The 72,089-nt window shown below is 39.8% G+C and overlaps 1 long non-coding RNA gene across 1 annotated transcript; it reads left to right on the top strand.

The window, feature by feature from the left end:
• The first annotated feature begins 39,787 nt into the window (after positions 1-39,787).
• LOC132823174 (uncharacterized) lies at positions 39,788-41,058 on the top strand. The gene is made up of 2 exons (XR_009645508.1): positions 39,788-39,905; positions 40,707-41,058. It is a non-coding gene; the product is annotated as an uncharacterized LOC132823174 (long non-coding RNA).
• Positions 41,059-72,089: the final 31,031 nt, after the last annotated feature.

Below are 72,089 nucleotides of genomic sequence, written 5' to 3'. Positions count from 1 at the left end.
GAGGTGGAGGGTGTGGGTGGTGTCCTGAATGTATGTCAGGAGTTCCTAGACACACCGGGACAAGACAAAGTCAAGATATGAAGAAATAAGTTCAGTGGGGCAGGAGCAGGTAGAGACAGTGAGTCAATTGGGGCAGTCAGGTTTGTGGATTTTGGCTAAGAGATAGAATTGGTGAGTGCAGGGTTGGGGAACTATGAGGTTGGAGGCTGTGGATGGAGATCCTCTGAGGTGATAAGATTGTGAATGGTTTGGGAGATGATGGTTTGGTGATGAAAGGTGGGGTCATGATCGAAGGGGTGATAGGAGGAGGTGTGAGGCAGATGGCATTTGGCTTCGTTGAGATAGAGGTCAGTGCACCATTCTACCACTGCATCCCCCTTGTCAGCTGGTTTGATGGTGAGATTGGGTTGGAGCGGAGGGAATGAAGGACTGTGTGTTGCGAGGGGCGAAAGGAATAAACAAGTTGAGGTGGTCAGTGTCACAATGACAGTTGGAGATAATGAGGTGTTAGAATCTTGACACGAAGAGCCAAAGGTTAACAGACTCAGCACATATTTTAAACAAAGTGTAGGAGACAAGACTCTGCTAATGCTTAATGATAGGCATCCAGTGACACAGTGAGACAGAACAATCTAGAAAAAGTTCTACCTGTCCGTTTGAGGGTGTGACACAGACTGAAGGCAAGGCAGCTAGACAGCTGAGTTGAAAGTACTGTTGTGGGTTTGCTTTGAAATTTAAGCTAATAATAAATTTAATGTTTGTTTCAGAAAACTCAGGGATGGACAGCAAATAAAGACAAAAAGCATTTAGTGACCAAACAGAAATTAATTGAAAGGAAAACAATTACAGCTTACCTAGCCTGAGTCTGGAGATGGTGATGAAACTTCACTATGGTTTTAAGTGTTAATAAGGATCTTTAATCCTTTTCTGATATTGGTAATAAAGTCTTAGCAACATTTCTTTTTGCCTAGTGGTATATATTTCATGTACTTATTTCTTGTTTAAAAAAATTTATTCTTTGTGCCAAAAGAGCGCTGACAGCCTTTATTAATGTGTTCCTTTTCTGTTTCCATTTTCCTGACTCTGTCGATTAAAAAGAAGATGAGGCATTAGGCACCAGGGAATCGCAATCATGGAGGAGGTGGAGGGTGTGGGTGGTGTCCTGAATGTATGTCAGGAATTCCTAGACCCACCGGGACAGGATCTAACAAGCTAGAAATTGGAATTGTACAGTTGTAATATCAGCTGGACATATCCTCTGCTTCGACCTGTAGTACAGCATCTGAAAATCTTGGAATCCACTATCTCTGTTGTGCCTTTCCTTATTCTTTCCCAGTTCAGATCCTGAGACTTCCAAAATCTGCTCCACTTATGCAAGAGTTTAAGCTGAAATATTAAATACCTTGTACAAAATTGATTTGAAATGCGGTTATTTCCATATTAAACCATTAATAGTTGATCAGGGCGTATTTCATTTTCATAAAAGGAGAATTTCAATTGTATTCATTTGCAACCTTCCCATTGGACTCCACAAAGAATGATGATACACAGTGTTTCTCTGAACTCTCACAAAGTGGGAGGGACATGTGCTGTGACAGACATCCTAATCCATGACCACAGATTCGCTACTGATGCATGATCACATTTAACTGACAGGAATTTGGCATTTAATAAATAAAACATCTTTATAATTTTGTCATATTCTTTAAAGTTGGAGTGTTTTTCATGACAAGTCAGACAACTATTTTTCCCCTGCCAACTTTATTTTCCTTTGCTAGTATAAACAAGGTATTAGTAAAACGATTGAATCCCTGGCCAACAAGACAGAATGCTACCGATCATCCCTGCAGGAGAGTGATCAGCAAATGAAAGGCTTGATGATTTTGGTATTATTCCAAGAGCTCTAGATGTGACTCTACTCATACAGATTATGCATGCTTTGATGAAACAAAACTTTTATTCATAATCATTTAGGTTCGTGCAAGTGCCAAAATTCATAATGGGGTTTAATTTCTTTTGATAATCCATTGATCTGTGTTCTTTTCTTTATATTTGTTCATTGGATGTGAGTGTCGCTGGCAGGATTGCTATTTTTTGTTCATTCCTAATTGTCCTTCAGAAAGTGATGGCAGGATGCCTTCTTAAACCACTGCAGTCTGTGATGTAGGTACACCCCATACTGACAGCAACAATAAAGAAATGACAATTATAGTTTCAAATTGGCTGATATGTAACTTGGGGAAAACTCGTATGGATTAGTGTTTTCATGCATTTTCTGCCGTTGTACTTCTTGGTGGTGGAAATCATGGATTTGAGAGGTGCTCTTGGAGGAACCTTGGTAAGTTGCTGCAGTGCATCTTGCATTTGGTACACAATAAGGCAAGGTGCCTAGATGTTGGAGTAGTAAATGTTTAAATCCATGTATGGGATCACATGAGTTACTGTCCTCACTAACATTTGGGTCTTGTGTCAAAATTGGGAAACCATGTTAAAAGCTTGACATAGTCGTTATCACCAAATTATATCTTACAACCAATATCCCAGAATAGTCTATCATTGTTCATAGGTATGTCCTGTCCACCTAAATGTTGTTTCTTAAGTGCTGTTTGAACAGTACACATCCAGACAAATGTGGAATATTCAATTGCAACTCCTAAAGTTTGGCTTGGAGATGTCCTTCAGGCACTAAGTCAACATAACTTAAGTCACTTACTATGGACAAACAACTTTGACTTGTTCTAGTAGCCATGGTAATTATATGGCTGGTCCATTTAAGTTGTTGATCAATGGTAACACCATGATGTTGATTGTGAGCATTCACAATGGTGATACTATTGAATACCAAGAAATGGGGTTGTTAATTGCCTGGCTTTTGCCAAGTGTGAATGTCTCATCAGCCTAAATCTGGATGTTAATCAACTGTTGTTGCATGCAGACACAGAATGCATCATATCTCTCAAGTAGTGAATGGAATGGAGCATTATGCGATCTTTAGCAAACATGCCCACTTCCAACATTATGATAAATGAGCTGAAGGTCTAGGGTACTACCCTGCTGAAGTCCTACGAGATGTCCTGAGACAGAGATGATTAACTTCCAACAATCATAATTATCTTTCTTATTCAAGGTATTACTCCAGCCTGCAGAGAATTTCCTTTATAATCCCAATTCACTTTGACTTTAATAAAGTTCCTTGATACTAGACTTGGTCAAATATTAGAGGCAGTCATTCTGACCTCACATCTTGAATCAAACTCTTTTGTCCAAGGCTGTAAGATGAGCTAAGGGAGCCTGGCAAAACCCAAACTGAGCATTGGTGAATGTGTTTTCACTATATATCTGCCAATGACAATTTGCATCATTCTATTGATGATTGACCTTTGTAGAATTGAGTGACTTCTGCCATTTTGTGATATGATGTCAAGTGGTTCAAATTGTCTGAACAATGTTGATACCAGTGAATGCTGAGAAACTCAGTAGGAGGATAAATCTTGCACTCAATGCTTCTCACTGAAAATGGTTTCAAATACCTCAGCCTTATCTTTATGCTGGGTTCAGCCTTATTGAGGATGGGAATGTTTGTTTGGTTTGGTTAGTTATATAAGTGTCCAGTACAGTTCATGACTGGGTATGGCTGGTTTGCAGGGATTTGATCCAATTCATTGTCTGGGAAAATACTTAGCTCTGTCCATAGCATTTGATTTCTGTTCTACTTCATGAGACATTATGTTGTCCAGAGTCAGGTCTCCTAGACCTACTCACCAGCAATGTTACAGTACTGTAGGCCACCTCTAACATTTAGGTGGACAGGACATACCCATGAACAATGATAGACAACTCTGGGATATTGGCTGTAAGATTTAATTTGGTGATAACGACTATGTCAAGCTTTTAACATAGTTTCCCAATTTTGACACAAGACCCAAATGTTAGTGAAGACGGCTTTGTAGGACTGATTAGATCATGTTTAATGAAGCTGCTTTTATTTTATGTTCTTTAATTAATTGCATTAAAGTTGGTGGAAATTAGGAGCTGTAACCTATTTTAAAACAAAGACGAGATGCCAAAATTAATTATGATTCATCATATGTTGATCAATCCTAATGAATCTTACCTGGCTTGTTCATAGTACTTTGAATGAATAAGAGTTTGGGAAGGATTAAAAACTACAGGCATGGGAGATAGAAAATTATGACTATATCTTTAAAGTAACATGATTATATTGCTTTTAAGTTTATACAAAATGAAACAAGAGAAAAATACAAGAACACAAAAAAATTCATGTATGTTTCAATTTTGTTTAGAAGTCTGCACACTTAGAATGAATAATATGCTTGGTCTCATTGAGTTTCTAAGCAATATTTTTGGAGTTTGCTGGGGTAAGGAAACATTAACTTTACTCAAGAAGCATCTTGCTGTGGTTTCATTTTCCCACAAGTCTGCAAAAAAGAATATTACTCCCTGTATGAATTATACTGTCTCATTCACACCTCACACAATCGAACATAACCCCTTACATGATATTTCACTCTTTGTGGATCACCGCCTTGACATTGTGGAGAAGCTTATGTGCTCAGATGATTCCTGAGTGATACATTTTTGAAGTTTCTTGCTTCTACTCGTGGAAGTTAAGGTCAGGGAAAGGCCCAAGATACAGCAAAGTTCAAGACAGATGAGGAAAGATGTATTGTAGTGGCTCTGAAAGTGAAAGAAGACTGTAGAGGCAAGGTGGTCCATTTGTGGCTTGACAAATGACTAAAATCTGACCAGCAACTTATCAAGGTCAGAGCAACAATTACAGTACCCCAACTTTTCCATATTAAATGAAGACATATGCTGGTGTTAATGGAGTGCATTTGCCAAGTTCTTTGGTGAGGGATAATTGATGATAGGGACAGTACTGTGAACCTGGACATCGACAATCTGCACACAGCTGACATATAAATGCAGATCATTAGACACTGTTGGGCCAGAGATGTTTTTTGCAGAAGCATCTGTGACAGAGTAGGTCTCTTCAGGATAAAGGCTGCTCATCCCAAAAGCAGCAGGGGTTAGAAAATGAGCCCTAAAAATAGGCTGTGCCGTGTTCTCCTGGCTGGGTAAACACAACCAGCCTGATCACCAACTTTATTGACAAAGAAAGAAAACTAAATTCGGCAGCTTGAAATATGAGAACCTTCATGGATAATATTAAGAGTAGCTGTCTGGAAAGAAGAATTGAATGGTTTGATTAGAAGTATCGAGACTCCAAATTGAAATCTCTGGTCTCAGTGAATTTTACCTTTCAAAAGAAAAATAATATATTTCTGGGAGGCTTTAATGTCAAGGTGAGCCACTAGTCGACTGTCTGGAAAAGAACCATTGGGAAGAATGTGGAATAATAAAAAACAGTGATGTCCTCCTGCTGACAATAGTGTTCCTCCTGGCCTCATTATAACAAATACTACCTTTAGCCAGTAGAAACTAGGCAAAGACATCCCAAATCACAGCACTGGCACATCTAAATTATGTCATTGTTCAAGTCAAAGATCTCAGCAATGTCTGTACCATGCATTCCATGTAGGGGACAGATGACTTGTTCAATCAGCAATAAGCAGCTACCTAGCACAAAGACAATCAAGAACCAAACATTCAACTGGAAGAGCATTAATATCTCAACTGCAAAGTAACTTGACCAAAGATAGAAATTCCAAAAGCAGCTCACAACCAATTTTGAAAATCTTCACACACCCAACTCAATTTTGGAAAAGTGGGATCAAATAAACTCAGATGTGCTAGATTCCTCTGTCCAGACTACTAAACTCAAACATTGTCATTATCAGGACTGCTTTGATAAAAATTATGTACAAATATTTGATTTCCTGTATTAAAAATTGACTAGATTAAATTGCCTGGCAGGACAAGCTAAGGGCACAAATTACAAAGGCAGCATTCATGCAGTCATACTGCATTCATTCGAGCCAGAACAACACGTCAGTCCTTCCTGTTTCATGAAGCAGACTTAAGGGTTGACTGCTACTGCCTTCAATTTTGACTCTTGATACCTATTGAAATACATCCCAAAGGCGTGCAAGTAAGACTGTTATAAAAAAAGCCACATGAGAATCAAATACTCTGTGTCACCAAGCCAGGCTGACAATGTTGGCACCTTGTTTCAGTTGTATAAATACATCTGGAGGAGTCTTTCAGCATTCCAGCAATGGTCACCAGAATCCTAACAGTTACCACTTCCTGAACAACATTGCATAGTGTAGAGGATTACAGACAGAGAAGGATGGAGGCACCCATCAGGCATAGAGTCATAGAATCATAGAGATGTACAGCATGGAAACAGATCCTTTGGTCCAACCCGTCCATGCCAACCCGATATCCTAACCCAATCTAGTTCCACCTGCCAGCACCCGGCCCATATCCCTCCAAACCCTTCCTATTCATATGCCCATCCAAATGTCTCTTAAATGTTGCAATTGTACCTCCACCACTTCCTCTGACAGCTCATTCCGTAAACGCACCACCGTCTGTGTGAAACGGTTGCCCCTTGGGTCTCTTTTATCTTTCCCCTCTCACCCTAAACCTAGGCCCTCTAGTTCTGGACTCCCCGATCCAAGGGAAAAGACTTTGCCTATTTACCCTATCCATGCCCCTCATAATTTTATGAACCTCTATAAGATCACCCCTCAGTCTCCGACACTCCAGGGAAAACACCCCCAGCCTGTTCAGCCTCTCCCTGTAGCTCAGATCCTCCAACCCTGGCAACATCCTTGTAAGTCTTTTCTGAACCCTTTCAAGTTTCACAACATCTTTCCGATAGGAAGGAGACCAGAATTGCACACAATATTCCAACAGTGGTCTAACCAATGTTCTGTACAGTCACAACATGACCTCCCAACTCCTGTACTCAATACTCTGACCAATAAAACAAAGCATGCCAAATGTCTTCTTTGCTATCCTATCTCCCTGTGGCTCACTTTCAAGGAGCTATGAACCTGCACTCCAAGGTCTCTTTGTTCAGCAACACTCCCTAGGACCTTACCATTAAGTGTATAAATCCTGCTAAGATTTGCTTTCCCAAAATGCAGCACCTCATATTTATCTGAATTAAACTTCATCTGCCACTTCTCTGCCAGCTGGCCCATCTGGTCAAGATCCTGTTATAATCTGAGGTATCCCTTTTCGCTGTCCACTACACCTCCAATTTTGGTGTCATCTGCAAACTTACTAACTGTACATCTTACGCTCGCATCCAAATCATTTATGTAAATGACAAAAAGAAGAGGGCCCAGCATTGATCCTTGTGGCACTCCACTGGTCACAGGCCTCCAGTTTGAAAATTAATCTTCCACTCCCACCCTCTGTATTCTACCTTTGAGCCAGTTCAGTATCCAAATGGCTAGTTCTCCCTGTATTCCATGAGATCTAACCTTGCTAATCAGTCTCCCATGGGGAACCTTGCCGAATGCCTTACTGAAGTCCATATAGACCAAATCTACCACTCTGCCCGCATCAATCCTCTTTGTTACTTCTTCAAAAAACTCAATCAAGTTTGTGAGACATGCTTTCCCCCGCACAAAGCCATGTTGACTATCCCTAAACAGTCATTGCCTTTCCAAATACATGTACATCCTGACCCTCAGGATTCCCTCCAACAACTTGCCCACCACCGACGATCAGGCTCACTGGTCTGTAGTTCCCTGGTATGTCCTTAAGGAAGAGGAGCAACAAGAGATACTGGGTACATGCTGGATGTGGAGCATTTGGAGTGGAATTTCAAATTCTATTTCCCCTTCCACCATCAACTCTGTATTGGACCAAAGGCTCATCAGGCCTGCTACTCAGCAGGTGACCAAGTAATGAAAATTCCAATCCACTCTCATTTGAATTGCATTCTTCAATCTTCTTAGCTATTGTGAAGAGGGCATGAGGTATGTCTGTCAGCACTTCACAAAATTGAAAATGTACTTCCATCATTCTCCTTCTCAGTTATTGCTCACATTATTTAGCATTGTGTCAAGTTGAGCAGAGATTGGAGAGTATTTATCCTCCTACAGGATGGAAGTGAATCAGCAAATATACTCATTTTTTAACCATTTTGGGTATTAAACACCTTTTCTCAATGCATTAAAGACGGTCATAGTGCTAGTTCCTCCAATTTCCCTTTTTCCATCAACCCTTTAAATCAACAGCGTATTATGTGGGTACACATCCCATCTGGTACAGTACTGGCCAATAAAACCAAAACAGATAACAAAATATTGATCGAATTACTGGATGAAAATTTGGAACAAGCTTTCTGCAACTCTCCCCTTATTTAAAAAGAAGGTCACAACAAAATGGACAACTTGCTCCATATTCAGTCTTTATCAACAGATTAACAAGTGCTTATCACATAAACCATATTCAAAATTGTACCCTTGTTAATGTATCAAAAAGTGTAGCTATCTAATGACTGCCATGCTTTAGGTAAAGTTGTTCCTCTGTGCATGTGATGATCTTATCTTATTCAGGAAACAGTGTAGAAAACATAAGCTTGGAACATTTAGCCAGATTTTTCTGATGGCTTACTATTCATTTCTAAAGTGTAGATACAAGTTACTCATAGAGGAACCTGTGGAATGCCAGAGTAGCAGACTCTAAGGGAAATACCTGGGAAATTAGAGAGTCCAGTGGGCAATTCTCCATCACTTAGAACCCCTTGAAAGTATTCATTTAAATAAGATGGTTCCACTGTAGTTAAGAAACTAGCTGGAAGTCACACAACACCAGGTTATAGTCCAACGGGTTTATTTGAAATCACAAGCTTCCAAAGCGCTGCTCCTTCTTCAGGTTAAGTACCTTCACCTCACGAAGGAGCAGCACTCTAAAAGCTTGTAATTTCAAATAAATTTATTGACTATAACTGTGTGTCATAGGGGTTCTGACTTTGTTCACCCCAGTCCAACACTGGCATCTTCACATCAAGGAAATAGTTATTCAGAAAAAATAAACTATTAAACACTGATTTAATTCCTGAGTAACTGTTCAACTAACTCCCAATTTAGTTCACACGTTCTCAATTTCACTTTTCCCCAGCCCCCATACACACCTCAGGTCCTCACTTGACATGCCTCCTCTCTCTCCCTGGGACCTGACACCCCTGCTGCAGGTCTTCACCCCCTCTGAGACCTGATTTCACATTGCCCTTCACTTAACCTGTAACTCCTGCTCACACTGAACTAACCTAAGCACTCCATCACCTACCAAGCCCCCTTGCCACCTTGTATCCTGGTACTATACCTAGATGGCACCCTTCCCTCTTGGCATCCCACTCCCCTGGCATTTTAATGACCTGGCACCCTAACACCCATTTAATCATCACCCTACTTACCTGGCACCCTAACCTCACACTCAACCTTATAAATTTAGTTTTTCACAGGAGCTATTAGATTGGCTGGCTGTGATACTGGATCTTTAAATTCCAGAACATGGCCATTGAATGCTGTCAAAAAGGAGACATGGCTTACCTTCCCCTGACTGCTCTGTTCTATGAGGGACCTTTCAGAGTGGAAACTTCACTCTGCATTTCTGAAATGGCTCCAAACAAAATTGCTTTTCAGAAATGCAAAAGATTTGTTTCATTAAAAAAGAACAGATGGCAATCTGCACACGATTGCCTCTCTCCTCAGAAAATCCAGTCAAATTTGAATCCATAACAGTGCAGCAAAAGAGTATTACTACAAGGCATGTTTATAGTGAAATCAGAAAGTTTCCTTACAATAATTCAAGCTTTGAGCTCAAGGTCATGAGTGTATCTCTGATCTAAGTGCTTTTCAAGCATGATTCAGAACTGAAAGCATGAGAGAACTAAATTAATTTTTAAATGTGTTAAACAATTAGGAAGAGTTTCTCCATAGAATTTTGAAGGGATAAACTTCATATTGTTTAAGAAATTGGAGAACAATATGAATAAATAATCTAAAAATGAATGCTTGTTCTGGGCAGACTGAACTTTTCCGCAGATGTTTGGATCCTGATTTCAGGATTTTATGAGGATCCCAATCTTATCTATTGCCTCAATGTATTCATGGCAAACTTCTACAAAACTGGGTGACATGCTGGTTTAATAGTAAACAATGCTACCTTACAGTACCAGGGACCTGGATTTGATTCCACTCTTGAACAACTGCCTGCATGTAATTTGCATGTTCTGCCAGTGTCTAGATGGGTTTCCCCTGGATGCTGTAGTGTCCTCCTGCAGTCCAAAGATGTGCAAGCTGGTGGATTAGCCATGGTGGTTACAGTGGTAGGGGTGGGTCTAGGTGGGATACTCTTTTGAAGGTTGGTATGGCCTGAATAGCCTGCTTTCACACTGTAGGGATTCTAGGATTCAATAAAATGGCCATGAACATGTTCATTTTCTAAATATGGATCTGAAAAGTGGGAGGCCCAGTAGGAGGTGTCACAGAAAAGCTGTAGACGGCAGATTCATCTGGAGAAGTGAGTGCTACAGAAGGAGAGGGAAGCCTGAGGACCCTCAAAAATGATTACAAAGACAACCTCCTTCAGATATTGAAAGGATGACAAAATACAATGAAGAGTCTCTGGGTGGAGGGCTGTGTCTGTGGTCAGTTATGGAAATTGCAGCCCTCTGATGTTGTCAAATAATTCAGCCAACAGCATGATGCTGTCTCTACAGTTTTACCAAGTTCAAGTAAGTCTGGAAGATAGTTTTGTGATGGGTGACAGGGTGTGTTTGCATGGGGTGGGATTAGCATGCAAAGGCAGAAAGCAGCAACACTGGAGAAATTGATTGTTTGATTGACTGTTTAGTTAGCTTCATTGCTTGCCAGCCTGCAGGGAACACACTGCTGATTCCTATGGTTTGCTGCCCTTGCAAACTCAGTAAGAGGGAGATCAACATTATAAAGTGTCATAAGGAATTCCCCACTGCATTCCTAATTACCCACCTTGATTCTCACCACTTCCAAGCCTGACAAAGTTAAATCCCATGTTTTCGAAACTGCATCCTAATCTGCTTTATTTATATTAATTTTAATAAATGCATTTTTAACGTAAAGTAGAACTCCTTTATTTGGCTTCTAAAAATAATTATTTTGTCTTATGTCTAGAGATAGCTATGGGTTTCAAAAAATATAAGTTGGTTGGTTTTCCATTATGTTGACAATTACCTATACTTACACATTAAATGCAGTCTTTCATTCTTTCATGTTTTTATGCATTAATGTGTGCCAACTTGCAGTTTCTTATTAGCAACAAGTTTTCCATTTGAAGTCAGTCAATATATAAGATTTGCAAAATAGGTGTCACCATAAATATAACAAGCATAAATCGGAGATACAATGGAATGGTCATTTGGATTAATAACAAGATCGCTTGGTTAACGGGAAAGAATTACAAGTCATTGTTATTAGTTCAGTATAAATTATACCATTTTCTTAACTTTTCTGTATTTTGCAGTTTCCACAACAGGCAAAAATTAGTGGGTAAAAATATACTGGAAAAATCTGAAAGAAAAGGTGGTTCGGATACATCAAGGAATGTGAATAATTGAAGTTTTAAAGGCAGATCTCCCTGACCAGCAAAAGAGTGTAAAATGTGCTGTAAGAGGGTACATGATGACTTCTGCTTGAAATGTCGAAATGGGCCAGGAGTAGACAGGTGGGACTAGCTTAGTTTGACATTATGTTTGGCATGGGCTTGTTAGACCGAAGGATCTGTTTCCATGTTGCATGGCGTTATGACTCTGTAAAAGATTCAGAGGGGCAATCAAAAAGTAAATAACACAAGCAAAAAGAGAGCATGATAACATTTTGGCAACTAACATAAAAAGGAAACAGAAATGTTATTTAAACACTTAAGTAGTCAGAAGGTAATAGGATGAGGGGAAAGACTAATTATCAACCAAAAGGCTGGTCTACACATGGAGACAGAAAGCATAGGTGAATTGCTCGATGTGCATTTCGTATATGTTGTCACCAAAGAACTACTGCAAAGGTCTTCGAGAAAAAGGAGGTAATTGAATCTGTAAATGAGCTCAAAATTGATAAAAAGGAGATGATCAGCCGTAGTTAAAAATGACAAGCCACTAGTACAATACTGGAATGCTGAAAGAAGTCAGGGGAGAAATTAGGGATGCACTGGCCATTTATTTCCAATCCTCCCTACATATATGATTGATGCTTCAGAACTAGGAATTGAAAATTATTATATCCTTATTTAAAAATGAGTGTAGGATAAATTTAGTGATTAAAGGCAAGTCCGTTATTATTAGTGCTGGGCAGTTTTTAGAAATGACAATCCAGGATATCATTAATAGTTGTTTGTGCAAATATGGATTAATGAAAACTATTACCAACTTGTTAACGGCAATCCTATTTAATCAGAAACAAAAACAGAAGTTGCTGGAAAAGCTCAGTAGTTCTGGCAGCATCTGTGAAGAAAAATCAAAGTTAATGTTTTGGGTCCAGTGACCCTTCTTCAGAACTGATGATAGCTACGAAAATGTTGGTTTATTTGCAGATGATAGGATCAGAGGAGGAGTAAGGAGTAAACAATAGATAGGGATACAACCAATAGAGAGAGACAGACAAAGGAGATGATATTGAATACAGAGGGCTGCAGGGTCCACAAGCAGAAATTGAGATGCTGTTGTAGCTTGCACTGAGCTTCATTGGAACACTGCAGCAAGCCTGACATAGAGATATTGACCAGGAAATAGGTGGTGTGTTAAAGTGGCAGGCAGCTGGAAGCTCAGGGTCTTTTTTGCGGACAGAACATAGATATTCTGCAAAGCAGTCACCCGGTCTATGCTGGGTTTCCCCAAAGTAGACGCGACGACATTGTGTGTAGCAAATGCAGCAGACTAGATTGTGAGAATTGCAGGGAAACTGCTGATTCACCTGGAAGGTGAAACTGCATTCAATACCGAGTCCAAGCCCCCTACCACACCTATCACACAGTCTGCCTTTACACACTACCTGTTGTTAGCCACTAACAGTCTCCATTAACAGCAGTTCACCCTTCCAGCCAGATTGTTATCGACTCCTTTGTCTGACCACAAAGTACACAAACAAGAGGCTGGAAGAACACAGCAAGCCAGGCAGCATCAGGAGGTGGAGAAGTTAGTGTTTTGGGTATTAACCCTTCTTCAGGACTAGATGTGGGGATAGGGGGACTACAGATAAAGGGGAGGATGGGGTATGGAAAGTAGAAGAATGGTGAGGTAGAGATAGATGGACATAGGTAGTGGGTATGAACTGATTGGTCGACGGGAGGGACGAATCAGGTTTATAGCTGGAAGGATGGGTCAGTAGGTGGAATGGAAGGGAGGAGGCAGGGCTGGAAAGGGAGCCAAGGGATAAGTGGGAAGGTTATTAGCAATTCAAGAACTCAAGTTTAAGTACTCTGGGATGTAAGCTAACCAGGTGTAAGATGAGGTGTTTTTCCTCCAATTTATAGTCTGATTTATTGTGGCAATGGAGAAGACTGAGGATGGACATGGTAGAGAGGGTGTGGGAAGGGAATTAAAATGAGTGACTTTCGGGAGGTCAGGCTGGCCATTTTGGGCCAGACGAAGATGCTCAGCAAAACAGTCAGCTAGTCTACATTTGATCTCACCAATATAGAGATGACCACATCAGGACCACCAGATGCAGAAGACGGGAATAGTACCAGAGGACTGGAGGATAGCGAATGTGGTCCCATTGTTCAAGAAAGGGAGTAGGGATAGCCCTAGTAACTATAGGCCAGTGAGTCTGACTTCAGTGGTGGGCAAAGTCTTAGAGAGAATGGTAAGGGATAAGATTTATGAACATCTGGGTAGGAATAACGTGATCAGGGATAGCCAGCATGGTTTTGTGAAGGGCAGGTCGTGCCTCACAAACCTTATTGAGTTCTTTGAGAAGGTGACTAAGGAAGTGGATGAGGGTAAAGCAGTAGATGTTGTGTATATGGATTTTAGTAAGGCGTTCGATAAGGTTCCCCATGGTAGGCTAATGCTAAAACTTCGGAGGTATGGCATTGAGGATACATTAGAGGTTTGGATTAGGAATTGGCTGGCTGGAAGGAGACAGAGGGTAGTAGTTGATGGATTATGTTCATCTTGGAGCGCAGTTACTAGCGGTGTACCACAAGGATCTGTTTTGGGACCATTGCTTTTTGTTATCTTTATAAATGATCTAGAGGAAGGACTTGAAAGCTGGGTAAGCAAGTTTGCGGATGACACAAAAGTCGGTGGAGTTGTGGATAGTGAGGAAGGAAGTGGTAGGTTACAGCGGGATATAGATAAGTTGCAGAGCTGGGCGGAAATGTGGCAAATGGAATTCAATGTAGCTAAGTGCAAAGTCGTTCACTTTGGTAGGAATAACAAGATGATGGATTACTGGGCTAATGGTAGGCTACTTGGTAGTGTGGATGAGCAGAGGGATCTTGGTGTCTATGTACACAGATCTCTGAAAGTTGCCACCCAGGTAAATAGTGCTGTGAGGAAGGCATATGGTGTACTGGGCTTTATTGGCAGAGGAATTGAGTTCCGGAGTCCTGAGGTCATGTTGCAGTTGTATAAGACTCTGGTGAGGCCTCATCTGGAGTATTGTGTGCAGTTTTGGTCGCCATACTATAGGAAGGATGTGGAAGCTTTAGAACGAGTGCAGAGGAGGTTTACCAGGATGTTGCCTGGAATGGTAGGAAAATCTTATGAGGAAAGGCTGAGGCACTTGGGGCTGTTCTCATTGGAGAAGAGAAGGTTTAGGGGAGATCTGATAGAAGTGTATAAGATGATTAGGGGTTTAGATAGGGTAGATACTAAGAACCTTTTACCGCTAATGGAGTCAGGTGTTACTAGGGGACATAGCTTTAAATTAAGGGGTGGTAGGTATAGGACAGATGTTAGGGGTAGATTCTTCACACAGCGGGTTGTGAGTTCATGGAATGCCCTGCCCGTATCAGTGGTGAACTCTCCTTCTTTATGGTCATTTAAGCGGGCATTGGATAGGCATTTGGAAGTTATTGGGCTAGTATAGGTTAGGTAGGATTCGGTCGGCGCAACATCGAGGGCCGAAGGGCCTGTACTGCGCTGTATCCTTCTATGTTCTATGTTCTATGACTAGGAAGATGCAGGTGAACATCTGTCTCATTTGGAAGGACTGTTTGGGATCCTGGATGGAAGTGAGGGAGGAAGTGTATGGGGAGGTGTTGCATCTTATTCAGTTACGGGGAAGGTACCAGGGGTTTTGGAGAGGTTGGTGGGTATTGTGGCATGAACCAAGGAGTGAAGAAGGGAACGGTCCTTATGGAAGGCAGAGACAGGGTTGGGAGGAGAAGATGTTTTGGTTGGTAAAGTCTAATTTGAATTGGCGAAAGTGTTTGAGTATGATACGTTGGATGCAGAGGCAGATGGGTTGGAAAGTGAGGACAAGGGGACCCTATCTTTATAATGTTTTGACAGGGGTGGGGGGGGTGGGGGGGGGGGGGTTAGAGCAGTGGAGCAGGGAATGGAGGAGGTGTACTGGAGGGCTGTCTGGATGACAGAGGGAGGAAAGAAATGTTGTTCGAAATAGGAGGACACCTGGGAATCTTGGGAGTGGAATGTCTCCTCATCAGAACAGATGCAACAGAGATGGAGGAATTGGGAAAACAGGATGGAGTTTTTGCAGGATATAGGGTGGAAGGAGGTGTAATCTTGGTAGCTATGTGAGTCTGTGGGTTTACAGTAAATATTGGTCTGTAAACTATTGCTGGAGATAGAAACAGAGAGGTCAAGAAAGGGGAGGGAAGTGTCTGAAATAGATCAAGTGAATTTGAGGACAGGGTGGAAATTATTAATAAAGTCGATGAACTGCTCCACTTCAGCCTGGGTAAAGGATGCAGTACCAATATCTGCTCAACTATTCTTCTCCTTCTTTGGGCTCTATCCTTAATTATCATTTACTCTCTTCCCCCCTCCCCCCAGCCTATCACCTGCATATAAACTGACATTTTTTTTCTAGCTACTATCAGTTCAGAGGAAGAGTCACCAGCCCTGAAATATTAACTTTGATTTCCCTTCACAGATGCTGCCAGACCTGCTGAGCTTTTCCAGCAATTTCTGTTCTTGTTTCTGATTTATAGTATCTGCAGTTCTTTCGGGTTTTATCCTATTTAATTAACTTGATTTGATGTCTTTAATGTGGCAACAGAAGTGTGTAATCGGGGCAATGAATTGGATAGAATGTATATGGACTTCCTCAAGATATTTGATATAGTGTCACTTAACAGACTTGCCAACAACATTGAAGCCTATGGAGTTCCAAGGAAATGAGTAACATGAATTTGAATTAAGTTCAGTGATGAAAACAGAAAATAATAGTGCATAGTAACCTATTCCACCCATTAAGGCAGTATATTATTTAAAGCAGAACAAAACTTGAACAGTTTAATCAAGCTGTTTTGTGCTTCTACTGTATAGTGACAATGAGTGTAGCGTTTCCCATTGTCAATCTATCATAAGTCCAAAAAGAGTTTCTGCCAACCACACAATTCAATAATCAGTTATCAATTACTGTGCTAGTGCAATGTCTAATATGTAAGCTGTTCTTCCTAGCAACTGATTACTCAAATCAACAGCATGTTCATTGGTTGTTCATAGTAGACAGACTTTAAAATAAATTTAACCAAGCCATGCTTGCAAAAGACAAAACAGAACATTTATTGTTAGATGTGATTCAATGATTGAGAAGTATTTGTTGAACAATCTTCAGCATGCCTTTCTATATTGACTATCAATTTAAAATCATCAGTTGATCCCATGACATGACTGGTTTATGCTTGCTAGAACTGACATGTATCCATAGCATAACATTCTACAAAAAAAAAGTTTAGAATGCTCATTGCACCATTTTTTGATATATTCAGGAGCTTAAGGAACCTATAATTTCCTCCTGCTATATTAATGGCAACGTTTCAACCAGAGTTAATATATTGACTAATCAGCATGCTCTTTTCCTATAGTATAAATTGTTTTAATTGTTTGAAATTTGATATTCTTGCTTCTGCTCTGATGAGTGCAAGACAAAAAATTTCAACAACATTTTTTTTTGGTGTCAGGCAAATTCAGCATTATCACCTGTAATCACTCACTAATGAGTATGATTGCCCACCTCGGAAATTCCATTCCACTGGTCATGGGTTCTGTGGATCCTTGCCTGGATGATAAGCCTGATCCTGGAGTCACGTCTCCAATCACACTGTTTGTCGTAGGTAGCCTTGAGATCATTAGCATTCCTTTGTATGGTTCCTTATCCAAACTTTCTCTTGCTGCTAGGCATTCTTAAAGAATTCTGAACTTTCATATCAGAGTTTCCTCCTATTTAGCTTTTTCTGAATGAGGGTCTCCCATGCATTGATATCAAAGTTGTATTTCATGAGGGAAGCTTTCAGGGAGTCTTTGAAACCTATACTTTGTCTTCCTCTTGGTTGAACACCTTTCTTGAGCTGGCCAAAGAAAATTTGTTTTAGTGATGGAAATTCAGGCAGCCTCAGCATGTGACTGACCAGCGGAATTGGTTTCGTATGATCATGGCCTTCTTGTTAGCTGTTTCTTGAATGCTGATTTTAATACACACGTGCTTCTAGCTGACATGAAGAATTCATCACAAATAACATTGATGATACATCTCAAGGGTCTTGAGATGGCATCTATAGATAGTACAGGTTTTGGAGCCATGTAGAAGAACTGGAAGGATGACTGTCTTACACACAAGATCTTGGTATCAGCATGGATACCATGGTGATAGCAGACTCTCATCTTTAGGCACTCACAGATTGGATGCAATATTGAATCTCCTCATTGATGCCCGCCTGAGATGAAAGTTACCTTCCCAGGTAAGGAAAATGTTCCACATTTGGGAAGATTTCTCCATTGATTTTAATGAAGGGATGGATGGGAAATTTGATCTGGGACAGATTGACAAAAGATTTGAATATTCTTGAGTTTGATCTAACTCTTCAGTATGTTTGCATGAAGGCATTAAGTAAGGCTTGGAAATTCTCTTTGAGAGAGTGAAGATGACATTGTCATCTGCATACTGAAGCTCATTTTCTTCTTGGATTTCAACTGGTTGAGACTGAAAGGGTTTCTATCCATCTTGTAGACAATGTCCACAGCATTGGGAGGTTTGTTCTTGATGGATGAAGAATGGTGGCAATGAAGGTGGAGAAAAATGTAGAGCAATAACTACCAATTAACACTGAATCAGATTTCACCAACACCTTATCAACGCTTTTTTTCTGAAAATTCTCTGAGGGCTTCAAATCAAAGGGAATGGCGTTGATGATACTCTGCCTTATTGGAGTCATCATGGGAAATCAAGTATTTTGTCTTGGGCAGCTTGCTATGGAGCTCCATTGTTCTGCAAAGGAATGGGAGGTGTGGGGAGTGGGGAGGGGGAGGGGGTTGTGCGGAGGTGGAGAAGGGTGTAAATAGGCCAGGCAGAGTAGCACCACTTACTACAGGGAAGATGAAAGGAGGGGCAGATGTGTGGCATGGGCTCTGTCCTCTGTTGGTTCAGGACTTCTCTGTTGGCGTGGATGTCCTCTGCCATGACATCCAGGACTGTTTATGAGAATCTTTGCAAACTCTCAATCAATTCCTGAAACATCTTGAAACATGGCACTGTGAATCAACAAACACATTTCAAACTTCCAGAAGAAGACACATTTCACATACAGTTCTTTACAAAAATAGCACCTATTCAGGAATAGAATGCTAAATCTGCAAATGCCTGTTTTGCCACCTTGAGACAAAAATCTATTTGAAACTTGTCTTCACCCTTTCCACAAAATGACACCCTTAAATTTTAATATTCCAATATTCTCTTGAACGTGGTGTGACCTATAGTATGATTTTTAACAGAAAACTTTTCATTTCAAAGTTAAGACATTGAACGTAATGTTCCTGTTAGCCCTTTTGTATCTTTTGTGAACTTGTCACTCTTACTGTAAGAGTAATTTGATTTTGCAATGGAACTATTGATATTTTAAATCTTCTTTCCATTTACAAGTTGCTTTTGAAGAACTTGCAAAATATACCACAAACATAATTTGCTCCTGAATTGGCAGGAGAAATTGATTTGATGGAAACATGGCAGTATTTCAATTGGGTTTATACCAAGGTTCAGTGGAAACTTAAAATTATACTTCTTATTAACAGTACTTTATTTAACAGTGTTTTTTTTTCTTTCACAATTGCCAATAAGAAAAAGAAAGACTTGCATTTATAATGCGCTTTCACAAGTTCAGGATGTTCCAAAGTTATATACAGCTTGTACAAAGCATCTTTGACAAGTATTAATGTTCTAACATGGAAAATTCAGCTGCCAATTTACATAAAGCAAAACTCCTTAAAACTAGTTGACAGATAAATATTGACACAAGTACTAGAGAGAACTCGCTTGCTAGACTTTAAAGTGGTGCTATGGTATTGTTTACATCTGCTTGAGACAGCAGACAGTATCTAATGAGGTAATATTTCTGAAGGGGTTAATGTTCATATTACATTGTCTCCACCTATTTTATTAATGTCATATGAAGTCTCTGTATAAGGACAAGGAGTTGTTCTAGAGAGAGCGGACATTTCTTAAACTTCAATAATTATGCCTAACCAAATATATTTGTAATTGTTGCTATCATGCAATAAACCCTCTTGCAATTCAAGACTAGTGCCTATTCTGGAGATACTACATTACTGTATCCTCTATCACTGATCACTTGATAGATCCAAAACAATCCAAAATCAAAAAAGGATTGGTGGAAATGAATTCCCTCAAAGAACACTTAGCAAGTACCACATACTGTACTGGCAGAGGTGACATATAGCTGAAGGCAGCAGATGTATCATCTGAGAATGGGACATGGGATTATTTTAATAATGTATTCATTTGAAAGATAACATTTCTAGATAATACAATGTTCCCTTAGCAGTGAAATTTATATTTAGGTCTTTAGAATGGGACGGGAACTCATAACTTTCTAACGTAAAGGCAAGTGAAACACCAATAAGCTATGGCTGGCATCATAGAAAAATAAGATCATAAGACATGGGAGCAAAAGTAGGCCATTCAGCCCATCAAGTTTGTTCCATCATTCAATGTACCATGGGAAAGATGATGTGAAGTCAATTTAGGGAGCAAGCTAACAAGATGCAAAGAGAAATAGAGGCACAAATTATTCATATTTTACAGCCTGCATTCTTGGCACAGACATTGACGTCCAACTTAAGTACTTGTCATGCTTGCCTGCTTCCATTGTCATGACATTGCCGGGAAATTGCTGTTGGGCCAAGTGTCCCTGGAATCTAGACTGAGTGAAACAACCCTCTTAGTTATATATGGCTGCAAAATGATAGGATGGGGTTGCATCACACATTACAAACAGGTCTGCAATAACTCATTTTTGGAAAGTTACAATATGGAAAATTGTCCAGGTATGTCCTGTGCACAAAAAGCAGAACAAGTCCAACCTGGCCAATTATTGCCCCATCAGTCTTCTCTTGATCATCTGTAAAGTTATGGAAGATTTTATTGACAGTGCTATTGAGTGGCACTTGCTCAGCAATAGCCTGCTCAGTAATGCTCAGTTTGGGTTTTTCCAAGGCCTTACAGCTCTGACTCCATCACAAATGGTGTATATGTGGACGAAATAGCTGAACTCCAGTGGTGAAGGGACCATGATTGTCTTTGACATTAAGCTACGTTTGATTGACTATGGTGCTACGGAGAACAAACAAAACAATGTGAATCAGTGCAAAATTCTCCTTTGGCTAGAATCATGCATTGCACAAAGGAAGATGGTTTTGGTTTCGGGAGTCGGTCATTTTCAGTCCTGGGGTGTTACCCCTGGAGTGCCTCAGGTAATGTCCTTGGCCCAACCATCTTCAGCTGCTTCATCAAAGGCCTTCATTCCTTCATAAGTTACGGATATTCGCTGATGACTGCACAATATTCAAAACTGTTCATGACATCTCAGATGCTGAAGCAGTCCATATCCATGCGCAGAAAATGTGTTGCTGGAAAAGCGCAGCAGGTCAGACAGCATCCAAGGAGCAGGAGAATCAACATTTTGGGCATGAGCCCTTGATTCTTGAAGAAGGGCTCATGTCTGAAACGTCGATTCTCCTGCGCCTTGGATACTGCCTGACCTGCTGCGCTTTTCCAGCAACATATTTTCAGCTCTGATCTCTAGCATCTGCAGTCCTCACTTTCTCCATATCCATGTGCAGCAAGATCTGGACAACGTCCATCTTTGGGCTGACAAATGACAAGTAGCAAGTAAGTAACATTCACACCACACAAATGCTGGACAATGACCATAGCCAACAAAAGAATGGTACAGTAGCTAGGGTGGCATATTGCCTTACAGTGCCAGGGATCTGGGTTTGATTCCAGCCTCAGGTGGCAGTCTGAGTGGAGTTTGCACATTCTCCCAGTGCCTGCGTGGGTTTCCTCCAGGTGCTTCAGTTTCCTCCTATAGTCCATAGATGTGCAGGTTAGGTGGATTGGCCATGGGAAATGTAGGGTTACAAGGATAGGATAGGAGGTTGAGTATGGGTGGGATACTCTTAAGAGGGGCTGAGTGGACACGGTGGGCTGAATGGCCTGCTTCCACACTGTAGGGATTCTATGATTCAATGAAAAGAGATTCTAACCACTTTCCCTTGACATTCAATGGCATTGACATCACTGAATCCCCAAATATCATCATCTTGTGAGTTACCATTAACCAGAAACTAAACAGGACTATTTATAAAAATAATATAGCTACATGAACATGTCAGAGGCCAAGAATTCATTGGTGAGTATCTCTAGTTATATCTCCCCAATGCCTGTTCACCATATACAAGACACAAGCCATGAGTGTGATGGAATACTTCCACTTGTCTTAGTTGTCATTGGGTAAACCCTACACAACGATAACTGCAATAGTTCAAGAAGACAGCTTCCATCTTCCCAAGGCAATTTGGGATAGGTAATTATTCCAAAAGAATATTCAAATTCACCAAGGTGAATAAGTAAATAGTCTCACAGTGTAAAAGCTGCTACTTACTCAACTGAGGCCTGGTGCGTCTGCCTCACCTTTCAAATATCAAAAGTGTGTTTGCACTCCATGCCTGTGTCAATGTGTACATCTTTTGCAGCGCATCTCTGTGTAACTGTATATGTATGGAGGTGTAGAGGAAATAACAGGGAAAAATATTAATCTATCTTCAATTACTTTAAAGTCCATTTTCTAACTTTTGTAAATTTGAAATATATATTTGTTCTGTCAAATCAAAGAACATAATAAAAATTATGAAGTTGAACTATTTCTACGCTATAAATCAGCTCAAAAACAAAACTGGTTGTTCTCTGTAACAAAAATCAGATGTTTTGCATTTATGAAACTTTATAATTATATTCCTTATATGAGTAGCGATAATATATTTAAATATACTTCAATTAGGTAAATTAAAAGGGAGACACTTACTTACAATGCAACCACTGTTACAAGTGAAGTGCTAGAATGTGTTAAGATGTTACTGCTCTACAGTAGCTTCCAAGACAATGTGCCAATTGCTGCTTTTGAATGTGCTGTACTAAGTTTAATTATAACTGTCTGAATAAAGCTGAAATCATAATTAAATGGAACACTTTACTGTCTAGTCTGTATTGGTGTATAAAACAATAATATACTATTCAAACTGAGTTAAGTTCTATTCAACATGTAATGAAAACATAAGCTTCATTTTGCCAAACAAGAAAAATTTTGGCATACACTATAATTAGAGAGATTGAACACAATAATCTACTTTTAGTAAGAGAGCATAAACAACATATTCATTAAAAAAAAAGTTTTAAATGACAGAAATGTCTGTCCAGTGAGTAGGTTCTTTGAGTATTATTTGTACAACATTTTAGCCAGCTACTGTTTTCAGAAAACATTTGTTACTTTATCTGGTGTTTACGTCAACAATATTTCATAGAGTAAACAAGATCTCCTGCATATGCAGGAAGCAAAATGGAATCTAACCTGTTTATGTGAGATCAGAGCTTCAACATGAAATGAGTGTGTTACCATTCATACTCAATTAAGTTAAAATGACTAAGTTCCACAATGTTTATTAAATGAAGTGATTTACCAGAGAATGTGTGAATATTCTAGTGACACCTTGAGATATATCATGTTTTCTTATCCTTATATTGACTATAGCTCATGTAGATATGAGGGCTTTTAAGCTCACTTAACCTGAAAATAACTTTTCTGTTCTTCTGTCTTCCTTATTCCTGGCCATTACAAAAACACAGTTATTAAACTAAGAGAGTATCAGGGAGCTTTGGGCACTTTAATGTCAGACTACCTCTGTCCCACAGAGACTGTCAACACATATGGTTAATCGCCCGAGATCACCAGGAAACACAGATGTCAAACTGAAAAACCAACTGAACCACAAATAAGACCCACAAGTCTGTTGGGAAACCCAGATGCCACAAAAAAAAACAACCACTATACAGCTACAGAATGAAAGGACATAAACACATATGTTCATCACCACAGGGTTTTAGAAAATCTTAAACTACATTTGATCATCACAGAATTATGTTGCAATTCATACATTATGTTATAATGTTGTAATTTCTGCAAATTTCATAAACCTATTGGAGTGAAGGTTTGCTTCTCACTAGTTCCGTGCTTTGATATTAAGCTGCACTGAGAAGGGAAATTTTACTTCTATTCTTATGGAAATTATAATGCTTTCTGAAATCTTTGTACAAAAGGGATGTTCTTGAATTCAGAGTTCTGGAAGGAATAGTAATCTTCCAATTTAGTTAACATGATACAACTGTTGATGACAAACAAAATTCATTTAATTGTACAGTAAATTGGAGAGATGTGACAACTCATGCAGTAAAATAGGGATTTGTCTATCTGATGAGTTACTATGGGATGACTGGCTGCCTGCAAGTATTGGAGCTTGCCCAGTTTCTCTGTAGCCTCATTTTTTTGACAGTACTTCAATGTAGTGGAGAGTTAAATAGCATATAATAAACCACTATCATACAGGAAACGCTTTGTCAGTAGCACCTCTGGACTCCAACAAGCCCTTATGGATAATTGCATCAGTGGTTAAATCTGGAGAAGAAATCTGTGCAAAGAATATATACTGGACTCCTGCTTGGATATTGCCCTTTCAGTATATGGAAGAAAGCTAAATTACCTCTTGGGCAGCATAAAAATCTACTGATAGCTTTGCAATTAGTATGGTAGAATAAGAACCAATTTTCACAAAGTAATAACGACTACAGAGATCTTTAAAATGATGGATGGAACAGAGGTGTTGATGTTTTACCATGGGGATAATGGAACTAATTTTAATAATGCTAGCAAGAATAGGTGTCTTCAGTGTATGCTCTTGACCATAATCATACATAAGAAAAACTAATTCACACCGAGTGATCAGTTCCAAATGCTGAGTTTAAAAACAGGAATAGTAATCTATGAACATAGCTTCAAAACCTGCTTAAAATCAAGTGGAAACATAAAAAGATCTTTGTACTCCAACAGTCTAGACTGTTTTTGAACTCAAGTGCTAGCAACTAACATATTCACAGAGCATCAAGCACGTCCACATAAATTGTATACTCCCACTGAACAGTTTGAATGAAATCTGATCACCATTCCACAATGAAATTACTTGTGACGAATTGTTGCTGGACTTAATCAGACTCACCTCTGGGTAAATCTGCTACATAAACATGAAAATCTAGTAATTGCATCCCACATGTTTTGTCAGAGAAAGACAGTGAAAATTTCTTAAGGATATAGCTGGGCAGCTTTTATAGATTTTTTACAGCTTTACATATGAGCGCAATTGAGTCTGCCAAAAGTGTAAAATTTCCTTTCAGTCAGAAAGCAACAAAAGGATAGATTTTCAAATTCCTGCCACTATCGAAACCGCCCAAGTTTAATTTCCATTGATTTTATTAAATTGTTTAGTTGGGATAACATTACCCATCCACCTATGGGGAACTGAAATATATTGCAAGTAATGTAACAGCTATGTTATGATATACTATTTAAGAAAGGTTGTAAGGAGCAGTTAGGAAACTATAGACTGGTGAGTCTGACATCAGTGGTGGGCAAGTTGTTGGAGGGAATCCTGATGGACAGGATTTACATGTATTTGGAAAGGCAAGGACAGATCGGGGATAATTAACATGGCTTTGTGTGTGGGAATTATGGCTCACTATATTAATTTTTTTTGCAAAGTAATGAAGAGGATTGATGATGACAGAATGGTGGATGTGATCTATATGGACTTCAGCAAGGTGTTCGGCAATGTTCCTCATGGTAGACTGGTTAGCAAGGTTAGATCACATGCAATACAGGGAGAACTAGCCGTTTGGATACAGAAGTGGGTTACAGGTAGAAGACAGAGGGTGGTGATGGAGGATTACCTTTCAGACTGGAGGCCTGTGACCAGCAGTGTGCCACAAGGATTGGTGCTGCTTCCTCTGCTTTTCATCATTTATATAAATAATTTGGATGTGAACATAAGAGGTATAGTTAGTAGGTTTGCAGATGACAGAAAGATTGATGGTGTGTTGGACAGCGAAGGAGGTTACCTCAGAGTACAATGGGATCTTGATCAGATGGGCCAATAGGCTAAGGAGTGGCAGATGAAGTTTAATTTAGATAAATGTGAGGTGCTTCAATTTGGAAAGGCAAATCAGGGAAGGAATTATACACTTAATAGTAAGGCCCTGGAGTGTGTTGTTGAACAAGGAGACCTTGAAATGCAGTTTCAAAGTCCGTTGAAAGTGGAGTCCTAGGTAGACATGATAGTCAAGACGGCGCTTGGTAGGCTTTCATTTCTTCATTAGTGCACTGAGCATAGGAGATGGGAGGTCATGTTGCGGCTGTAAAGGACATTGGTTAGGACACTTTTGGAATATTGTGTGTAATTCTGGACTCCCTCCTATCAGAAGGATGTCATGAAACTTGAAAGGGTTTAGAAATGATTTACAAGGATTTTGCCAGGTTTGAATCATTTGAGCTATAGCGAGAAATGGAATAGATTGCAGCCGTAGTCCATACCAATATCAGTACTGTGTTTTCAGATTCTGTTCAGAATTGACCAAAAGATACAAAATCACTTACTCTTATTGACTTGCATCAAACAGGTGAAGATCCTTAACTTTGTCAAGGCCTCAGTGCTTTAAGCTGTTGCTACTCCCTGCACATTGAGATATTGGTATGGAGTATCTCAGGCTGTAGGTGTCTCCACATACACTTACCTCTAAGTGGACTGTTCAACTCCTTACCTATGGCAATATTCATTTATTTACATTTTGCATAGTAGTTTATCAAATACAGCTCTCTACTGCAGTGTTTAGGACTTCTCTCTTCACAAGCTCATTCTAGACCAGTTTCAACCTTCTTTCTTAATGTCAAAGATATATCATCAATCATATAATACTGAATCTCAGTGTACCACATTTGGGTCAATATAGTTTAGAAACTCAGCATTTTTTTGCACATGGGTTGTCAAAGTCACACTGAATTCCTGTGCACATTACATTAACTCAGTTTAATCATAATTGAACAGAGTAATGTCTTTGTTAGTAAAGCACTCACAGGAATTTTATTAAAATATATTAAACAACGGTATGAAAATAATATATAGAGCCAATACAATATGTGGGAAACTATATTTGTAAATTTGCATAATTTGGTCTTAAGAACATCACTGGTACCTCACCAAAATGCATTCAGCTTAAAAGAAACCATAATTTTTTAAAAAACAGCTATTTTGATGGACACCTTTCAGAAATTGGTTAAATTCTGCGTCTTTGCATTCTATAGAAAATGGAAAATCTGACATATTCACATTGATGACTTTTTTTACTAATGAAATGATAATCATTAAAGTATTTAAAATGCTCTATGTTATGCAATACATAAAAACAAATTATCAGGGGCCACAAATTGTTTGATGTTAAATGAGAGGAATTAGTTTTCGGAAGAACAGTTTCATCTGAGCAGAAGAACAAATTGTTAGGTCATAGAATCTTCAGACTGTGAAAATTTACAGAATTCTCCTGGCAATGAGAACTGTAAATGAATCCAGCTCCTAAGAAAATTTGGATAGAGTCTGGTAAGTAAGAAATTGAAGGTTAAATAGCATTTTTTTTGTGTCTGATAAACTTGCACTATTTTTATGTTAAAAGAACAATGGCAGCTTTGTATGGATGTGTTCAATTTTTAACTTGACCTCACCTCATCTCAGGAAGGTGATGACCTAGAGTTGTTACCGCTAACTATTCATCCAGAGACCTAAGTAATGATCTGGGGACCTGGATTTGAATTCTGCCATGGTGGAATTTGATTGAATTCAACACAAATCTGGAACTAAGAGTCTAATGATGACTATGAAATCATACTGATATCAGAGGAAAACACATCTGGTTTCCAAGTGTCCTTTAGGGAAGGAGGCTACCATCCTTACCTGGTCTGGCCTACATGTGGCTCTAGATGTGGTTGACTCTTGGTCTGGCTAGTGACATCTATAATTAACCATTATAGTCACTAAATTGCATAATGACAACATATGATCCATCAATTAGGAGAAAGTAAGGACTGCAGATGCTGGAGATCAGAGTCAAAAAATGTGGTGTTGGAAAAGCACAGCCAGTCAGGCAGCATCCAAGGAGCAGGAGAGTTGACATTTCAAGCATAAGCTTACATTCCTGAGGAAGACCTTGTGGTCAAAATGGTCAACTCTCCTGCTCCTCAGATGCTGCCTATACAGCTGTGCTTTTCCAGCGCCACACTGATTGCCATATGATCCATCAAGCCAGGTTTCACTCTTGGATCTGAATTGTCCAGCATTACCATAAGCATTACCATCCAGCATCCGCAGTAGTTTGCTTTTAACCTTTTTTTTTACATATCGCTGTCTATATTGCTTTACTGCCAGCTGTTTTTTGTTTCTTTTCTCGGATAATTTTTGAGATGTATTTCTCAATTGTCACGCTCAATTTGAGAAGTCCTTTTGACACAACTGCAAGAAACAGATAAGGCTAAGGTGATTACTTCAACACTAAGCAGCAAACCACTATCTGTAAGATAAAATTAAAGGACCTCTGACTGATCCAATTTTCATTGTGATAAAGGATAATTAAAGCTACAAAACTATAAAATATCTTTGCCACAGTTACATTCATTTGTGCATAACTGGCAATAAATCTTATGGTCAAATCCTCAAGGCCATGCACCCCACCATCTCTATTAACTCCTCTAGCCCCACAACCCTCTGAGATAATAATGCATTTCTAATCTATTCCTAATTACAATTGCTCCAGTACTGGTGACTCTGCCATCTTTTGCCTACATTCCAAGCTCGGGAACGTCCTCTTTAAACCTCTCAGACGCTCTATCTTGCATTTTTCACTTAAGACTTTTTTTTAAAACTTGACAAAAATTTTTGGCATCTCTCCAAATAGCTCCATACAATGATTCCTCTCATGTTTGAATCAAGAATTAGGGACACTCTTAATTAAGACAGAATTGCAGAGGATTTTTTTTCCCCTTTAGAGTCGTTAGTCTTTAGAAATCTCTACTCCCAGTGATCAGTTCAGGCTGTGTCATTGATATATATTCAAAGCTGAGCTTGAGTGCTTTGTTAATTGACAAAGGAATTAAAGGTTATGGGCAACACACAGGAAAGTGGAGTTAAGGCCACAATTCATTCAACCACAATTTTATTGAATGACAGTGCAGACTCTTAAGGTCAAATGTCCTACTTCTGCTCATGTTTCTTACGATCTTATAAGTAATTTCTTGTTGTAGGACTGTTGTCTGCTCTATTATAATTCTATTAATTATAAGAGAGCATTATAGTTTTAGTCTTAGTTACTACATTACATTTCTTACCAGCTACCTTTTCTTATTGTTATTTTTATGTACAGAAATGATTTCAAGGTTAATGCACCAGTGAGTTTCAAAATGCAGAAGAAAACAGAATTTTATAAATAAGATCCCTGGTGCAGAAGCAATATGTTTGGGGTGCTGTTATCCGCCACCTGGCTTTTGTGTACCTCAGCATTTTGAAGAAACCGAAAGGAATCGAATTGTTTAAGAATTGAACCCAATCTATCGTACAAGTGAAGAGGAGCAAAGATTTGGATAGTGAGCTTTTAGAAAGTACTTGAAGATCCCAAAGTTTCTGCCCAGTACCAATCAATGTAGTTTGGCACCAAAGTTTGCATTTCTCTGCCAGTTCCAGGCAGATGTCCCCGCCCTGTAAATTGAATTGAATTAAATTAAATTAATTGTCACGTGTACCGAGGCAGTAAAAAGCTTTATCTTGCGAGCAATACAGACAGTTCACATAGTTAAATAGTGTAGATAAATAAATAATAGATAATCAGTGGCAAAAACCAAAACACAAGTACAGGCGAATGCTAAGAGTTTATGAGTTAATTCAGTATTCCAACAATAGTAGGGTAGAAACTGTTTTGAAACCAACTGGTGCGTGTGTTCAGGCTTCTGTACCATCTCCCTGATGGTAGAGGTTGTAAAAAAAGCATTGCCAGAGTGGGATGGATCTTTCAGAATGCTGGCAGCCTTTCCTTGACAGCGGGCCTGGTAGATGGATTCTATAGATGGGAAGTTGACCTTTGTGACTGTCCGGGCCGAGTTCACCCCTCTCTGTAATCATCTTTGATCTTGAATGGTGCAGTTGCATAGCAGGTAGTGATACATCCAGACAGAATGCTCTTGATGGTACACCTATAAAAGCTGGCATAGTATTCACCATCATGCCAAATTTTCTCAGCTGCCTGAGGAAGAAGAGACATTGTTGGGCCTTTGTAACCAATGCATCCACATGAAGAGCCAAGAAAGCTTGTTGTTGATGACCACTCCCAGGAGCTTGACACTCTCCACTTGTTCCACCTCTGTGCTGTTAATGTGTAGGGGGGGCATGAGTAACATCCCGACGAAAGTCAAGAATGAGTTCCCTGGTTTTGCCGACATTGAGAGCTAGGTTGTTCTCAGTGCACCATTTTTCCACGTCACGCCTGTAGTCTATTTTGTCACCATCTGAGATTGGATTGACTATGGTGGTCTCATCAGCTAACTTGTTAAAGACATTAGTCTGGTATTTAGCGACGTAGTCATGGGTATACAGTGAGTACAGTAGGGGGCTGAGTACACACCCGTGGGATGCTCCGGTGTTGAGTGTTAGTGAGGAAGAAATATTGTACCCAATCTTCATTGATTGTGGCCTGTGGGTCAAGAAACTGAGGATCCAGTTGCACAGAGTGGGGCTTAGTCCGACATCACTAAGTTTAGTAATCAGTCTCGAGGGGATAATAGTGTTGAAGGCTGAACTGTAGTCAATGAGAAGGATTCTTACATAGCTGTTCTTGGTGTCAAGATGTTCTAGGAAGGAGTGAAGGGCAAGTGATATGGCATTTGATGTGGATCTGTTATTTATACAAGATAAAGAGATGTGAAGTGCTTATAGTTTCTATTACAGATATTTTAAAACTCTGGCTGTTTGATATTTGACGGCATTGTTGCAGCAACATTTTTCAAAGAAGGTTATGGATAAATGTGTTTTAAGGACTTTCAGACATGCCATTGTTACTACAGGAATCATTGCTACAGTATGAATGAATAGATGAATGAATGATTTTATTGTCATGTGCATTTTACAGTGCAAAATATAACAAAATATAGAGAAAAGCTTTGATTCATCATGACAATAAGGTGCAATTCTGATAGCTTTAAGGAGAAGATGAATATGAAAAGGTATAGCTTAAAGAGAAGTTTATCTGGTTTGGAACTACTACCACCTCATAGCTGTTTACACTGGAGACAAATAAAGTAGCTAATCCTCAGGTGCCATCTTTTTTTTGCTGACTGATTCACCTCCATTACCACTAGTGCAGACCCACCAATGTCAGAGATACATCTCTCAACCCCCCCCTCCTCTTCAACATCACAATAATGCCCTCCAAATACTGCTTCAACTTCACCAGCACTGGAGCTGTCAAGTTTTAAACTTAATGTTGATCTCGCTCTTTGTACACCGTCTCTGCAGCCATAACATTGTATTCCTGGCTCTGTTCTATTACCCTATGTACTTTGTTTTGTATGATCGGCCTGTACTACACGCAAAACAAACCTTTTCATGATTTGGAGATGCCAGTGTTGGACTGAGGTCTTCAAAGTTAAAAATCACACAACACCAGATTATGGGCCAACAGGTTTAATTGGAAGCACTAGTTTTCAGAGCACTGCTCCTTCATCAGGTGGTTGCCATGTGATAAAGGAGACAATCACCTAACGAAGGAGCAACGCTCTGAAAGCGAGTGCTTTCAATTAAACCTGTTGGACTATAACCTGGTGTTGTGTGATTTTTAACTTTGTCAAAATTTTTCACTGTACCTAAGTACATGTGACAATAATAAATCAAATCAAAGCCAGCAATGAAATCGCCAAACCTCAGGTATTATCCTTCACGACTGGGCCTACCTCACTGACATCGCCTCTGCCAGATTAGATTTCTTACAGTATGGAAACAAGCCCTTCGGCCCAACCAGTCCTCTGAAGAGTAACCCACCCAGACCCATTACCCTACCCTGTACTTACTCCTGACTAATGCACCTAACACTATGGGCAACTTAACAAGGCCAATTCACCTGATCTGCATATCTTTGGATTGTGGGAGGAAACCCACGCAGACACGGGGAGAATGTGCAAACTCTCACAGACAGTCATCCGAGGCAGAAATTGAACCCGGGTCCCTGGCACTGTGAGGCAGTAGTGCTAACCACTGAGCCACTGTGCTGTCCACAGATATAGCAGCCACTGATGCCAGGCTTGTGTGGTTGCTGGAAAAAGGTAAGTTCTCCACCTAGAGTAAGAATGTATACTGGATGAAAGGCAATCAAAGTGCTGAGAGTTTGGATAGAGGGCATAAAGAACTATTAGAGGTGGATGGGGATGTGAGTTGGCATGAGTCAACTCTGATCAGATATAGAGTTTAGGGATATAGAGCGGCTGAGCTAATGTGACAGAGAAGGAAATAGGGCCTTCTATGTAAGAAAACAACTCGCCCTGGTTCCAATTACTATAAGAGCACAAAGTTAGACCTTGTAAACAATCAACATCATGTCTTGGTTGCCGCTGTGGGTGTCTCTGACTTGTGCCCGGAATGCCTGGCCTGACTCCATCTAACCCCCATGTCCCCCCTCCCCCCCTCCACTCACTGAGTGTAAATTGTGCCACTCTGGCACTTTTTCCTGATAGTGCAGCAAGCAGGAAATCTCCTGACTCAAGCTATATGCTGTGATGGTCAAATAGCATTCTTCATTTTTTAAAAGTTCACCTGACCCCGACTTGCCTATTTTTAGGGAGGTGTCGGGGTGGGTGGGAGACTTGGTGGCAGTTGGGTGGAGTGCACTTATTCTCCAGTCCATTAATTTAGTAATTCAGGAAACAGGACTCACATTCATACAGTGCTTTAACAACCCATCAGATTTCACAATGCACTTTAAAACCAGCTTCAAAGTGTGGTCACTGCTGTAATACAGGAAACATGTGGCTGATTGCACATACCAATCTCCCACAATTATCCAGGAAATAAAGACCAGATACTTCATTTTTGTGGGGCTGTGTGAGAGATTAACATTGGGCAAGAGACTGGGAATAACTCGTCTGCTATCCTTCAAAAAAAGTGTTGAATCCTGAGTGAGCAGCCTTGGTTTAACTCTTCATCCCAAAGAAAATCACCTCTCATATGCAGCATTCCAATTGGATTGTACTACAATATCAGGTTTGAGATTTTGAGGCCAGGTCAAGAAACAGAAATCAAACCTTAGTCTTCTTGTCTTTTGGTCATGACATACAATTCAAGCCCTAATTTACTCATTATCAAAGCTATATTTCAGACCAATTCTGATTCTGACTTGCAAGACCAAAAGTGGATCATAGAAGTCTTGATAGTTTCAGTTCGTGCAAGCTCTTTATGAATTTGACATGAATCCAGTACCATTCCACTGACACTCTCATTCGACTGGCTCATCCAGGACTTCAGTTTCCCCAGCCCCAGTGCCTCAACTTCACTATGGACATCCAGTCCCTGTACACATTGGTCTGCCACGACGAAGATCTCCAAGCCCTCCATTTCTTCCTCTCCTGTTGATCCAACTAGTATCCTTCCACTGACATACTCATTTGATTGCCTGAACTGGTCCTCACCCTCAATAATTTCTCCTTCAATTCCTCCCCCTTCCTCCAAATCAAAGGGGTAGCCATGGACACTTGCATAGGCCCCAGCTATGCCTGCCTCTTCATCGGGTATGTGGAACAGTCCAACTTTCACTGTTACACCAGCACCATTTCCCACCTTTTCCTCCACTACATCAATGACTGAATCGGTGCCACTTAATGCTCCCACAAGAAGGTTGATCAGTTTGTCAACTTCATTAACACCTTCCACCCCGACCTCAAGTTCATCTGGACCATCTTACCATCTCAGACATTTCACTCCTCTTTCTGGGCCTCTCCATCTCTATCACCGTGACCAACTCAATACAGATATCTACTACAAACCCACCAACTCCCAAAGCTACCTGGATTACACCTCCTCCCACCCTGCCTCCTGTAAAAAACTATCCCTTATTCCAAATTCTTCCACATCTGCCACATCTACTCCTCAGGGGACCAATTCCACCATAGAGCATCCCAGATGACCTCCTTCTTCAAAGACCGCAATTTCCCTTCCCACATGATTAATGATGCCCTCCAGCTCATCTTCGTCCACTTCCTGCACCTCTGCACTCAAACCCCATTCCTCCCAATGAAACAAGAACAGAACCTCCTCGGTCCTCACCTTCCACCACACCAACTTCCATATACATCGCATCATCCTCCGCCATTTCCACCACCTACAAACAGACCCCACCACCAGGGATATATTGCCCTCCCCATCCCTATCTGCATTCCGGAGAGACCTTTGGTAAGTCCATGCATCCCCACCACCCACCCTCCACTCCCGGCACCTTCCCGTGCAACCACAAGAAATGCAAACCCTGCACCCACACCTCCCCCCTTGCCACATTCCAAGGCCCCAGAGGATCCTTCTACATCCGTCAGAGATTTACCTGCACTTCCACACACATTATTGATTGTGTCTATTGCTGCTAATGTGGTCTCCTTTACATTGGGGAGACAGGATGTCAACTTGCAGAACATTTCAGAGAACATCTCTAGGACACACACACACTAAACAACCCCACTGCCCTGTGGCTGAACCCTTTAACTCCCCCCTACTCCCACCTCCGACTCCACCAAGGACATGCAGGTCCTGGGCCTCCTCCACTGCCAAACCCTAACCACCCGACATCTCCAGGAAGAATGCCTCATCTTCTTCCTTGGGACTCTCCAACCGCACGGGATCAATGTGGATTTCATCAGTGTCCTCATTTCCCCTCCTCCCACTGTATCAACCTTCCAACTGACACCGTCCATTTGTAAGGCCTTGCCTTACGAGTCTTATTGAATTCTTTGAGGAGGTGACCAAGGATGTGGATGAGGGTAGAGCAGTGGATGTAGTGTACATAGATTTCAGTAAGGCATTTGATAAGTTTCCCCATGGTAGGCTTATGCGGAAAGTCAGGAGGCATGGGATAGTGGGAAATTTGACCAATTGGATGGAGAACTGGTTAACCGGTCGAAGTCAGAGAGTGGTGGTAGATGGTAAATATTCAGCTTGGAGCCCAGTTACAAGTGGAGTTCCGCAGGGATCAGTTCTGGGTCCTCTGCTGTTTGTAATTTTTATTAATGACTTGGAAGAGGGAGTCGAAGGGTGGGTCGGTAAATTTTCAGATGATACGAAGATTGGTAGAGTTGTGGATAGTGAGGAGGGCTGTTGTCAGCTGCAAAGGGACTTAGATATGATGCAGATCTGGGCAGAGGAGTGGCAGATGGAATTCAACCCTGTCAAGTGTGAGGTTGTCCATTTTGGAAGGACAAATAAGAATGCGGAATACAGGGTTAATGGTAGGGTTCTTAGTAAGGTGGAGGAGCAGAGGGATCTTGGGGTCTATGTTCATAGTTCTTTGAAAGTTGCCACTCAGGTGGATGGAGCTTGTAAGAAGGCCTATGGTGTATTAGCATTCATTAGCAGAGGGATTGAATTCAAGAGTTGTGAGGTGATGTTGCAACTGTACAGGACCTTGGTAAGGCCACATTTGGAGTACTGAGTGCAGTTCTGGTCGCCTCACTTTAGGAAAGATGTGGAAGCTTTGGAGAGGGTGCAGAGGAGATTTACCAGGATGTTGCCTGGAATGGAGAATAGGTCGTATGAGGATAGGTTGAGAGTGCTAGGCCTTGTCTCATTGGAACGGCGAAGGATGAGGGGTGACTTGATAGAGGTTTATAAGATGGTTAGGGGAATAGATAGAGTAGACAGTCAGAGACTCTTTCCCCAGTACAACAGAGTGTTACAAGGGGGCATAAATTTAAGGTGAAGGGTGGAAGGTATAGGGGGGATGTCAGGGGTAGGTTCTTTACAGAGAGTGATGGGGGCATGGAATGTGCTGCCTGTGGGAGTGGCAAAGTCAGAATCATTGGTGACCTTTAAGTGGCAATTGGATAGGTACATGGATAGGCTTAATCTAGGACAAATGTTCGGCACAACATCGTGGGCCAAAGGGCATGTTCTGTGCTGTATTGTTCTATGTTCTATGTTCTATGTCCACCTGAACTGTCCTACCTGTCCATCTTCCTTCTCATCTATCTGCTCCACCCTCTCCTCTGACCTATCACTTCACCCCCACCTTCATCTAACTAGTGCATTCCCAGCTACCTTGCTGCCAGCCCCAACCCTGTCCCATTTACCTCTCAGCCCCCCTGGTCCACAGGCCTCATTCCTGATGATGGGCTTATGCTTGAAACATCAATTTTCTTACTCCTCAAATGTTGCCTGACCAGCTGTGCATTTCCAGCACCACACTCTTTGACTATGAATCCATATGTGTCAGATTACATTTTCTGGTAAACTAATAGTTACGGAATTGAACTAAAAATGTAAAGTGGATTTCTTGTCAATCAAAGGATTTTCATAGTTAAAATTCTGGATATTTTTTACAGTAACTTACAACAAGTATAGGACATAAATAAGGAAGGAGAGACATATTATTTTATAGTAATTTCTGTGCAGCCAATGACTAATCCAATTGATAGATATCTGCCAGGATCTGTATGGATTGCAGGAAGATTCTCAATCAGTTTTTCTGTTATCTTACACATTGTATCATCTCAGAAATAGGAAGTGCAAATCAAGACAGAAATGGGAGCTGACTGTGTAAACACATCATCAACTCTCAGTAAATGATTTTAAACTGGTGTTAATATTAGGAGATGGGTAGCATTACCATACACTGTGAGGTGCTGTTCTCAGCAGGTGTTGGCCTCAGGCCTTGCACTGGTCACTGTGGAGGAGTCTCTCAGCAGTTCCTTCCTGTGAGACAGTTCAAAGGTCTCATCAAGCTGTTTTGTTTGTCTGTGACATATAATCGCTTCCCACAGCAAGTCCACTCATTAAGAGAATTTTCACTTCAAAGTTTGTATTATGAAGCAAACTCAAAAGCATTTAGCCACTTCAGTGACACCCAGTGGTGTATTTTTATTGATTCATTTGTAAGTGAAAACAACGAATGGGTCTGTCTGCTGCCCACAGTCACACATGACAGGAGTAAAGATAGGAATCATTTATAAAAGCAGTCAATTGCTCAGCTGGGAATCTTCCACTCTACAAAGATCAGAACTGTAAGAAAGCCAGCAAAAGTTAAAAAGCATTTTGGAACATTTATCTCAAGTGCGATAAATAAAGTTGTTCTTTCTTACTGCTTTATTGTTCTTTGTGGTATCATTCATTATGCAAAGCATGTTCCATGTTTCGGTTAGAAAACAGTTTGCTTAAAAATTATTTCTTTAACATTATCAGTCCGATATTTTTATGAATTTATTTTCATATGTGTATGATAATATTTAATTAAACACAGCCAATGTTGCCCATAGATAGGGGGTCCGACCAAATATTTTCAAAAGTAATTTACATCATTTTCTGATTATTATCTTTGTTTTGCTATGGTTTCTTCATTTTAACTTTGCTTTAAATGAATTCAATACAATGCCCTGTCTTTTTTCAACATTATTCTTCATTCATAAAATTATAATAAAATTTAACTGTGATAGTAAACATAATACAGATCAGTTTAGTAAAATATGATATGTGGCAGACAGTACTATAAAATTAATATCCAAGTCATCACCCAGTTGTAAAGTATCTGCATTGAATTAAACATTTTCTAATGCATTCACACAAATGGATTTTAAACAGGCATCAGCCCCATGGTATATTATGGCAGGCAGACCATGTGGCTTTTACGGTCATCACACTAGCTTTCAACATATCTATATAACATGGGAATATATCTATAAAACATGGGAATATGTCATTCTGCTATACTGACCTGTAGTCAGCAATTTCCATAGGAAGATCACCAAGAAGACCAAATAGTTCACGTCATTGAATTGGTGGCCTTCCATTTACTCACTTACAAGCTCATCAAATTTGAGATGATATTCTATAGGAAGTCATCCTAAACTTGTAAACATGTTGTTGTACTCATTTAGGAACTGTTATGTGGTCAGTGGTTGAGTGCGCTGCAACTTGTTGAGAACATTAAAGGTTAACAAACGAAGCTTGAAGCTTGAAGCTTGACCTGGTTGAGATTAGTCATAATTGATTGCCATCTATGATCTGGAACTCCAGAACTTTGTTCCTGTCATCATATCAGACTCACAGAATAATGTGTCCTTTAAGTATGAGCAAAGTGCCATCAATAATCTTCAATCTTACCTTTGAGGGCTTCAGTCCTGCATTACAATGCTAAGCCACTTTGGCGACATCTATGAAAGTCATGATGCTGTATGATGCGAGAGTTTCTATATGATATTTTACATTGACCTGATATTTCTGTTCTGCAATCATCATTACAACAGGCACAGATTGTTTATCACCAATCAACATGTCTGAACCAATCTTTTCTTCGTGTGAAGTGATTGATTAGAATGTTTAGATGACAATCTCCAGTGGTCATGTGCACTTGCTTTTTGTGTTCTCTCGAGCCAAACACTTGTGTGCATAATTATTTGGCTTCATACAGTGAAAACATTTTTGTTTTCCATAATGGACATGCCCCTGCTCATTAATATGATGTCTTCCACAGTCTTTGCATCCTGCTTTTGTTCATGAGTGTCCTCCCCTTTCAGTCAAGAATGTCTATTAGTTTAATGCAGGACCTGGGCTGTTCTGCACTTTTGCTGTTAACCTCAATGCATCTACACATGTTGATCACTTTCATGTGGCAAGTTTCTCCTCTATCAGTAGACACTGATTCTACTGTGAGATCTCTTATGATGAACACAATTTTTTTAAAAATTAGACCATTGTTTGGTTGTGTGAACTCATTGAATTCTGTGATTGTGTTCATAAATTCCCATGAGCCCTCTTTCACGTTGGACCCTAATATTGAACATGCATTGTTGACAACTTACATTAAGTTCAGGTTCAAACCAAACCTACAAGACTTTCAAAATTTCTGCGTTTTTAAAAATTCTTCAGCGAGAGTAAAGATAGAATACATTCTTCACAATGGTGATAAGCTTATAGCTACGTATCGCTGTGCTGGCTTGTTACATATGTCACAATTTTGTAATTTTGTCATTGTGCACATAAAAACTGCCAGTTCTGCTCATATCACCTTTTGTTTTGACTGTCACTGGGAGAGGAAATATCACAGCCGTTGTCTCTTACCCAATGTTTTCACTTTGACCCTGTTTTATTCCTCATTTTTAGTTTCCCTTTTCAGTTTCTTGTAGATTTTACAACTCAGACTATTCCTGTATTATTGTCAGAATGTTTTTTTCAAACAACTGTTTGGCTCTGGTGCTTCTAACACTATGTAACTATTCTCAAGGCAGCAGTCTTTCTTTTTCTGTGATTTTAATGAAATTGGTAGCAAGGTGCAAAGGAAAACTGGCAAACAAGACATTCTGGTCTGACTTGTCTTATACACTTCAATATGTAAGATCAATACAACCAGTAAGGTATATTTCCAAGTATTACTGTTTTTTTTTAACATGCTTTTCTTTCTGTGAAATAGCAGCTCCCAGTCAGTGCCTCATGGTAGACATCATGCAATGATGGCAAGTCATAAGCCCTTTTGGCACAGATTGTATTTTTATCGCAAACAATCCAGGCATGTTTTATTCCCCACACAGAAAATAGATATTTCATATGTATATGGGCAACTTAACAACTCAAGGTTGAACAAGAGAGAGGCATTGCGAAAACATGCAATAGACTGTGAGAAAATATCATATCTAAGTGACTCTGTATATTTTCTATGTTCCAAGCAAACACCAGACAGAAAATCATAAGATTTCTGTCCCCACCATATAAAGGTTTGCTGCACCCTGTTATTACATCACCTACTTCACAAACAAAGAAGACTGTGATAAGAATTTGGTCTGTATCCAAAGAATTCAAATCTGGAATTACAAAAAAGGGTGTAGACTTTGAATTCTTTTAGTTTAATTTCTTCCTCATGATGTGAGTATATTACTCACTGATTGTCAGTCTAGGCAAATGAACTTCATCTGGGTGTTTGCCAATGCAAACTGCTAATAAGAGATATTTGTGTGTTTCATACCGAGCAAATTATTATCGCAAAACAAAGATGGTTTCAGGCGTGGTGGAGTGAAAGCCTCAAAAAGTGGTACAGTTTGATCAGCTCTCTTCCTGACTTAACCAGGTAATTTCAAGTTAACTAGGGATCTCCTGGAGAGATTTTAGATAAATAATTAAAATTTTAAAATCCTCATTTAAATCAGTATTAACCTAGTACTATTAAATATTTTAACGTAACATTTAATATATTTACATTTCAAGCAAGAGCTAGATAGGGGTTAAGTGGCTTTGAAATAGATTCCCTACAGTATGGGAACAGGCCCTTTGGCCCAACATATCCACACTGACCCTCTGAGGAGTAATCCACCCAGACCCATTCCCCTACCCTATATTTACCCTGAATAATACACCTACCACTATAGGCAATTTAGTATGGTCAATTCACCTGATCTGCACATCTTTGGAATGTGGGAGGAAACCAGAGCAAACCCACACAGACACAGGGAGAATGTGCAAACTCCATACAGACAGTCACACGAGGCAGAAATTGAACTGGGGTCCCTGGTACTGTGAGGCAGCAGTGCTAACCACTGAGCCATCGTGCCACCCCAAATAAATAAACACATTTACCAACGTCTACGCTTTTAGCTTTCACAGTCAGCTGCTAGTTCTTAAGCTGTGTGGAACAATGCAAGGCCAACAAATCCTAAGGGCAGCATGGAATATTTCTTCAGTGAAACTGCAGATTTCTTTAAAGGCTGGAATTGATAAACTGCCATGCTTGGTAAAGAGGCTGATTTCACTTCTTTGTTCTCTCCTTCTCCAAGATGATGATGCCAGCATGCTAGGTAGTGTTTAGGCTCCTGAGCACATCTGCTCATGGCCAGCCCTATGCTTCCAATTCTTGTCTTTTTATTCCTGGCAGGTCGTTGGCTGTAGCGGTGGTGGTGTTGGAGTGGGGACTCCTGGCTGCAGGTGGTGATGGTGCCCAGAGTGGGAACTCTTGGTGGTACTGGGCCACTGTGGCAGAGGTGGTGCCTGGAACAGAAACTCCTGGCTGCAGTAGGCCTAAACCAAGCGGACTCCATGATGCCAAGGACACCATGCAGAAACTCTAGAGTTGTGTTTGAAGACCTCTTGTACCGAAGATGACCTCTATGTAATTTATTTTTTATTCTTTCTGTAACTCAAAATGGTGCTTGGTTATGGTGACAAAACATTGCGGCTTTCTAGATTTTTGTGACAATAAATAAATAACTCATGACTTTCTGCTTGAACCATGGTCTGCAATTTCCCGCATATAAGCTCACCTCTCTTGAATAGTAATAGCTTGATTTCTATTTCCCTGCTGCCATTAGTTAGCACAGTATGGGAGTAGTTCTCCTTTTCATCTCTGATAACCAGCAAAAAGAATGGTAGCAGTAACACTAGCAGCAATTGCCTTCTCCTGAGGACAAACAAATCAGGCACAGAACTCTCTCATGAAAAGGCAAGGCCACCTATGCATGGTCCACAGGCAGAAATCAGTTTTCTCAGCATGTCAAAGCAGCTGTGTGTCAAGAAGCTCAGGCTGGATGCTGATGTCTGCAATTTGCTGGAAGAAGACCTCTGGGTGGTCTGGTTTCCTCATACAATCCAAAGATGTGCAGGTTAGATGGATTGGCCATGCTAAATTACCCATAGCATTCCAGGATGCGCAGGCTAGGTGGATCAACCATGGGAAATATAGGGTTACAGGGATAGGGTAGGAGCATGGGTCTAGGTAGGATGCCCTTTGGAGGGTCAGTGTGCTCGCACTGGGTCAATTGGCCTGCTTCCAGGCTGTAGGGATTCAATGATTCTAAGACCTCTCAACTCTTTGCGTTTATGCCTCACCCTCAGTTGCACAATTTCTTTTACAAGGAAAAGACCTTTGAGTGTAAGGAATGAATTTGAGATAATGGAACAGCAACATTTGTTGACAGTGACTGTGAGATGGCACAAAGACAAAGGTGTGCAAGCATGTTGATTGCTCATAGGAATGTGAAGAAAAAGAAGAAAACAGGTTTGCAAGATATGTACTTCTGAGGAATGGTGCGCAAGAGGTGCTGGAACTTGGAAAATAATTCTATATTAGTCACTATTCCCATTGCAATGAGGTGATTAAACTTCTTATAATAGTGTCTTCATGGTTTTGGGTTTCTGCTTCTCATTTCCTCAGCTACTTTTATCCATCCTCGCCTGGATTTTCAGACTTGGTTCTTCCTCCTAATGTTAGGGAACATCATGCCACTTTTGTCTCTCAGGTCCTCAGGACCTCTACAATGTCTTAGGAAATGGCCTTCTTCGGTCTCCTTTCCGGTCTGATGAATACTGAAAACTCAGGAATTAATAAGCTGTTTAGTTAGTCATTTTGGTTTCTGCCAGGGTCACTAGAGCTAAAAATCCTTCCTTTGACTGATTTGACTCATCAGCCTGCCTGGCCTCTTGTCCTGGTTAGAAGCTAATAGCAGAATGTAAATGCCATAATTAAAGAGCTCAAAACTTATGTCAACTACAAAAAGTCAGTTTCCATAAAATTCTGCCCTTAGTGTCATATTGTTTTCCCCATCTTCTGTGAGGAGAGTGGAAATGTTTTGCCTCAATGTATGAGCTGATATTCACCATGTATGATATTTTAATTCACTAAACTTTTGTCCTGTTTGTGAATCAAAAATGATGTCTTTTTCAAGACCACATTCAGACAGGGCTAGGATCCAGATCCTCCATAACTCTGACTATTGGCTGTACCCTACATTGCTCACTATCGAGCCAGCATACTAATTTCTGAGGTTACTTACTCTCATGGAAATGAAAATTAGGGGAATATTGATGAAGTTGTTGAGCAAATATAAGAACATGACAGTAAATGTAAGCCATTCAGCCCATCAAGGCTGCTCTGCCATTGAATATGAGCATGGCTAATCGTCCACATCAATGCTTTGTTTTCCCTGACCCTATTCCCATGTCTCTTATGCATTATGATCGGTGTATATTATGTTGGGAAAGTAACCTTTTAAAAAGTGAGTCACACTGGTGAGTCACCAGCCAGACTGCAGGCTTGTTCAGATTTGTTTCCAGCTTTTACACAGCTATGGATAAAACCTCCCCGTTAGGTTGTAGCAAAAATGAGTTTATATGTTCTTAGTTCTGACTGGAGCTTGGTAACTGCTCAGTATAGAATGAAGTCCCTTTATGTCATTGATAATTAACATTTTGTCAGTATGTACCATAAACATACTTAATGACTCAACTTCCATCGCTGCTCTGGTTAGAGTGTTCCAAGGGCCCACAGCCCCCTGAGGAAAAAGATTTCTCGGCTCATTTAGAAGAGCTTCCTTCGATTTTGAAGTTGTGCTTCCTGCTTCTAGAGTCCACAACTAAGGGAAAATTCATACCTTCATTTACCTTATCTATTCCTTTAAGCATTTTGTAAGTTTTCAATGAAATGGCTGTTCATTCTTTAAAAATCCAGAGATACAAGCTCACTTTCCACAATCTCTCTTCATTAGTTAGTCCCGCTGTTGCAGAAACAAGTCTTGTGAACCTTTTTTGCATTCCCAGACTCTCCATGCACCCACACATTCTAACTTCTTATTCTGAACATCTGTTCTTCCTACCAAAGTGAATAAAATCACATTTTAGAACATTATATTCAGTCTGTCATTTCTTGCTGACTCACTAATCTGTTCAATCTACTTGAAGCCACTTTGTATCTTATATGCAGTATTCATTCCTGCCTAGCTTTGTTCATTTGCAAAAGTGAGAAACTTACATTTGGTGCCCTCATCCAAATCATTGATATCTGTTGTGAATAACTGGCCCAAGTGCTGATCTTTGCGGCACTCCACTATTTAGAGTTGACAAATGCAGTAACGATCCATTTATTCCAATGCTTTGCTTTTTGCCTGTTAGCTGATATTTAATCCATGCTAATACGTTACATCCAATCCCATGTGCTTCAATTTGGCCTACCAACCATACTGTGGGGGAGTTTATTGAAAGATTTCTGAAAATTCAAGTACACTACATCTACCCTTTCATCTTTATCAAATATTGTTATGACATCCTCAAAATAGCCTCAACAGTTTGGGCGGCACAGTGGCACAGTGGTTAGCACTGCTGTCTCACAGCACCTGAGACCCGGGTTTAATTCCCGACTCAGGCGACTAACTGTGTGGAATTTGCACGTTCTCCCCGTGTCTGCGTGGGTTTGCTCCGGTTTCCTCCCACAGTCCAAAGATGTGCGGGTCAGGTGAATTGGCCATGCTAAATTGCCTGTAGTGTTAGGTAAGGGGTAAATGTAGGGGTAGGGGTATGGGTGGGTTGCGCTTCGGCGGGTCGATGTGGACTTGTTGGGCCGAAGGGTCTGTTTCCGCACTGTAAGTAATCTAATCTAATCTAAAAAAAGTTTCATCAAACATAATTAACTCATTTACAAATCAAAGTGGATTGTGCCTAATCCGATCACTATTAACCAAGTATTCATTTACCTTGTTCTGTAGAAGAGATTCTAGCGTTTAACCTATTACTCTCGAAAATCTCACAGAACTGAAATCTCTCATTTTTATGTCCCTCCCTTCTTAAATAATGAGGTGATGTTTGCTATCTTCCAATTTGTAAGGACTGTTCTGTAATATTAGAAATGATCACTGATGTAGCCATTATTTTCATTGTATCTCTTTCAAAATTCTGGGATGTAAATGGTCAGGTCCCAGGGGCTTATCAACCTTCAGTCCCATTATTTTTTTCCAACACAATCTTCATATTAATAATAGTTTCTTTCAAAAATCATTCTCCTTCTTTTAATCTCTTATTCTGAGGGATTTCTCACATCTACTCAGTGAAGACAGACACAGTTTCTCAACCATTCCTTTAATATAAATACTCTTGACTCTATCTGCAATGATCCAATCATTTGTCTTTGCTAGCCATTTTATTTTTATCTTTTTGATATTTTCGATGTATATTCAATTCTCTTTCTTCAGCAGTTTCTTGATCCATCTTTATTGTGTTCCAAAATCCTCCCAACTCTCAAGTTTACTAAAAGTTCTGGTAACTTTATCAGTCTTTTCTTTTACTATGATGTCACTCTTAACTTCCTTTGTGAGCCATGGTTGGTTGACTTATTTGAGTTTTTTTTGTTTTGAAAGAATTTATAGTTATTATAAGTAGCTGGTAATACTTTAAAGACTAGGCAGTATCTATGTTCTGTCATATCTTTTTAATGTATTTTACCAATCCACCTTGGCTTATTTTTCATTATAGAGTCATAGAGTCATAAAAATGTACAGCATGGAAACAGACATGGACCAAACAAACCCACCGCCCTGTGGTCGACCACTTCAACTCTTCCTCCCCCAAGGACATGCAAGTCCTGAGCCTCCTCCACCACCAAATCCAAGCCTGGAGGAAGAATGCCTCATCTTTCGCCTTGGGACCCTCCAACCACATGGCATGAACGTCAACTTCACCAGTTTTCTCATCTGTTGTCCTCCTTTGTCTCATCCCAGATCCAACCCTCCAACTTGCATCTCCCTCTTGAACTGTCCTACCTGTTCATCTTCCTTCCCACCTATCTATGCCACCCTAGCTTCCGACCTATCACCATTAACCCACCACCCCCCCACCCCCCGCCACCTGCATCTACCTATCACCTTCCTCACCTTATTCCCACCCTCCTATTTATCTCTCAGCCCCTCCCACCACATGTTCCTGATGAAGGACTGATGCCCGAAATGACAATTCCCCTGCTCCTCGGATGCTGCCTGACCTGCTGTGCTTTTCCAACACCACACTTTTTGACTCAATTAAAATTCACAGCCCAGCTTCAGAATCAATTATCTCACTTTCAAATACAATGAACAATAAATCTACTACATTATGGTCATCATTTTATGGAAAGCAGTAAACTTCACCCTATTATTAAAGAAGGGAGAGTCATAGAATCATAGAGCTATACAGTACGGAACAGATTTCAACTCATCCATGATGACCAGATATCCTAAATTAATCTAGTCCCATTTGCCAACACTTGGCCTATATTGTTCTAAATCCTTCCTATTCAAATACCCATCCAGATGCCTTTTAAATGTTGTAATTGTACCAATCTCCACCACTTAACCTGGTAGCTCATTCCATACATGCACCACCCTCTGTTTGAAAAGGTTGCCCCTGAGGTCACTTTTAAATATTCCTCTCTCACCCAAACCTATGCTCTCTCATTGGGGACTTCCCCAACCCGAGAGAAAAGACCTTGTCTTTTTACCCTATCCAATGTCCCTCATGATTTTATAAGCCTCTTTAAGGTCACCCCTCAGCCTCCAATACTCCAGGGAAAACAGTCCCAGCCTGTTCAGTCTCTCCTTCTAGTTCAAACTCTCCATTCCTGTCAACATCCTTGTAAATTTTTTCTGAACTCTTTCAAGTTTTACAACATCCTTCCTATAGGAGAGAGACCAGAATTGGACACAATATTCCAAATATGATCTAACTGATGTCCTATACGTCGAGACCTCCCAACTCAATGCTCTGACCAATAAATGAAAGCATACCAAACACATTCTTCACTATCCTATCTACCTGTGACTTCATTTCAAGGAACTATGAACCTGCACTCCAAGGTCTTTTTGTTCAGCAGCACACCCAAGGACTTTATCATTAAGTGTATAAGTCTTGCCCTGATTTGCCTTTCCAAAATGCAGCTTAAAAAATTGGGAAACTTCAGATCTATGTGCCTTTCATCAATAGTGGCGAAAATGCTTGAAGCTACTACAAAGATCATTTTATAACAAGATTAGTAATTAGCTACTTTTGTCACATATACTAGATCTAAAACAGCCTGTTTTCTAGTAGGTTCATCAAAGATTGTTCAGGAAAATCAAACCTAAAATGCTCCAGAAACATATCCTTCAGAGCATTAGCAGTCATTACGTTTGTCCAGTTTGTATACAGCTTGATGTCACCCATGATCACTGGATTACTCATGCTACCCTAATCCCTTGATGAATACCAGAACCTACACTACCACTAATATTAAACATTTTGCTCTATTATCAAAAGTAAAAATTATACCCACATATTTCCCACATACTAACTTGCTGATTCCAGTCATGGTGCAATAGGAATTTGTTTACAAGGAAAGAAGAAAATCTACAATTTTCATAAAGCCACTTCATTTGCTCTGTGATTTTGGGATAGTCCAACTTCCTGTTGCATTCACTTGCTTTCTTTGATTGAATAGAGAATGGAGGGCAGCATTTAATTGTACCTCTGTTAACTCTCTTTAGCTGAGAGAACTGTAAAGAAGGCAGAAAGACAAGTGGAACTGGAATTCTAACATGTATTAAAGACTAAAGAGTTGTCAGCTCCAAGTATCTCTAGAATAATATTAGGCATGAGATAGGAAGAATTTTGTCAGCGAGAGGGTGGTGAATTTGTGAAACACATTACCACAGAAAGTTGTGGAAGCCAATTTATCCAATGCATTTATGACAGAGATAGATAGATTCTGGATTAATTACAAGGCGAAAGTAGGAAAAGTAAGTTAAGAATTGTGTTGACCATGAACGAATGGCAGAGCAGACTCGATGGGCCAAAGAGCCTCATTCTGTTCCTATGTCTTATGGTCTTATGGTCATGAGAAATAATAGTTTGGGGGAAATATTCAAAACACTGGCATTATTTCCTTGGAGCAGTGAAGAGTCAAAAGTGTTTCGTCAGAATTTATTTAACTTATGAAGGATTTTGATAAACTTCCTGCTTCTCTGCCCTTGAACCCCGACCCTCCAATCGCCACCAGAACAGAACCCCACTGGTCCTCACCTACCACCCCACCAACCTCCAGATACATCGTATCATCCTTCGTCATTTCCGCCACCTCCAAACAGACCCCACCACCAAGGATATATTTCCCTCCCCTCCCCTATCAGCGTTCCGGAAAGACCACTCCCTCCTCGACTCCCTCGTCAGGTCCATACCCACCACCAACCCAATCTCCACTACCGGCACCTTCCCTTGCAACTGCAAGAAATGCAAAACTTGCGCCCACACCTCCCCCCTCAGTTCCCTCCAAGGCCCCAAGGGATCCTTCCATATCCATCAGAAATTCACCTGCACCTTCACACACATACATCATTTACTGCATCCGCTGCACCCGATGTGGCCTCCTCTACATTGGGGAGACAGGCCGCCTACTTGCCGAATGTTTCAGAGAACACCTCTGGGACACCCACAGCAACCAACCCACAGCCCCATGGATGAACACTTTAACTCCCCCTCCCACTCTGCCAAGGACATGCAGGTTCTTGGCCCCCTCCATCGCCAGACCGTGGCAACACGACGTTTGGAGGAAGAGCGCCTCACCTTCCGCCTAGGAACCCTCCAACCACAAGGGATGAATGCAGATTTCTCCCGCTTCCTTATTTTCCCTCCCTCCACTTTATCTCAGTCCCAACCCTCAGACTCAGCACCGCCTTCTTGACCTGCAATCTTCTTCCTGACCTCTCCGCCCCCACCCCCTCTCCAAACTATCACATTCCCCTTAACCTCCTTCCATCCATCACATTCCCAATGCCCCTCCCTCAAGTCCCTCCTCCCTACCTTTTACCTTAGCCTGGTTGGCACACCTTCCTCATTCCTGAAGAAGGGCTTATGCCTGAAACATCGATTCTTCTGCTCCTTGGATGCTGCCTGATCTGCTGCGCTTTTCCAGCAACACATTTTTCAGATAATGATAATTTCCCCAGTTTGAGGAGCCAAGTGACAAGAAGCTGCCAATTTAAAATTACTGAGAGCGTGGAAGAAATCTCTTTCACCAGAATGTTTATCAAAGAGAAAAGTGGAGGTACATTTGTTTAAAAAAAAACACATTTGAGGTTTTGAACAATGGAGAACTTTCAAAAAACCAATGGACGCAAAATTATCCCTTGCCATGACTCTCATTCTAGCGATATTGGATTTCCCCAGTGAACAATTAGCTATGACAGAAAGGGAGAAGATGGCATCCCTGTTGTCATAAATGTTTATGGTTTAGATTCCAGATTGTGATGATGATAGAATATTTCAATATCTGAGTATATTGTTGCATTGTTCTCTCTCCTTTCCTTTCAGTCTGGACAACTAAATAAAGACTTTTTAATAATATCTGCTATACAATATATAACTGAAAGATGACAATGATAGAACAGGTTTGTTTCCATATTTAATCTGAGAAATTCAGAATTGTAGAATATTCTTTTACATTTTTGGAATTCTGTAAGTTGATCTTAAAAACTTTTGAACGATTGGTTTTAATTCATTTCACAGGATGAGAGCATCAAAGGCAAGAGTATTTGTTGCCCATCCCAGGTCATTTTAGAGTCAGAGTCAATTACATTGCTGAGGGTTTGCAGTCACCTGTTGACCAGATCAGGTAAAGATAACAGATTTATTTCCCTAAAGGAACAAGTGAACCAGATGAAAGTTTGCAACAATCAATGGTAGTTTCATGATCACCATAACTGAAACTAGTTTTTACCTCTAGATGTAATTAATTGAATTTAAGTTTCACTAAATGCCACAATAGGATTTGAGCATATTTGCTCCCTAGTGCAATCGCCTGTCCCTCAGGATTACTGGGTAAAAACAAAGACTGCAGATGCTGGAAACCAGAGTCTAGATTGGAGTGGTGCTGGAAAAGCACAGCAGGTCAGGCAGCATCCGAGGAGCAGGAAAATCAACGTTTCGGGCAAAAGCCCTTCATTAGGATTGCTGGGCTACAGACATCACCATTAAATTACCATCATCCATGTGATGTGCAGACATTGTAAATAGATACAATGAGTTTGTGCTTTCTGTAATTAACAAAAATAACACCAAAGCCATATTTGGTGAGAAAGGCAGAATCAACTCTAGGAAAGAGACCTGGTAGTTAAAAGCAAAGGTTACACATTTGGCAGAAAACAAATATATGAGATGCGAATAAAATTAATGCTTTCTTTATCATAATGGGGCAAGGTATTTTTGAGGTAGTATGAAACATATGGGATACCAATGAGACACCATTACAAGGAATATGTTGAAATTAATAAAATTCTTGCTTCCGAGAATTGTGGCCAAACCAAGAATGACATTGCATTCCATGAAAAGAAGCAGTTGCCAAGTGAGACTGTTGCGAATTGAGATTGTATTCTCGAATGAAAGATATTCTCTCATCACTGTGTATGGCATAAAATTAGAAATTAGTTTTAGAGACACATTTGCAAGAAATATAAAAACAATAAAACGCAGGGTAATCACATGAGAAAAGTCAGTAAGTGATGTGGAAGAATGCCTATGCTAAGGAAATAGCAGACAGAGATAGTTCCAAATTGTAAGGTTTTTTTTACCTCATTCAGCAGGAATGGTTTACCAGATTTATCCAAAATACAGAACAAAGCAGATGAGTTCACACTCTCAATGTCAGAAATTTAGATGAAATCATTGCCATGGTAGCCACCAATCACCTAACTGCCCTATTTTCAATTAATGCCTGTGAGAATATCGATCATATCGGAGTGCAAGCAGAACTCAGTAAAGCTCTAGGTCGTGGTAAAGCTCCAGGTACAGTGAGGCCCTGGTCTTGGGGCCTTGTAGATCATGGTAGATCTACAGTTAGTTCAGGAGTCTGGAAATACTTTAATGTACATTTATTAGATACAGAATCTGGTGATGTTATCAAACAGGAAGACCAAACTCAGCCATAATGCAAGAACAACAGGAAATAAGTAAGGGTATAAGTAAGGAAATAAGTAATTTCTAGCGCCCTTACTAAAGATGAAAATTGAAGATCTACAACTTAGTTTCATCATTGATATGTTTACATTCATATCTGTTATCTTGGAAGGACAGTATAAAATTTCTTTAAGTTACATTCCCTTATGCAAAACTGGTGTGTAACTGACCAGCAACTCCATTAACAGTATTCTTGTGTTAGATAAAGTTGATGTCAAGGTTAAATATTATTCTGCATCATATTACTTGAGATTACTTGTAACAAGAGATAACAAAGTCTCCCTATTGGGAAGAAAATAGTTTAAGAAGATATGATCAAACTGGGGCAGAGTTATTGACAGTAGGAATCAATAAGAATATGTCTGACTTTGTGAAAGCCTTATAGAGAACCTGGAGTGATAAAATTAGGCCTCACAAAGTTAACATCAAAATACAGGACAATGTGCAGGTAACATTTTACAAAACTCGCCCAGTCCCTGTGCTCAGTTAGAAGCAGAAAGTAAAGATTAGGATAGAAATAAAAAAACTGTGTAAATTGAGTGAGTGAAAAGCAGTGAGTAGCTAATAGCTTTTGTGTTCAAAAAACTAACAGCTTTCATTCAGATTAGTCAAGATTATAAGCAAACCACAAATATGATGAACAAGAATGATACTTATTCACTTTCATATGATATAGGAGCAGAATAAGGTAACTTGGCCTATTGAGTCTGCTCCACCATTCTCCATATCCTTTCAACCCATTATCAATTAAAAATCTGTCTATCCCAACCTTAAATTTACTGACTGTCCTAGAATCCACCGTACTTTGGGGTAGCAAATTCCACAGATTCACAACCCTTTGAGAGAAATAGTTTCTCCTCAACTCTGTTTATGTTTGCTACCCCTTATCCTAAGGCTATGCCCTGTTGTCCTAGAATGCCCAACAAGAGGAAAAATCAGTTCCACATCCATTTAAGCCACACCTTTTATCATCTTGAATACCTCAATTTGATCTCCCCTTATTTTTCTAAATTCCAGAGGGTCTAGGCCTAAACTATAGGCCTGTCGGCTGTGAATTAGGTATTTAAGAAGACACAGAATAGACATATTCCAATCAGAAACAAAAATAATTAAAGATAGGTAGCTGGTCTTAAGTTTGGGACAGATATTAAAAACAACAAATGATTGAAAGATTAGCAAGCAGGAAAGCAATTAGGAGTGATACAGTAGCTTAGTGGTTAGCATTGCTACCTCAGAGTATCAGGGACCCAGGTTCAATTCCAGCCTTAGGTGACTGTGTGGAGTTTGTACATTCTCTCCATATCTGCAAGGGTTTCCTCCCACAGTCAAAACATGTGTAGGGTAGGTGGAATGGCCATGCTAAATTGCCCATTATGCCCAGGAATGTGCAAGCCAGGTGGGTTAGCTGTGATAAATGCAGGGTTACAGGTATGAGGTGGATCTGGATGCAGTGCCCTTCAGAGGGTCAGTATGGACTCAATGAGCCAAACTGCCTGCAACCATACTGTAGGGATTCTATGATTCTAATGTGAGAGCAAGCTAGTAACATTTCTTAAAGAAAGATAGTAAGAGCTCCCATAAATACCTAAAAAAAAGAGGAGTTGGCACAGTGAGCATTGGTCCTGTAGAAAGTGAGTCTGGTGAAATGAGGAAATGGAAAATTAATTGACAGCTATTTTGCATCAGTCTTCACTTTAGAACATACATCTCAGAAATTGTTTTAAAGCAGGAAATAGAAGGAAGGGAAAAGTTCAGGAAAATTACAACCACGAGGAATACTGAGTACAATGTAGAAGTTGCAGACTGACAAATGCCTGGCTTCTGATGGACTTTATTCTAGTATTTTTAAAATGTGACTGGTGAGATATTTGATGCATTGGTTCTAATTTTCCAAACTTCCTTAGATTTGGTGAAGGTTCCATTCGATTGCAAAATAATAAGGTAACTCCTTTATACACAAAACAGAAAGCAGGAAATTAAAGTTCAGTTAGCTTCACATCTGTCATTTGAAAAATGTTAGAAGCTATCGTTAAAGACATTTGCAGAATTTAAAGGTAATCAGGCAAAATCAACATGATTTTGAGAAAAGGCTATTAAGTTAACCAACTTATGGGAGTTCATTGAAGGAACATGTGCAGTTGATAAAGTGGCATCAGTGGCTATACTGAACTGAGATTTCCAGAAAATATTCAATTTGGTACCACATCAAAGAATACAGTAGAAAATAAAGGCTCACAATATAAGAGACAAGATATTGGCAAGGATAGAAGATGACTTAGTTAACAGAAAACATAGAATAGGTATGAATGGTTTTTTTTCTAGTTGGAAAGATGTAACAAGTGGTGTGCCACAAAAATCAATGCCTTAACCTTTTGTAATTAATATCAATAAAGGTTCTGAAGGTATTATTGTTAAATTTGCTTGACACAAATGTAAGTAAAAAAGGAAGATGTGAAGAAGACATATGAAAACTACCCAGACTTGTAAGTGAGTAAAATGAGTGGCAAAGATCTGGCAAATGTATATAATGTGGAAAAATGTGGATTTGTCCATTTTGGCAAGAAGAATAAAAAAGAAGCACATTATCCAAAAGGTGAGATATTGAGAGCTCTGAGATGAAGAGTGATCTGTGTGTCCTACTACATGAATTGCAGAAGGCTATTATGCAAATACAACAAGTCCTCAGGAAAACCAGCAGAACGTTATCATTTGCTGTGAAGGGAATTGAATACAAGAATAGGGAAGCTATGAATCAGTTATACAGTGCACAGGTGAGATCACATCTGAGTAATGTGTATAATATTGGGCTCCTTATTTAAGAATAGATGTAAATATGATGGAATCCATCCAGATAAGACTTATCAAACTAATAGCTAGGTGGCACGGTGGCACAGTGGTTAGCACTGCTGCCACACAGCGCCTGAGGCCCGGGTTCAATTCCCGACTCAGGCGACTGACTGTGTGGAGTTTGCACATTCTCCCCGTGTCTGCGTGGGTTTCCTCCAGGTGCTCTGGTTTCCTCCCACAGTCCAAAGATGTGCGGGTCAGGTGAATTGGCCATGTTAAATTGCCCGTAGTGTTAGGTAAGGGGTAAATGTAGGGGTATGGGTGGGTTGCCCTTGCGCGATTCGTTGTGGACTTGTTGGGCCGAAGGGCCAGTTTCCACACTGTAACTAATCTAATCTAATCTAAACAGAGTTGAAAAATGTGTCATTGAAAAAGCACAGCAGGTCAGGCAGCATCTGAGGAGTAGGAGAATCGACATTTTGGGCATAAGCCCTTGGACTGTCGACTTCCTCCTCCTTGGATGCTGCCTGACCTGTTGTGCTTTTCCAGCAACACATTTTTCAACTCTGACTCTCCAGCATATGCAGTCCTTACTTTCTCCTTATAGCTAGAACAGGCGATATGTCTTATGAGGAAAGCTTTAACAGACTAGGCATGTTGTATGCTGGAGTTTAGAGTAAGAGGGGAATATATTGAAACATGTATGATTCAGAAAGGGTTTGACAGGATACATTTTGAGAGCATGTTTTCCATGGGGATGAATCTTGAAAAAGGAGTCAACATTTGAAAATAAAGCCCCAGCATTTGGGATAGAGATGAGGCAAAAAAATATTTCAGTCATTGGACTGTAAATCCTTTGAACTCTCTTTCTCAGATGGTGTTGGAGGCAGGTTCTTTTTGAAGCCAAGGCAGATAGATTCTTGGTAAACAAGAGGTTCAAAGATTATCGGTGGTAGGCAGCAACGGGGAGCTAAGGTCGCAATCAGCTCAGCTGTGAATTTGAGGGGTTAACTGGTCTGCTTTTGCTCCTAACAAGTATGTATTTGTTTATAATTTAGCAAATGGAGAAGTGTTCAGTAAATAGCTCATTGAAATATACTTTTGCAATTAGCACCAACTAACAAGAACAAAGAATTGCTTATGTGCCAGTAGGATTGGTAGTCAAAGTCAAAGTTCAGATTTGATGCCGAGATGTTGAAAGAGCAGAATCACACTCATAGAAATGAAGATAAATATGTAAATTAGCCCATGGAGCTTGAAGGTTTGTTTTCAGGCATTTTGTCACCCTACTAGGTAGCATCATCAGTGAAAGTCTCTGGTGAAACCCTGCTGGTATGTCCCACCTTTCTATTTATAGGTCTTGGTTTCTTCAGGTGGATGATGTTGTTTCCAGTTTCTTTTTAAGGGAAGTAGATAGATCTAAATCAATGTATTAATTGATGAAGTTCTGGTTTGAATGCCATGCCACTTAGAATTCTCGTACGTGTCTTTGTTTCGTCTGTCCAAGGATGTGTGTGTTGTCCCAGTCAAAGTGGTGTCCTTCTTTGTCTGTATGTATAGAAACTAGTGAGAGTGGGTCGTGTCTTTTGGTGGCTAGTTGATGTTCAATTATCCTGGTGGCAAGTATCCTGCTAGTTTGTCCAAAGAAGTGTTTTTTATAGTTCTTGCATGGTATCTTGTTGGTTTTGCTGGTGGGATCTAATGGATAAACAGACAGGAAAGAAAGAAGCCAGGATGGTTAATCCAAAGCAGTAAGAAAGAAGAGAATAGAAGGTAGACTTCTTTTTATTTGTTCATGAGATGTAGACATTGATAACTGGGCCAGAATTTATCACTTATCTCCAGTTGCCTTGGACAAAAGGATGGTGAGTTGCCTTCTTGAACTGTTGCAGTTCTTGGAGTATGGGAGACACACAGTGCTGATAGGAAGAGAATTCCAAAATTTTGACCTAGTGACAGTGAAGAAACAGCAATAATTTTTAAAGTCAGGATGGTGTGTGATTTGAAGGGGAACTTGTAGGTGGCAACATTTCTACACATTTGCTGCCCTTACCCTTCTAGGTGGCGGAGATCATGAGTTTGGAAGGTGCTGTTGAAGGAGGCTTGATGAGTTACTGCAGTGCATCTTGTAAAAGCTTGTACAAACTGCTGCCACTGTGCGTTGATGCTGAAGGGAATACATGTTGACAGTAGTGGAGCAAGTCTAGATTTGAGTGATGCTGGAAAAGCGCAGCAGGTCAGGCAGCATCCGAGGAGCAGGAAAATCAACATTTTGGGCAAAAGCCTTTCAATCAGGAATGGGGGTGGAGGCTCCCTGCAAAGACCGTTCCCTTCATGACTACCTGGTCATGTCCACACTTCCCAACAATCCACCCTCCCATCCTGGCACCTTCCCCTGTCACCACAGGAATTGCAAAACCTGCACCCACACTCCTCCCTCACCTCCATCCAAGGCCTCAAAGGAGCCTTCCACATCCATCAAAGTTTTACCTGCACATCCACCAACATCATTTATTGTATCCGTTGCTCCCGATGCGGTCTCCTCTACATTGGGGAGACTGGGCACCTCCTAGCAGAGCTGCTTTAAGGAACATCTCCGGGACACCTACACCAATCAACCACACCGCCCTGTGGCCCAACATTTCAACTCCCCCTCCCATGCTGCCGAGGACATGGAGGTCCTGGACATGGAGCTCCTTCACTGCTGCTCCCTCACCACTGACACCTGGAGGAAGAACACCTCATCTTCTACCTCAGAACACTTCAACCCCAGGGCATCAATGTGGACTTCACCAATTTCCTCATTTCCCCTCCCCCCACCTTACCCCAGTTCCAACCTTCCAGCTCAGCACCATCCTCATGCCTGTCCTATCTACCAATCTTCTTTCCCACCTATCTGCTCCACCCTCCTCTCTGACCTATCACCTTCATCCCCACCTCCATCCATCTATTGTACTCTTTGCTACCTTTCTACAACCCCTCCTATTTATCTCTCCACCCCGGAAGCTCCCTGCCTTCATTCCTGATTGAAGGGCTTTTACCTGAAACGTCAATTTTCCTGTTCTTCAGATGCTGCCTGACCTGTGCTCTTCCAGCATCATTTTAATCTAGACTCTGACCTCCAACATCTGCAGACCTCACTTTTGCCTAGCAGTGGAGCAAGTGCCAATAAGCGGGCTGCTTTGGCTTGGATGGTATCAAGCCTTTTTGGCTATTATTGGAAAGACATTCATCCAAGTAAGTGGAGATTATTCCATCACAATTCTGACTTGAGCCTTATCAAAAGTAAACAGGTTTTTGGGAGAAAAAAGGTGAATTACTTTTACAGAATTCCAAGATTCTGATCTGCTTTTTAGCTACAGTGTTGGTGTAGCTCGCCAATTCAGTGTCTGGTCAACAGTAATCACAAGGCTATTAATAGTAATAGATTCAATGATAATAGTTCAACGAAACATCATAGGGCAATGGTTAAATTTTCTCTGATTGGAGATGGTCAATTCCTGGCATTTTTGTGGCATAAATATTATTACCACTTTTCAGCCTAAGCATAAATATTTTATGGGTCTTGCTGCATATGGACACAGAATTCTTTATTATCTATGGCATTGCGAATAGTACTGAACATTTGTGAAAATCCCCACTTCTGACCACATAATGGAGGGATGGTCATTGATAAAGCAAATGAAGGTGATAGGACTCAAGATGCTATGCTGAGAAATTTCAGCAGAGATTACCTGAGAATTGGATGACTAATCTCCAACAACTACAACCATAATCACTTATGCTAGATATAACTCCAACAGAGAAGAATGTTTTCAATAATTATCATTGACTCAGCCTTTGCTCCAGCTCCTTGATGTGAAGGCAGTCACTCCACCTCATCTCTGGAATTCAGCTCCTTTGTCAATATTTGGACAAAGGCTATAATGCGGTCAGCAGCTGAATGGCCTTGGCAGAACTCAAGCTGAATATTTTGTTTGGACGTGGCTTTTGATAGCATTGTTACAAGTTCTTCCATCTCTTTGATGATGACTGAGAGTAGGTTGATATAATGCTAATTGGCAGGCTGGATCTGTCTTGCTTTTGGTACACTGGACATACATGGGCAATGCTACAATGAGGACAAAGCTTCAGTGCTATTGCCAGAGTGTTGTCAAAGTCCTCAGTATCCACTGACCTCAGCCATTTTCTGGTATCATGTGGAGCAAAATCATTTGGTTTAAGGCTGACATCAATGAAACTGCATCTCAGGAGGCTGAGCTGACTTATCCACTCATCATTTCTAGCTGAAGAATGTTGCAAATGCTTCAGCCTTGTCTTTTTTGTCCGTGCTGATATACAGGAGTCTCCATCATTGTGGGTGGGATTATGTATGGAGCTTCCACTTTGTTAGTTAATTTTTCACTATCATTCAGGACTAGATGCAGCAAGACATAGCTTAGATTTGATCCATCGATTGTGGGGTTGCTTGTCACTGTCTATCACATCTCTTATGTTGTCTGAATGCAAATAGTCCTGTCTTGTAGCTTCACCACATTGATCTTTCATTTTTAGGTATCCCGGATAGAACTCACGACCAATTCTCCTGCACAACTCATTGCCTCACAGTTAGTCATTTGGCTTGATGATGATGGTACAGAGGATGATAGCCAGGCCACGAGGTTACTAATTGTACTTGAATGTAATTCTTTTTCTGCTGATGGTACACCGTGCCTCATAGATGCCCAGTTTTCAATTGTGAGATTTGTCCAACGTCTGTCCATTTAGCAAGGTGATATTAACACACAACACAATGGAGAGTTTCATAACAGCAAAGTACAATGGACAACAGTGTCTTAGAGAAAATCAACAAGTCTGACATCATCTGTGGAGATACTGAGATAACATTTCAAGCCCAATATGACTCCTCATCAGAAAAAAACCATCTTTCTAAAAAACATTAGTGAACCAGGTGGATTTTTACAGCAATGGTCACCATTAAGCTGCTTTTTAATTTCAGATATTAAAAAATTGAATTCAAATTTCACATCTGCTTTGATGATATCCAATACATGTCCCCAGAGCATTAGCCCAGAACTCTGGATTAATAGTACAGTGACATTACTACCACACAATCACCTTCTATTCATATTTTCTTTTGTGAATACAAGTTTTTTTTGTCAAACACATAGTGGTATTATGGAAAAATATGCTTTTGATTGTAAAATTACTCTGGAAGTATCTGTCGAATATGTTTTGGAACCAAAAGCAATACAAACTTATAAGTTACACATTCTGTTATTTTCTTAAATGAGAATGGAGTGTCACAAGTTGGAAGATCAAATCATTTTGTGTGACTGTTTTCTCTCTGTTGGAAAAGGTGTCATTGAAGATCATTCAATAATGGTTGCATGCTGTGAGTCCACATCTTAATCTTTTCTCAGTGCAGAACACAAGCGCCATAGTTTTCAGGAATTGTGAAAGGAAAATGGTTTGCTGCTGGTCTGCAGAGCATTAGGGCATTGATACACAATTGATTTAATAAACTGATGTGGAAAAATACACACTTTCAATCATCACAAACTCAACGAATAAAAATAAAACTGTGTTGTAAATAATTTTAAAACTTATTGTATTAAATAACACCACGCAAACTTAAAGGATTCATAATTCTACTTTTAACTTGGGTGCTCAGTTGAAATGATTCATGACTGAGGTGAAAACAGTCTCAAAAGTTATTTGATAAAAGTTTTTGCTTAGAATTTCAGAAATATTTTAACTTATGCCAGTATTATTAACAGAAGTACTGACATCACTCATGATTCAAAATGTCGCCCCTCTCTTCCCCCACCCTCTTGGAAAACTGATGATGACAAGTGAATCAGGCAGAGACATACAAATGAATTTATGTTGATGCAGCCTGCTGCCAGATAGGTACTTGTTTAATTTTAATTAGAGGTGTTGGGGTGATTGAAAAGTTTCCTGATTACAGTGTTCAGTTAACCAAATGAACTCTGCTGTCTGCCTTGCAGGTACTCACAACGGCTTTCAGCTGAAAAAATATCGAATAGGTGTAGCTGCCACAAAAGACAAACACAGTGGGTGGCCTGCTGGCTGTGAGGTAAATGAGGTGTGTAACTATTGTGTTGGGCAGTCCTTCCTAACTACTACCTCCAACATATCATGATTATGGAAACAATAATCTCAGCAAGGGCATTCGGGTAAAAATCCTCAGAGGAAGAGAAGGAAGAAAGAAATCGAGAACCTAACCAAATTAATTAACCCAAGTTAAAGATAATTGACTATAACTCCCTACTGTAGACATCAAATGCCACGTGGAACAAGGAGTGTATTAACAACAAACTTTGATGAATTGATCAGCTAAGTAAGAAATCTGTTTCTTCAAGTCCATGACAATCAAAAGATATTCAACATTCCATTCTCAGGTTTTTGACTTCTATTGGCTTAGCTTTGTAATCTACACATCAACCATAAATATTTCTAATATAGTTATTCTTTAAAGTGCCTTAGGAATTGAATGAGTAATTTCTTGGTGCAAAGCCCATCATCATTGTGGGAAAGCCGGGAACAGCTTGCTATGTAAAGGAGAATGTATTTATCCAAATTTGGGTCAAAAGGACATGGAAGGATCAAATGTGTAGGTGACAGGCCTCAGTCTTGAAGTTAAAAAGGGAAACTCACTAGTCTGAAAGAAGATGTAAAACGTCAGCACAAAATGAACAACAACAAAATGGCAGTTCACTTTACAAGACCACACAATAGATTCAATGGAAAATTGATTTGGTCAAAACAGCATAGTGGTTAGCATAGCTACCTCACAGTGCCAGGGCCTGGGTACAATTCCACCCTTGCTCTCACCATGTTTGCGTGGGTTACTACTGGGTGCTTTGGTTTCCTCCTACAGTCTAAATTATATGTATGCTGGATGAATTAGCAATGTGAGGTTATAGGGATAGGGTGGGATGTTCTTCAGAGAGTTGGTGTAGATCTGATGGGCCAAAGGGTCTCTATTGCACTGTAGGAATTCTAAGTTTGAAATGGATTTCCAAATTATGATCGATTTAGATTAGATGACTTACAGTGTGGAAACAGGGTTTATTACCACCCAAGATCAATGTTAGCACAAATAAATCAGTTGGAAGAAAAACTAGCTTGGTGGGTGACATTGATTTTTCCACCAGTGAAGAAAATTGAAATGCAGCCTTTAGTTTTTCACATTTATGCATTCAACTGACTGATAAATAGTCAATGTAATAAAAAATTAAATTGGTGGCATATCTGAGTCTATAGAAACAACTAAGTTACTGAAAAAAAAGCCTGATAAAATTTGTAAGTACGTTGAAAGTGATATTTAATATGGATAACTGTAAAAATGTTGCACGTGATTACAATTATTAGGGACAAAATACATAACTCATGAGTGGCAATGAAAGCTAAGGGTAATGTTGAAAGAGATCAAGCAGAGTTTTTCCTTATCATACTTAACATGCTAAATACTAATTGAGAAACACTTAACAAAGTAAACAGAATATTGAATGATGCTACTCCAAATGTCGATCGGCAAATGTCAACCTCGAAGATCTATTTACGTTTCAGATAACTGGGTCTTTAGTTGTCCCAGACAAACTTGCAGACTCTGAGTATATCGGAGTATAACTATTAAAAATAACTGTCAATTATAATGAACTCAGCAACCATATCATTACCCTAACCACATACATCTCTCTTTGAGGAGATCCACAAATTGAAAATGAACAGGCAGTGATGGAACAGCAAGAGATATAAGAGCAGAAGACAGCAACGGTTGTACACTTTAGCAACTTTAAACAATCCCAAATGCCACCAAGCAATCTGCAAACGTAGCATCAGCCAATAGAATCTAGCGAGCAATTAAACTGAAAATAGTTATAATTCCTTTGAGTGATGCTAGCAGGATGCCCTTTGTGTTACTAGGCTCCAAATATTGGCATTACTGTCAAATCAGCAATGCATGCAGATGATGCTACAATGTCTCCAACTGGTAAAGTTTTAGTACCGCGCATTAATGCTGTTGCCAAAGTAGCATCTGCTCTATCATAGAGCAGAAGTATGTAAAAGCTCTAGAAATCCCACAATGCCAACAAAATGATCCTGAAGAGTGGAATTTCACAATTTGCACTCAAGATTCTTGCAAAAAAAAGACTAAAGAAGAGTCTCATACATGTACCTACAATAATTATGAATTTGAGAAAGGTGAGCCTGAACGACTAATTAAAATTAGATTGTGACAATAGGATAAGAAGTTACTCATTCAAGTTTCCAAAGGCAAATTTAGAATTCATAGCTGGGATATCTTCATCACAAAAAAGTGATCAAAACATCATGATGGATTTTTGGCATGACTGTAGTTTTAGAAGAATTTAAGAAACGTTTTAATGCCATGTTTTCAAGTTGTGGTTTTTTTGAAAATGAGATATGCTTTTCTCATGTCTGTTTATGATCTTGTGAAATAGCACTGAAGTATATTCCCACCATTAATTTCCTGAATCACCCATGTTCAAACATGATCATACATCACCCTCCATGTACCATGCCCAAAGAGCACCTTGCAGTGTACGATTATTATATTTTTAAGTCAGACTTGCTTGACTCAACACTGACAATCTTTGGCTATCAAATTCTGCTTTAGAATCTCTTGTGTATCTGCAAGGAACAAAGCAAAAAAAACAGTCGCATAAATTTTGTTTTCATATATTTTTTGCACAATCAGGTTGCACTTAAAGTAATAGTTACAGGATCTGACTTTTCAAAATTTAACCTAAGTGATCATAAGAGAAAATTACAAATTGCACATACACAAGAAAATAGTTTCTTTAAATAATACCCAAACCTCTGGCATAGTCTCCTAATTTCATTCGGACCAGTGCATGTTTTAAGGGGAAATATGTGAAAAAAAGATTTAATTTTCTGGGGCAACAATGGGACAGGAGAATTAGGTTTGGATTTTTTCAGCAGTCAACATAGACATATGGCTTGAGCATCTGGTAATTGTGCATTTTCTATTCTGAAGTTTCTAAGAAAAAGCTTATAAATTTATTATTTTTAATGCACCAAGTGCTTTGAAAAGCATTTGTGCATTAATGGAATCAAAGTTATCATAACATTTTATGTCACCTTTATTGAACATATACGGGCAAAATAATGCTGCAATTATAATACTCAAGAAATTCGCCCAAAATTTAAAATTAAGATTGGCACAACATAGTCATCTGTCAGGGAGAAATTGTCTAATTCCCTCAGAGTTGGGGGTGTGACTGGAGATTGTGGCACAGGATAATCCTGTGCTTCTTCATTGCACATTAAATTTGTGTTTGTTGCTGATAATGCACTTTTTTTTAACATAGTCTGCAACTCTTAACAGGGTGACTGGGTCTACAAGATATGGTGTCAATTATTTGAAAACTGTTTTTGCGCTGATATTCTTTAAAGAATGGATAAACATACAAGAAGTGTGCTACAATATTTTCAGATGTTGGTGGAAGAGGTGAAAAAAAGGTGCAAGTGTTTGAATTCACTCATTATGCTTAGCTATGGCAAGACAGAATGAGATGAAGTTATCCCTCAGGGTACAGAGAACCTCAATAACTTCCATTATGTAGCACTGTATACAGCTATCATGCATCTGTCTAGTATCTCTATCAGAATGTAGCCCTAACATTCATATATCTCATCTCACCCTCACACAACTTACATTATTTCAAATGAGGCACTTTTGACCCTTATCTCAAGGGGATAGAGTAAAAGCGTATTTAAGTCGTTACTGTATCTGTACAACTGTACTGGTGAGCAGCAACATTTTCAACTGTACTGGTGAGACCTAGCTATTTTGGTCCCCTTATTTAAGAAGTATATTATTTCACTGGAGGCAGTTCAGAGAAGGTTCACTAAGATGATCCCTGGTTTGGAGGGGTTATCTAAAAAACAAAAGTCAAACAGTTTGGAATCTACTGACTTGAACTTAGAAGAATGAGAGGTCATCTCATTGAAACATATAAGATTCTTAAGAGGCTTGACAGGGTAAATACTGAGAGGATGTTTCCCCACACAGGTGAGTTGAGGACTAAAGGGTTTTATCCCAGAAATAAGAGGTGCCAATTTACAAATGAGATGGGGAGGAATTTCTTCTCTTAGAGGATTGAGTGTCTTTGGAACTCCTTGCTACAGAGATCTGTGAGGGCAATACCTTGTGTACATTTAAACCTTAGGTAGATTCTTAATCAGTAGGGGAATCGTGTCCTGGGAAAATACAGGAAAGTGGATAGAAGGATTGTCAGATGAGCCATGATCATATTTAATAGCACAGCAAAATTGAGGGCCAAACACTTTACTTCTGCTCCTATTTATTATGGTCTTATGGTTCACAATTTACAGATCCACACCTTGGTAACCAAGATAGTCATCACAGCAACCTAATACAGGATTCTCACTGACACAATTGGCCCTTTCAGTGTGAAGAAGATGATGCATTACAGCAGTCAAGAGCAAAGAAATGAAGTAGGATTTCACTCCTCCATGTGTGTCTCCATGTTTTAATGCCCATGGATGGAGAAAGTACTGGCCATCATGGAAACGAGAATCACTGCTTTAGCCCTTCTGATAGCCACAACGTCAATCAATGGAGTTGTCTGCATGCTTCATCCTTCTTCTACCATCTGACTTCTGACTCTTCCCTCAATCTCTTCTGACTTAGAAGTTGCAAATGTTAGAAGCACATGCTTCTTATTTACTTACTCCTCAGCGATCATCACAAGTTTACCTTTGCCCTTCTTTAATTTTAGGAACCAAAACATTAAAAATTATGCATACCAAAACTGAGGTTCATGGAGGATCTACATAATCTAGCAGAAATGTGGAGAAGCTTGGAAAAGGATTTTTAAAAAAGTGTAAACTTGATCTACTCTTGGGAAATAAGGCAGGGCTGGTAATTGAGGTGTCAGTGGAGGACCATTTTGGGGCCAGCAACCATAATTCTATTAGTTTTAAAATAGTGATGGAAAAGGATAGATCAGATCCAAAAGTTCAAGTTCTAAATTGGAGGAAGGCCAATTTTGATGGTATTAGGCAAAAACTTTCAAAAGCTGATTGGGGGCAGATGTCTGGAGGTAAAGGGATGGCTGGAAAATGAGAGGCCTTCAAAAGTAAGATAATGACAGTCCAGAGACAGTATCTTCTGGTAAGGGGGTAGGTGTAGGAAATGCTGGATGACTAAAGATGTTGAGTTTTGGTCAAGAAAAAGAAGGAAACATATGTCAGTTATAAACAGCAGGGATCGAGTGAGTCTCTAGAAGAGTAAAAAGGTAGTAGGAGTACACTTAGGAGGGAAATCAGGAGGCCGTAAAAGGGACATGAAATAGCTTTGGTAAATAGGATTAAGGAGAATCTAAAAGGATTCTACCAATACATTAAGGACAAAAGGGTAACGAGGGAGAGAATAAGGCCCTTTAAAGAACCGTAAGGACACCTATGTGTGGAATCACAGGAGATGGGGGAGATATTTAAGGAATATTTTTTATCAGTGTTTTCTGTGGAGAAGGACATGGAAGATGGAGAATGTGGGGAAATAAATAACGACATCTTGAAAACTGTCCATATTACAGAGAATGAAGTACTGGATATCTCAAAATGCATAAAGGTGGACAAATTCCCAGGATCTGATCAGATGTACCCAAGAACTATGTAGCGATTGCTGGTACCCTTGACGAGATATTTATATAATCAATTATCATAGGCAAGATGCCAGAAGACAGGAAATTGGCTAATGTAGTGCTATTATATAAGAAAGGTGACAATGAAAAGTCAGGGAACAATAGACCGGTGAGCCTCACATCAATGTTGTTGGAGAGAATGCTGAGGGACAGGATTTACATGTATTTGGAAAGGGAATGATTGATTGCGTTAACTAATATGGCTTTGTGCATGGGAAATCATGTCTCATGAACTTGACTGAGTTTTTTGAAAAATTAACAAAGTGAATTGATGATGGCAGACCAGTGAACATGATCTATATGGACTTCAGTCAGGCATTCGACAAGTTTCCTCATGGTAGACTGGTTAGCAAGGTTAAATCACATAGAATGTAGAGAAAACTAATGATCTGGATACAGAACTGGCTCAAAGGTAGAAGTCAGAGAGCAGTAGTGGAATGTTGCCTTTCAGACTGAAGGCCTGTGACCAGCAGTGTGCCACAAGGATTGGTACTGGATCTGCTATCTTTCATCATTGATACAAATAAGTTGGATGTGAACATTATGGTTAGTATGGTTAGTACATTTGCAGATGACTCAAAAATTGGAGGTGTAGTTGACAGTAAAAAATGTCACCTAAGAGTACAACGGGATCTTGAGCTGAAGAGTGGCAGATGGAGTTTATATTTAAATAAATGTTAGGTGCTGCACTTTGGAAAGGCAAATCAGGGCAAGACTTATACAATTAATGGTAAAGTACTGGAGAGTATTGTTGAACAAAGAGACTTTGGAGTGCAGGTTCATAGTTCCTTGAAAGTGGAGTTGCAGGTAGATAGGATAGTGAAGAAGGCATTTGGCATGCTTTCCTTTAATGGTCAGAGCATTGGATATAGGTGTTGAGAGGTCATGTTATGGCTGTACAGGACATTGGTTAGGCCACTTTTGATATACTGAATGCAATTCTGGTCTCCCTCCTACAGGAAGGATGTTGTGAAACCCGGAAGAGTTCAGAAAGGACTTACAGGGATGTTACTAGGATTGGAGGGTTTGAGCTATAGGAACAGGCTGAAAGGCTGAGGCTATTTTCCTGGGAATTGAGGGGTGACTTTATAGAATTTATAAAGTCATGAGGAGCATGGATAGGATAAATAGACAAGGTATTTTCCCCAAGGTGGGGAAGTCCAAAACTAGAGAGCATAAATTTAAGGTGAAAGAGGAAAGATTTAAAAGAGACTTATGGGGCACCATTTTCATGCATAGGGTGGTGCGTGTATGGAATGAGCTGCCAGAAGAAGTGGTGAAGGCTGGTACAATTACATTTAAAAGACATCTGGATGGGTATATGAATCAGAAGGGTTTAGAGGCATATGGGCCAAATGCTGACAAATAGGACTAGATTAATTTAGGATGTCTGGTCAGCATGGATGAGTTGGACTGAAGGATCTGTTTCCAAGCTATACAGCTAAATGACTCTATGACTCTAAAGGGCTGTCAGACAATGAAGAAATGACATTGAAAGTAGTGATATCATTCATTAATTATATCTCCATAGACGTCCTGGCCAGATAAAAGCATTCACATTGGAATTTGCCTTCCTCTTCCAATTTCTCCACTTAACCTTCCTACATCTCCTCTTCTTTGTTCTTCAGATCTTTAGCTTCTAACCTTATAAGTACTGTTCCTTCATAAACCCAGGTTATGCAACATATGACCACAACTTGACACTTGTTCAGTGAAATATTGCAGGGCTTCCCTTGGGGTCCAGATATTGGAAGCTCCACTAAGAATGTCAGTGGTGTGTTCCATAATGCTATTTTTAGCAGCATGGCTCTCATTCTCAGCATTATGTACAGGTGTGAAGAGGTTCTAGATTGGAGCCATACGCCATGTCAAATGTGATCTAACCTTTATTGCCCAATAACCTAGTCATGATGAACAAATGTAGGTGGCAGAACAGAAGAATCATGATAGTTGCCAGGATAATGGACATCTAGCATGATATACTGCCCATGGTCAAATAGCATCTGCAAATTGAGAGAGTGGAATCAATTTCAGTTCATGAAAAGTGTGGCATGTTTAGAAATGTTGTGTCCTTCTTACAGAGCTTTGTGCTGAAGACTCTAAGATGTTTCTTATATATGTAGCCCTTAAAATAGCCATCAGCACTTTGAAAATCGTTGTTAGTGCTGTTCTTTGCTATGCTTTGAACTCATTGTGATAGCTGCAGCAGTTGACAAATTTCTTCATACCAACTCTTGGGAAATAAAAGCATCTTAAATATTGTTTGTTCTAAACAGTGAAGTGAGAAAATTGCTTCCTAAAGATTCTTGCTGGATATGGCCTCTTCCTGAAAACATTGATCCCCACAACACCTCACCTTTCCAACTTTTAGCCACTTGTCCTGTTTTACATGATCTGTTTTTCTTCCCCCAGTATTTTCCAAGCAAAGTTTCCAAAGCCATACATTTCTGGAAGCGACTTGTATCAGCACAACCTCTTCAATGCTGAAGATTTTATTTCACAACTTCTTATTTTGCCAAGTTAAAAATCACACATCACCAGGTTATAGTCCAACAGGTTTAATTGGAAGCACTAGCTTTTGGAGCACTGCTCCTTCATCAGGTGGTTGTGGAGTACACAGTTGTAAAACATAGAATTTATAGCAAAAGTTTACAGTGTGATGTAACTGAAATTATACAATGAAAAATACCTTGATTGTTTGTTGAGTCTTTCATCTGTTAGAATACCATGATAGTTTCACTTCTTTCATCTGTAAATCACAAAACTTTTCTCTATGTTCTGCTGGTGGATACTCTTTTTCCAAGATGGCACACTTCCCATCAGAAGCGTAAGTTTGTGTTTTAGGTGTCATTTTTCAACATTAAGAGGTACATGATAACTAAAAAAACAAGTCCAATTTCTGCTTGTTGAAGTTGAAGGTGATACACTTGGACACAAAACCAAGAAACCTCATTCAAGTCATTGCTTTCTGTGACATGCAATTGCATTGACTCCTAGATTGTACAAGACTTCAACAGAGGTATGCTGGCAGGTTAAAAGAAAATCTAACTAAACAAGGCAATAAAATGAATTGCTACATGCTTCAAACACAAACACTCAAGTTAAGAACTTTAGGATGCTGAAGGCTGTTAAAACAACTTAATACTCAAAAAGAAAATGGTACTATCATTAAGAAAATGTTATAGGTTATAAAATCCTTCGTTGTAACTTAAAACTAATTTATACCTATTCTAACACTACCGATAAATTTATATCAGTATTGTCATCAGATATAGAAACTGATCCATTGAACCAGTTTACAGCTACTAAAAGGTGCAATTTAGAAATAAGGAAGGCAAGGAAAATATCGAGCTTGCATTTTTATGGAGCACTTTAAAAGTTCTTAGAGTGCTTCATAGCCAATGAGTATATATTTAAAATGTAATTACATGAAGGATCATGGAAGAATTAACTACTGACTTTTCTCAACACATTCAAATTATGATTAGCACATTGAGAGTAAGACAGTTGCTTATAATTCTCTCTAGACTATTTTTAAGCAAATTGTACTGATGATTTCATCTTGTAACTTATTTATTAAACAATGTTTATGTGAATGAGATTGCTAGGAAATATGTTAAATTTGTATTCTGTATTTAACACATGCAGTTTGAGGCCTGATTCATCCAGCACCCAGCTGCTCTGCCAATCTGAGCATCCCAGCTGGGCCCACAAGGGCCAACCTGACCTCCCAATGACTGACCATTTCAATTCCTCTTCCCAATCCTTCTCTGACATGACCATCCTCGGCCTCCTCCCTTGCCACAGGAAATCAGACAGCAAATTGGAGGAACATCTTCTGCCTGGGCAGCCTAAAGCCTGGAGGACTCAACTCCAATTTCAAATAACCTCCCTTCCCAACCCTGACTCCCTTTCCAGCCTCTCCTCCTCTCTGCCATTCCTCTGACTGACCTTACCTTCCAGCTACCAACAGGATTCATTCCTCCCCTTGACCAACTAGGTAGTACCCTCTACCTGCAGTCACCTATCATTACCTCACCATTCTGACTCTCTCACCACCCAAACCATCGCCCCCCGCCCACCACACACACACACACACACACACACACACACACACTCCTCCTGGAATATTTTCAGTGGGTTGAATTCCCCTTGCTTCAGATAGTGTGATAGATTCCAAAAAAAACTTCTTCAGAAACTCTTTCCAAGTGGTAAGAATGATTTTCAGAGTTTTCGGACTGCAGCCTTTGCTGAGGAGATCTGGAAAGAAAGGGAGACCGAGCAATGGAATGTTTCCTCTTATGCAGGTTTCAAGTTCTTACTAACTGAATTTAAAAATGTTAATATATTTTTCCACTCAAACTGTAGCATGGAACCTTATGCAAAATTCTTCAGACTGTATGATTCATTCAAATGTCTTATACCTTGCAATTCTGTGCAGAATAACTTAGAATCAGAACACCATTTGTGATAAGTCATGATTTAACACTTTTTTCGAGTTCAGCTAATACCTGGTTGACGTACTTTAAAGTTAACACACTGCACAGTAATGCTTTTTTCTGTTGTGTCCAGTTCTTTTTCGTTAGTAATGCATTCTTTCCTTAAAATCCCAAGGTATATTTACATGCATCCCCTAAATCCCCTAAAGAAACATATTTGAATCAGGAGGTCTTCATAAATAATATTCACAACTGTCTGGGGTAGAAAATTCCAATGATGAACAATTCTTTGAGTGAGAATATTACTGCTAATTTCAGGCCTAAGTAGTTTACCTTTTATTCTGATCCTATACCCCCTTGCTGCCCAACCAAAGGAAACACCTCTCAATGTATAAAAGATAACAGCGATCTCCTTTGTGTAGTAGTGAATGCTAATTGGATTAAGTTAGCTATTGTCTGCTCTGGCCTGAAGGGACAATTGCAGATTTAAAAGGCATCTGGATGGGTAAGAAGAGTTTAGAGGGATATGGGCTAAGTGCTGGTAAATGGGACTTGATTAGGTTAGGATATCTGGTCGGCATGACAAGTTGGACCAAAGGGTCTGTTTCCATGCTGTATATCTCTGTGACTGGATGACTATATAAAAAAAATCAGGGCAAGAGTCATCATTGCAATAACTTGTCGCACCATCCTTCCCCTGCTGGGAGCTTGCAGATCTGTCTTCCAAGATGTGGCAAATTTCCATGAGCACCCCAGTTATGAAATAGAATCAATAAACACACTACACCTGGTTCAAGTGAGAGAAAGATTTGGAATGCTAAGTGCTAACCTCCCCTTCAAGTAATTCATCCTCTTGTTTTTGCCTCTTCTCCATCTCATGCTGAATGCCAAGGAGCATGGTAGATATTTTCTAATCCCCTGTTGCAGAGGGGTTATGACACATCCCTGTAACAAATGGGACTTCAATCTAAGCCTCTTGGTTCAAAGGTAGGGACATTGCTACTGAGCCACAAAAGCACTCCAAAGGAGCATGGTAAAAACAGCATTATGACTGGAATAGGAATGGACTTGGTTTGACGTGAACACTTGAAGTCATTAGCAGGGCCCTTTCCTGTTGCAGGACCACTCCTACCTGCTAATTTTATCAACGTTAAACAATTCTACAAGCCATCAAACACTTCCAACACACTCAAATAGAACCAATTAAAATCAATCAGCAGCTACCTGAAAGTTGTTAATAATCCCTTTAAATACTGGCAAGGAGCTCTTTCCTGTTGTTGAATACATATTCAGCTGTGCATGTTTAAGAGACAGTGAGATTACAGATGGCAGCAATGACTGACATCACAATCTACCTAATTTGTTTACTTCCAAACCTCACTCTAAAAACATCTCATAATGATGTCTGGCACATGTTATGCCAGAAATGTGAAAGTACACACCAGTTTGAAACTAAATCAAACCTCATTGCACGGAAACTATAGGCGCTACAGAGCTGAATTACACAATCTCAAGCTTTAGGAGATTTTCATATTAGTTTTTAAATTTAGTTTGAAAATCAGCATGAAGAGGATTATCTATTCATGTGTTTGTCATTAGTAGCTTAATTACCATGGTGGATTGAATGACAGTATCAAAGTGTGTGTTGAAACAGGCAGTAAAAAGATATGAATTCTACTACATATGTTTTCATTAACAAAATATGTGGGGAGAATTGCATTGCTGCATTATTGCAGACTGGATATATCAATTGAGTCAGTGCAGTGTTTCATGCTCAATACAAAAGTCTGCTTCTTATTTGTCAAGTTCAGTGAAAGTATTGTGCAGATAATTGATTTACTGATACAGGGTGTAGTTTGCTTCTATGGCATCTCAAGAAATATACATTGATAGAATGAGGTTAAAAATCACACACCACAATGTTATAGTCCAACGGGTTTATTTGGAAGTGCTAGCTTGTGGAGCGCTGCTCCTTCCTCAGGTGGTTGTAAACCAGGACCATAAGGCAGAGAATTTATAGCAAAGGATTACAGTGATACAATGTTACATTGAACAAAGCTAAGTCTTTCATCTTTTAGAAGGGGTTTGCTGGTTTTGGTTCTTTGACATGTAAATCCCAGAACTTCTTTTAAGTCACATTTCAAAATAACTTAAGGTTTTATAACAAAAGGTGACATCTCAGCTCAGACAATGCCTTAAAGGTGTGAGGTTAACATCTGTCTGTAGCCCAATTGTGAGTCAGACTGGTTCTATTTCCAAAGTGGAATTTACGAAATATTGCAAAATATGCAGGTTTGAGCAAAATAGAATGTATCTACAAATATAACACTGCAAATACAAATTCACCCCATAAATTTGAGTGTGTGTGCTTGCAGGAGAGAGAGAGAGCGTGTGTGTATGTGAGTGTGTGTGCATGTGAGTGTGCAAGCTTGGTAAAGTATGCGTGAGTGTGATAGGGTATACGCCTGTGAAAGGGTATGTGTGTGGGTGTGAGTCTGGTGGGTGTATGTGCATATGAGGGAGGGGTCTGCGTGAGTGTGTGAGATGTGAGAGAGAGAGCGAGACAGA

The sequence above is a fragment of the Hemiscyllium ocellatum genome, chromosome 16 (assembly GCF_020745735.1).
Source record: "Hemiscyllium ocellatum isolate sHemOce1 chromosome 16, sHemOce1.pat.X.cur, whole genome shotgun sequence".
Classification (NCBI taxonomy): Eukaryota; Metazoa; Chordata; class Chondrichthyes; order Orectolobiformes; family Hemiscylliidae; genus Hemiscyllium; species Hemiscyllium ocellatum.
This window is presented reverse-complemented; position numbering and strand designations above follow the sequence as displayed.